The 72089-nt window shown below is 39.0% G+C and overlaps 1 protein-coding gene across 2 annotated transcripts; it reads right to left on the bottom strand.

The window, feature by feature from the left end:
* Positions 1-26748: 26748 nt before the first annotated feature.
* Positions 26749-61826, bottom strand: tsc22d3 (TSC22 domain family, member 3). Of its 2 annotated transcripts, XM_068325047.1 has the most exons (4): positions 61234-61826; positions 60713-61129; positions 28585-28636; positions 26749-28115 (listed from the first exon to the last, which is right to left on the bottom strand). In XM_068325047.1, exons 2-4 carry the CDS (start codon positions 61051-61053, stop codon positions 27855-27857), a joined length of 654 nt encoding a protein of 217 aa, XP_068181148.1. In that variant the 5' UTR covers positions 61054-61129; positions 61234-61826; the 3' UTR covers positions 26749-27854. The 2 variants fall into 2 exon arrangements, with proteins under 2 accessions (XP_068181148.1, XP_068181149.1); XM_068325048.1 differs by lacking the exons at positions 60713-61129; positions 61234-61826 and adding an exon at positions 29040-29435.
* Positions 61827-72089: the final 10263 nt, after the last annotated feature.

The raw sequence follows: 72089 nt of genomic DNA, 5'->3' as shown, positions 1-72089 counted from the left end.
TGTACTGTGTCAGTAGTTTCCAGCAAAACAGTCATGGATTGATGGAGAAACTGCGCAGTCATTCACAGTGAAGAAAATCTGACCAGCTGATGGCTGATGACAGTAACTCACAAACATTGAAGCGTTCCGAAAATGAATCACACAGCACAAATGGAAAGAAAAGAGATCTGGCCTCCTCCTACTTGCAGGTCAGAAAGTCAAACCATTTTCCTAAAGTGCTGGTTCACTTCACTTCCTCTTTTTACATCATTGTTTACAACAATTAACTGTTGGCATGACAACCTTTTTAGAAACACTGCCAAGATCAACAAAATCAAAAAGATCATGTTAAAGAATAAAGGGAAACACACAAATGTTACACAAAAAGGGGTGGTGTGTGGGGGCAGGTCACAGTTGACGTTTATAGACTAGACCAGACAGCAGTTTTAAAAGTGGGTGGAAGGAGGGGGATGGGGAGTTGGGGAGGATTTTAGCTGGAAAGCTTGTCTGGGTCTGGCTCTCTTCCTGATTGTGCTTCAGACTGGGTGGTAGGGGTGGGGGTGGGTTTCCCCCAGTCTGCAACTACTGTTGATGTCCTTTCCCTTTTCTGTGTTGCTTTTTCTGTCATTTTAATTTAGTTTTTAAAATTTTTTTAATTCTATATAGCGCAGTGTGTAGCGCTGTTGCCTCACAATACAGCGGGTCCGTGTTCAAGTCCCACTCTGTGCGGAGTTTGCATGCTCTCCTCGTGTCTGCATGGGTTCTCTCCGGGTTCTCTGGCATCGTGCCCGGAGTGTCCCCCGCCTCACGCCGTATGTCAGCTGAGTTAGGCCCCAGCTCCCCGTGACCCGCTACGGTGGATGAAACGGTAGAAAATGAATGAATCTGATCCCCAAAGGGAAATTAAGAGCACACTCTAGTTAGTGAATACTACAAACGTATGCATACATGTCAGTTTGTACAGGCCCCTGTAGCACACACACACACACACACACACACACACACACACACACACACAAGGGGGCCTGTAGGCCATGCAGGGGGGAGGTAGTGTGGTGGCAGCCCCGTTGTGGAGCGCCCCAAATGAGCAACTTGTAAAGGGGCATGGCGCCTTGCTAAAGGTGCCTCGGCAGTGCTCCAGAGGTGAGCTGACACCTCTCACTGTCAGCTCACACTCCAGGTATTTTTTTGGGCAGGAGCTGTAATCGAATTTCCCATCTTAGGAACATTGGACGACCCGCTCTACCACCCGCTCTACCACTGAGCTACTGCCACCCCCTAATTATTTCATCATGGGCTTGGTTCTTTTTTTTTTCCCTCTCACCCTGTGTGTTTTCCTCGGCAGTAGGAGCCAACTTGAGTCTGTCCTTATAAGGCCTCTGCAGGGGTCTGGTGACAATAGGCCTGTTACTGCTATTAACCACTGGCCTGGCCTTGTAGGTGTTTCTCCTGGTTCCTGCTGACAGACGTAGACACAGAAGAGGATAAACAGGAAGCGTATACAAAAAGCTGCTGAGCTCCAGTGGTTGACATCATCCTCTATTTTCAGGCTTGTTTATAACTTTAGGGGCTTGTAGATGTTTTGTCTATTGCAGTAGTCAGGGGGAGGGAGGAAGTTTGTTCAACAAAAAGTTGTCTCGTTCAGCAAAACGGTCCTGTGATTTTCATCCCAGACTGATTTTATCTGTGGTTTTTCTTCTTTTTTTCTTCGTCTTCCTTTTGAGGCTAAGATTTCAGGATTTAAGCTTTTGGCAGTGCTATTGGTTTGTATTATTGTAAATTTTGGCAGCAAAATATTTACACATTTACTTCGCAGAAGTAATTGCTTGTTTTCCATAAAACACAAATAAGTGAAAATACCAAAATCTCCCTTTCATGTTTGTTGTTAATTATAGCCAGACATCAGTTTTTGTCAGGTTTCCTTATCTGGACAGGAACTTTGCTTGGTCTAAGAATCATTAGATGTCAAAGAATTGGTGCAGGAAATAAAACAATTGGGGAAGGCACATTATTTCCTAAAATATGTTTACTGTGATTTCAATGTTGTTTCAATGATCCAAATAACTGCATGTTGCCTATATCTAATGCCCCAAGGAGAAGACTCAGCTGAAGAACAAATGTACACACGTACAATCAAAATATATACAATCAGATGGACCCTCCAATGGTAACATATAGCTGGCAACAACATATAAATAAAAGAGCAACAACACATAAATTAAATAGCTACTTCTTTTGCCAAAAGGTTGTTAAAATCTGTTTTAAAAGTGAAACGCTCTTTGTAGATGAATGCCACATCCGTTATTTCCAGTAAGTATACTGCAGAGGTATCTAATATGAATACTACCCTTTTTTGACTGTATGTACTAAACATTTAGGTGTATTCATCTGTTGTATACTACATGTGAGTACACAAATGAAAGTATGCAATTACAGACACAGCATTCAACTGATGTTCTGCTGGTGCTCCTCAACCAACAAATCAAACTCATCATAACGCACTTTGCACTATGACCTTCAACCTCACAACAAAATACCAAATGTTCCCTCGGGGTGACCCACTTATAAGCCCAACAGGCAAAGTACTCCTGTCTAAACAGATAAGGCCAACCACAAACCAAATCAGACGAAACAAACTGGGACTAAAAGCTCTCCCAAGAAACATGGACTGTCAAACACAAACCTGAAAAACTTCTCTTTCCAAACTTGATTTACAATTACATATAAAAATGAACTGTGTTCAGAGCTATACCAAGACCAGGCAACGTACAACAATGACAACGTGTATGGAAAAAACATACTACTTAGCAACACAGCTCAACCAGACTGAAATTACTCATCTTCTGACACATTAGATAGAGGATGGGAACCAACACAGGAAGCACGCCAAATGAATGTTAATAAGGTTGCTAAGTATATTAAACGGTCAAGACTTATTGTACACAAAAACACTGAGGAACAAATTTGAGTAAAATACTTGTATAAAGGTGAGGGCGCTTTTCAAAGAGCCTCAGAAATTACTAGAAAAAGGATGAGCATTAGTACTAATGCGTTCAAAGTATTGGGGGAAGAAGTACAAGAAAGGAAAGGGTGTGGTATTAAGTTGAAAAATATGAAGTAGATGGGGTGAGGTAAGTATCTAAAATGAGAGCACTGAGAATTCAGCCACAGGTACCAGGATATGATAAGAAAATGCTATGTCATGTTTCACAATGGCAGAAGTGATTCATTGAACGCTATGTGTCTCTTCTTTTGCATTTCCTTACATTTCTAATTTAAAACTTCAACCACACTCGGAACGCCGTTGTCATGGAGCAGTGTCAAACTGTTTTTTTGTTGATTGCGGTAACTGGGCACCAAGGGAGTGTACAGTACAGTGTATTTGACTCAGTAACAACTGACCTAGTGTTTCCTGCCTGAAGACAGTACACATAATAAAGTGATGAAGCTCAAGTCTTGATAGTAATTGAACATTAAGAAATAGTAACAGATCTCAAAATTGTTCATTTGTTTGTATTCTTGTTTGTTGTTTCTTCCCTGGTTGGTTGCATCCATCCAGAGCATTGCTTTTATGTTGGACAGAGAGCAAACTCATTGAAAAGGCCAGTGATGTTGTCAGGGGTGGAGCATGACTTTCACAGCAGTGCTCCACTGTTCTTAGACAACTCTCTCCACCCACTGAATACTGTCCTGGTCAACCTACTTTCAGTCAAAGAATGAGTGGCGCCACAGACATCACAGGAGGTCATTCCTGTGCACGGCCACAAGACAGTCAGTGACTAAACACACTTTAAATATATTTAGAATACACTAGGGATAATAATTTATCCAGTGGCATAATGTTATGGCATACACATGTGCATTCGCTGTTTATGCTGTTATGATAATATGATGAACATAGCCCTTTTTCCTTCTATTGTTTGTATTATTTTTAGTAGTACTGTAGTAGTATTTGTAGTAGCAGCAGCAATATCATTAATATTATTATCAGTATCATTAGTATTATTTTCTTTAAATATTTCCTATTCTTCTTTTCTCTTCTGTCTTATACTTAATGTCAACAACTGCATTGCTCTTTGCAGGGATCATGAAAGCATTTTTGATTTTTACGTCCCACTTGAAAGCAGTGATGTATTGTAATTGTCAGCATTTGTGTTTGTACGTTCGTCCGTCCGTGTGTCCGTCCGTCCGATAGTCCACCAAATATCTTGTATTTTCATCTCCTCCAGGTGTAAAAGTTGACAGTGATTATCCAGTGACACTTGGAATTCCGACATACAGTACATCTTGTGAATGTGAAAGCCACATACTGTGTAGTCACACCTACTCTGGTGCAGTCACAACCCTGGGATGTGTGTACTGTATGATGTAGTATGTAACATTTGTATGCTACTGTCTGCTCATGTTGGCCCCAAATGTAGGACAATGTTCTCACTTATATAAGCTGCCGCAGTGGGGGAAAAAATCAGTGCTAACATTTCTAATAAACCACAACTGGAAATAAGTGTTCCTTCTTGCAGAGGTCAGAGAACATTAGAGTACAAAGTTTATACTTGCCAAGACAGTTACATAACATTAGATCTGCTGCTTGTATGTTTGTATTGGTGTGTCATTTTAATTCTTGTTGTAACCTTCCTTTTTTAATTATTTCTTGGCATCAATTAGCATTAGAAAAATTTTAAAAGTACAGATAGTATCAAGGAAGCCTAGTGCAAAATAATAGCTGCGTTCCAATGTGCCAAATAAAACCCCAACACTGTCCTGTTTGTTGAACATTTATGCAGGCCCACAAATGAACTGTTTCACCAACTAAAGGCTATTAAGTTGGCCTTTTCTCTGCTTGCTTTGTCATCTTTATCTATTGTAATTATTTAGCCATTCTTCCAGAACCAGAAGGACTGAAACTGCAGGCAACCAGAAAAAGAATAAAATCTGTTTTTCAAGGCAGCACTAAAGCTTGTTCGAGCCGTTAACCTTGTGTGTTTACATTCCCATCAGTTTGCAGACACATCACATGCAGGCAGAGACCTGCTCAAGGCCATGCACTTTATCAAGGGTGTTTTTTTGTGTAACCAATGATACATTGAGCCAAAGCCACACAGATTTTTGCTCATACTAGAGCAGCTGTCTTCTATTAATAAAATTACTTTCTGTTTTATTTAAGGCCTTGATAGGTTGTTGGTAGATCAATTATTGCATATGCATTTTCAGTGGCCACAAAGGAAATAAATTAACAAAACAGATTGATTCTTATTGTGTCCATAAGGATTGGATCATGATGTTTAAGTAGTTCTTAATTTGATTAAACTTCAGTGTAGGAAGGAAATATAAATGCACTTTTCTATGAAGTTCTTTTTCATCTACATTTGTTGACCTTGTGTGGAGCAAAATCCTCCAGATAATTACAATACTGCTAATACCACTGCACTCCATCAGTTCAGATAGCAGACACATTATCATTTCTATTGGTTTAACATCTGGGTCAACTGCATACAAACCATAGATTTCTTTTTCTGCTGCTGCATAGCAAAATATGTGCTGACAGCAAACATGCAATCAGAATTAACAAAGAGCAAAATGAAGTGTGCCAGTAGATATATGACCGAAAATCAGTGAGGGGTAATCATTAGTTTTGTCACAGCCCTAATGTAATTGCATATTGTTTGATGGTAGTGTTCCTAATACATGAATAAGTAGGTTCAACAGTGATGTAGTGTTGCAATACACTCTTTTAATGACTTTTCTAGAATAATGAAAGAGAAAAGACACTGGACAGCAGCGTGAAAGTGCACCCCTCCATCAAGGCAGCAGAATCCCCTAATATGTCAATGCGCTTAGAAGAAAGAGTTTCATGATAGTTCGTACAGTGTGACAACTCTTTAATTATGAAAATATAATCATATCAGTTTCATTATTATTATTGAATAGTCCATTGACTATACATATGTGTAATTTACAAAATTGTGTTGTACACTCCAGCACTTGAGTCCCTTGTCTGAGAGATGATCATAGAAAAACAAGAGTGATTTTGGTCAGTCTGAGAAAAAATGCCGTCAATCAGAATGATGTATGATTAATAATTAAAACAGCTAATGACTGATGCAAATGCATTAAAAACACTTGAGGGAGAAGGATGAGTAAAAAATGAACTATCACTGATATCCCTTGATGTCTGCATTATGGGTGTGCAACCTTTAAATAAAATTTATTTTTATAATGGGATCTTCAGTGCACTGGAGTTTAACTGATACAACATTTGACTTGAGGCAATAGCATGACTCCTTCTGATCTTGCAAACTGGAAGAGTATTTAGAGTTGGACAGCATGCATCACATCGTGTTCATGTGCCTGGATAGATATCCAATTCACTTTATTTCACACTTCAGTGTCATGAGCAATTTATCTGTGGATGCGTATGCAACATCAATGAGAATGTGCTGTATGTCAGTGTATCAGTATATCTGAATTCACCACCCACAAAGCCAAAGCGAGTATAGCTCTAAACCTACATTTAGAAATGAAGTCATTGTGCTTCCTCTTTGCTAACGGGCCAACTCCGCAATGTATACAGCAAATGATCCCTGGAGAACCCTTGAAGTGGATTTGTGGTTTACTCTACTCTGTACGTCTGCCTGTGCTTACAAGGAGAGCAGAGAAGACATTAATTGTTTATGAAGCACAGGCAGGGAAAAGAGAAATCACTCATGGATGAATAGGTACGATATAATAGTCTAAGCTGCTCTCTGTCATCTACACATATTTTTATGATGTGACATATACAAATGTAGCAGGTAGGATGGTGGTGACGTAAAGAAGGCTATATCCAGCCCTCTGGCACTGATTACACCAGGTGTGTAAGTGGCGTTCCCCTATAAATGGGCTGAGAGTACGGACCATAAGAGTAGTGCATGTTGGATGGAAGTGAAACCCTCTGGCAACTGTGCAATAAGAGAACATGAGACCTGTGGTTGTTGGTCTGTTGTGAAAATCCATCCATCCATCCATCCATCCATCCATCCATCCATCCATCCATCCATCCATCTTCTGCTTATCCGGGGTTGGGTCGCAGGGGCAGCAGCTTAAGCAGGGAAGCCCAGACTTCCCTCTCCCTAGCCACTTCGTCCAGCTCCTCCGGGAGAATCCTAAGGCGTTCCCAGGCCAGCCGGGAGACATAGTCTCTCCAGCATGTCCTGGGTCGTCCACGGGGCCTCATCCCGGTAGGACGTGCCCGGAACACCTCACCAGGGAGGCATCCAGGAGGCATCCTAATCAGATGCCCGAGCCACCTCATCTGGCTCCTCTCGATGCAGAGGAGCAGTGATTCGACTCTGAGTCCCTCCCGGATGACCAAACTTCTCACGCTATCTCTAAGGGAGAGCCCGGACACCCTGCGGAGGAAACTCATTTCGGCCGCTTATATCCGGGATCTCGTTATTTCGGTCACGACTCACAGCTCGTGACCATAGGTGAGGGCAGGAACGTAGATAGATCGGTAAATCGAAAATCTGTCCTATTAAATAGTTACTAACAGTAGGTCAGTCCACTAGGTGTAGCGCTGGGGACCAGAGGGTGGCCAGTTCAAGTCCCAAATTTGGACCAAAAGTTGGAGGTGCCAGTTCCAGAAATGGGCTTCCCATCACTGTACCATCATCCTCGCCTCTACTTGCGTGCCTACAGGCCCCTTGCGGGTGTGTGTGTGTGTGTGTGTGTGTGTGTGTGTGTGTGTGTGTGTGTGTGTGTGTGTGTGTGTGCGCGCGCGCGTACGTGCATGCGTGTGTGTGTGCATCTTTTTAATTGTTTTAATGTTTTTTACTGCAAGGCTCCATCACCATGAGTTTTATTTATCAGCGCTACCTACACAGTGTATGTGTGGTTTGCTTGCCCTGATTGCTAACCAACATTTTATTGTCCATTTTTTTAAAATGAAATTTGTATTCCCATCTTCAACAGTCTCAATACTTTACTTCATTTGGCAGGACCTGTGTCTGCATAGTCTAAGTGGAGGGCTGTCTAGTTTTTAGCTACCCCAGCTTAATTCTACTAGGTTGTGGGCGTGAGCCTCCCCTGGGGGTTACACAAATATAACAAATACATGAACTGGGGTATTTTTAGGACTAAATACTCCGGATGCAAACTCATTTCCTTTTGAAACCTCTTTGTCACAATCCATGTTTATGTGTCTCAGTTTGGGTTTATCTCTATGGTAACGGTGGATGGGGGAAGCCCATAATTAACTACAAGTCTGACTGAGAAACTTCTCTGTAGCAAACCATCTTTATCCCAGAATAGAGGCTGTTTAACCTCAAGCCTTATTAATTTCTCTCTTGTGTACTAAGTTCAGAAGCGTGTGAACAGAGATGTGAACAGAGATGTTAACACGCTTCTATATTTCACAGTGACAGGGAAACACGACTTGATGAAACACTTTTCCCAAGCCTTGAATAGATGAAGAAATCAAAACAGAGGGAAGTGAGTCACACCTAGGTCTGTTGAAATCCAACTGAACACAGATGTGTGTCACCAGGAGTCCTGGCACAGCTTCTTTCATGAGAAAAGCTGGACTAAGTTGATACACAGTGCCTGGTGGCTATTGTCCAAAGAGTGTCAGCAAGACCTGCTCTGTGCCCAGAAACAGTAATTCTACTTAGGCTCACTGAAACAAGCAGACGGATTATCTTCATTACTGCAATAAACCCATGATAGGCAAAAACCCACACATGCCCACAATCAGGTTTCAGTTATGCAATAAGCTAAGCAAATATGATGAATGTATTTTATACCTTATTACCCCAGAGGGCAATTAAGACCAAGCTGATGTGTGCAGCTGTCTAAACGTCTCAACTTCTTTGCAATGTACATCATACAGCAAGCACAATTTCCCTTGGCTGGTCATAATATTCACAAGTTACTGTTTATGGAAAATGACACCTCTTTCCCATATTTAAATTTGTTTTAATCTTCCTTGATCTTAGGTATTTGTTTCATATTTAAGCAAATCAGCAACAGACTCTAGGTATATTGAAAGGATTTACGATTGTTTTACATAATTTGTGAAAATGTATGAATGCTGACTGCAACAGAAAATATTACAATTCTGATACTTCTATAATAACTACCTTACATTCTTTACAAGAAAATTTAAACAACAGTGGGAGCTACATCTGCTAAGAGGTGCTTTGTGGAGTATTGAATCACTCAGGTGTACTAAAAAACATTATAATACTGACATGATTGTGCAGGATATATTTTACTGGTTTCACAGTAAATTACTTTGGGGTTTTGAAGACCTTAAATTTTACGCAATTATCCTGTCACACTTGTTTGGGGCCACCAAGATACAAAACACCAGTGAGGTTTAAAATTAAACCACAGCATTTACTAAATTACAGATTGCTGCCTTCTTAGGAGAACATTTAACCCTACTAGATTAACTTTTGTCTCATCCAAATTAACAAACAATCCCCAAAGGAAGAATTTAGCACTCTATACTACAAAGAATTATAGGCTATCCCTCAGTGTCAGGCAATCACATGACACAGGGAAGGATATGTACTGCTTTGGAAAAATTTTGTTTTGTAAAATATGAACCAAAAGCAACAAGCTGTTATGTTGCTGCATATGTATGAAAACATCAGCAAAGCCATATTTCTTTTTCTGTCTTATTGACACCTTCCAAAAATAAAATGTTTTTGATTTGATCTCCCCACTCTGATTCCTGCAACCTTCCAAAGACTTCTGAATTCAATATTTTGTATATTTAGCTTTCCTCTGAAGTATATCCTCTAATCAAGTGTTACCTGAGGTCACGTAAGAACTCGTGGATTGACGGTTATAGTGTGGATGAATGCTAAGCATGTAGTTCAGTTACACTGTGGCATTGGTAATTTAATGTTGATTTTAGAATACTTTTCGCTCAACTTTATCGTCTCACATCACTAAGAGTGATGTAAGTCATTCCTTCAATTGTTGCAGATCAAACCATGAACACTAAAACCCCAGCACCACCAGCCTCCTGCAAACACCCCAATTGGCAACATATCCAAACGTCTGACTACACATATCCAAAAGACTGATTAATCTTCACAGCCTGAGCCACTGAAAAGTACTGAACAAGGATAAACTCCCCGTTGTGTCACATGTAAAAATAAACCTGCCAAATCCATCCATTTTCAGAAATATGAAAGGGTATTGTCATTTCAAAGAAAACTCTTGAAGCCAATGAACTGAGATATCCTTATAGTAATTCCTCCAATGTACTTTGTTTGTAATCTTTGTAAAAAAAAATACATTTTATGGAGTGACATGTTGTTTTTTTTCTAGTTTTTCCAAATAGGCCATGCGATTTTTACTGGACATGTTTCATACTCATCAAAAATTTTAGAAATTGTTTATTATTATCCTTTACTTAAAATATTAACATACTTTGACCTTATCTGGCCTTTTAGGCTATTCACAGTATTCTTACAACAAAATCTTACTTGTTGATATGCTGACAAAGGCAAACAAAACACTTGTTGAATTTATTGCCTCTTTAGTTGTTTATTTACTCATGTGAACAAAGCCACATTTCTTGCATAGTCAGCCACTGACTCGTTCCTGCTTACACTATGGGACTCATTATTCTAAATTACCAGACGACTATCAGTGCCTCCCAATGACATCAACAACCTAAACAAAAGCCTCCTCTATTTATTACAAATGCACAAATTTGTGGGCCGATAACATCACGCCAAGCTCTTTTCAATAAAGATGCCATTGTTTGTCTTTGGACACTATGAACACATGGACATTTATGATAATGTGATAGCTTTTCAAATCCCACTTCCATCTTCAATATCTGGAATGAGAAGTCCTCTTATTTTAACAACAAGATTTATTGTTTAGATTTGGCATTAACTTTTATGAAGGACATGAACAAAGCTGGACATTTGATGTGAAACTACACTTTCACTACTCTTTCACTACTCTAAATTTTTGAAAACAAATTCTTTGCTGTGCATTTGTTTTAAACAATATTCTTTCTGCCAATGCAGACGTCAATTCTTATTCACACTATAAGAAAAACAACAGGATAAAAATTGTTTCAATCTTTAAAATTGTGTGAGTTGAACACAAAAGACAAGATAACGATTCAATGTAACTAGTGGCGTAAATTTAAATAGGACACTCAAATTCAACATTTTATATGTATTTTAATTGCATAAAGATATTTTGAACCAGAATCTTTACCAATAGTGATATTTATTTATATTTATAGAAAAGTCTATGAGAGTGGATAGGGAAAATGAATAGATGACCGAACGAACGAACGGACGGATTGTCACAGTTCGGCGTGGCAGTGCTGGTGTGTGGCTGGGGGAGGACAAGCTTGTAGGTGGAGCCACGGCTCCACACCTGTTGGTCCTCTCCACACCTGAGACTCACCCACACAGCCTTTCTGATCATCACACCTGAACTTGCTTTGGTGCTAATGACCATAAGGCTTTTTAAGCCTGGCTCCATGAGGGCTCAGGGCTGGTTCGTTTGCTCATGTTTGGTTCCTGGTAGTCTTTCCTGATTTTGAGTTTCTTGTCTGTCTGGAGAATTTTTAAGTTTGTTAATAAATCATGGATGGAAGATTTGCTTTTGGTGTCCTGCACTTGGGTCCATATTCCGCCTCACGTGACACCAATACAATAAACAGCATATAAAGAACAGGGGTGCCCAAAAAAGTCACCATTTACCCTTGTGTGCATATATTCTGGATATTTTCAGCAATCATCTGTTAGATTTATTTAAATACTTGGACCTTCGGGCAGTGGTCTACATAGGCAATAATTATCAATTTACAATACAGTATTTTCTGAGTTCCTCCATCATCTTGGGGAAGAGATAGATGGTGCCACCTTTTTCTACCGGTGTCTTTGTGGATAGTAGGTCCTTGAGAATGATGTAGGTAATTGTGCAATGTTCCATGTGTCAGTCAGTGCTGATTTGGAAAATTACGCAAAGTAGAATTACCACAGAAGATATCAACTTCAAACTTTCCACATAGTCCCTTGGATACTGTGTGTATAAGTTGTTACCTTCTACTTTTACCTGTGTGAATATTTAAACATCAAATTATATTGTTTAATTTGCTGCAGAAAAGTATATCTTCCATATGGGAAATGCATGTTGTTAATGTTTTGGAAAGTGGAGTATTATAACTTTATACAGCTTTCCAGACATGCTACAGTGAGACAACAGAGAACCTGGCCTACGCTTTGGTCAATGGTTTATTATAGTCTGATACTGCTGGCAGTGATCCAATTCTACATCTAACTGCTGATAATATTTTACCAAAGCAGGGGTGAATAACTAATATAGGACATGGTAGACAGACAAAATGAACATGTTATGAAACCATGACCTTAATCTTTCAAATGCATTTGTGCCATATAGAAAAAATGCACTCACAGAGTTCACCTTGTTCTAGTGCTGTTCAAATACTTCTAACCTCATGACAATCAGTAAGAGTGTTCTGTCATTCATCATCCTCATGACCTAAAAGCAAAGACAGCCAAAGATTAGTGTGATGCTGACATATGCAATATAAACGAACATAGGTCAGTAGAACCAGACACCATGTCATGCATTGGAAGAAATAAAATTTAGCTTGGCCTCTTGTGTGCTCTACATTCATTCAGTAGTTCACATAGAGCTGGGCAGGTTATGTTATCAGCCTTCTCATATAACTTTAAGAGAATATAGGATTTATTTTCTTATTTTTTCATATAACTTGGAAAAAATAGGATTTATTTTCTTAGTTCCTTTTGGAAAGAGCAAAGCTCACAGTTATGACCTTTACAGACCTCACCATGTCATCATCCATTTCAACCCCATCTGTCATTGCAGTCATCAGCCACCACCACCTGTAGTTCGGTTCAGATGCCTTCGGGTAGCTTTCCCTTTTGAACAGTATGATGTGCAGCATTAAATAATTATTTTACTCATTCACGTATTTATCCTAAATGATTGTCATTTGTATTTAGTGTATCAATCTTCCCATTCGACAGCTCAGAAAGTGAGCAAATATGAGTGAATTTCATAAAAACAAATATTAGTCATTCAAGTAAACATTTTTCCATGTACATGTGAGAACATATGGGTTTGATATAAGAGCATATTATGTGACACAAGTGTAGACAACAAAATTTGACAATGAAAATCCTTTTAACTTTTTTAAGTATTGAATCCTTAACTTCTGTCACAAACGGAATTAGGTCCCAAGTGCAGGACACCAGTTGAGAAGTTTTCCACCATATTTTATTCTGGCAATGCAAAAAATCCAAGAAAGACTCAAGGAATCCAAAACTAGACATAAGTACAAAACAATCTGGCAAAGAACCTAGACAAAAACCGGCTTAAACGGCCTCAGGTTAGTCACACGGATCAAGTCCAGGTGAGGATACAAGCAATAGGTGTGGAGACGTGGCTGTAAGAAGCCTGGCACTACATCACCAAGACTTCCCATATCTTCTATAAATAGATGGTTTTGCTCTCAGATCCACAGTCATATCAACAGACAAAAGAAGCAGTTAGAACAGCTCTACTTCTACAGTCTAAGGGAGTCACCCCACTCTTTCGTGGCCTAGTGATGCATTGACAGCCGAGAGGAAATTATTCTTAAGTAGGTGATCCTTCCTGTTCAGCTTACGTCCCTCAATTCCCTGTAGACATGGAAGAGGAAGAAAAAGAACGTTAGTCTTGTCAGAAAGCCAGAAAAACCTCTCTCAGGAAACTCCTTGAAAACGCAGCGTCAGGTCTGTTTTGTGAGACTCACACTGCAGCTGAAGGAGCACCAGGAAAAGCCAGGAAAAGTCTTTCCTCAGTTTATTTTCATCTCAGAGACACTGAGACCTACAGCTAGTAGATGGCCTACATAGCATAATATATGTGTGTGTACTTATTTATATTCATACAATTCCAAAAATGCCATCGTTGTTTCACGTGCCTTTGTCAAGTTTGAAAATGCTTTTTGCTGAGTATTTCCATCCTTTTTATCAATTAATTGGTTATATACTGAACCAAAATATAAACGCAACACTTTTTTGTTTTTGCACCCAATTTTTGGAGATGAACTCCAAGATCTAAAACATTTTCTACATTCACAAAATGACCATGTCTCTCAAATAGTGTTCACAAATCCATCTAAATATGTGATAGTGAGCACTTCTCCATTGTCAAGATAATCCATCCCACCTCACAGGTGTGGCATAACAAGATGCTGATAAGATGGTGTGATTATTGCACAAGTGTGCCTTAGACTGGCCGCAATAAAAGGCCTCTGAAATGTTCAGTTGAATCACACAACATAATGTCACAGATGTCGCAAGTTCTTTGGGAGCGTGCAGTTGTCATTGGCATCACATAGACATACATGGCTCTTTAAGTCAAGGATGTACAGTTGTTACTGATTTCAATCATCATATTTCCAAAAAAAAATGGCCAGACAAAATCCCTTGGGGAATATCATTAGTAATTGTAGTCACTTGATTTTCTACTTAACAAACTTCAAAAAAATTTGCTTTGTTTTTTTCTTGTTCTGAACCACAGAGACCAGAAATAGTTCACATTTATGTGTAAATGTATTTCTTTCTCAGATATTCATGTGGAATTGCGGACAGCTCCTTTTAAGGTGTACCCTAATGAGCAGCTTATAAAGAGGACGGCGCCTTGCTCAAGGGTATCCTTGGCAGTGCTCACTTATGAGTGAGAGCTGACACCTCCCACTGGCACAACTTGTCATTAATCATAAAATTTAGGCAATATAATGATTGAAAAAGTGTCTTAAGCTAAACATTTCTGGTATTTATGCCATCACTATAATTTAAATATTTAATTCTCATTATGCAGATGCATTATGCTTTGTTTCAATAAGAAATACTATGAAAGCAACAGAAATTACTCATTCAAAATAATTTATAAAAGGACAATATAATTCTTTTTTAATTGCTTTTCATTTCATTTTTTATTCTTAAATATTGTCTTTTCAATTATCCATTCAAGCTGCTTAAGTATCACTTTAGTTGATGTGACTGTTATGTAAGCTCTCAAGTTAAGAAAAATTAGATAAGTGCAGAGAAATGCAAATTCTTTGACAGACGAATGATATAAGGTTTCTGACTCAAATGGTTTTGGCATTTGTAACTGAGTGCTGGAAAACGGTTAGGTGCTAGATGTATTTATCATATTCCTGTTCCCAGCTGTCACAACTTCGCCCCTGGCTAGAGATGTTCCATTTATTTTTAAGGCCTACCTACCTGTTTCTAAATTTATAATTCTCTTCATGGGTTTAACAGTTACGTAAAATGTTTGCAGTAAGTTTTCAGGAGCCCATAAGAGATAAAGAAAACCTACACAAAGATCAAGAGTTTGTGTGTGTGATTATGTGCATTTGTGTGCCTGTGTATCCAGTGTTGGCTAGTTTGTGAGTCTGTGTGTTTAAGACTGATGCTCTGCGTGTGTACTTTATGACTAGCATTCGCTATTTTATTTCCCTTGTGAATACACAGTCTGTTAATGTCCAACCTCCCAATATGCTCTGAACTAAGAATGAAAAAAAAAACAAGACACGACAAGAAGTGACATTACTCAAATGGCACAACTTATTATAATAATTTGCTTTTAAATTATATGCGTAACAAACACAGTTAATTCTGTCAATAGAAAATAGTTTATTATCACTTCTTAGCATGTTTCTTTTAATTTTTATTTTTTCCCCTGGTTTTAAGTTCCAGAGGCAGGAGAATTTTCTTTGCACCACACCTTATGCATTGCAAAATCTTTGACTGTGATCCTGATGCGTTCTCTCAGATAATCTGTGTCACATTTTATGCATGCTTAGCATATTTTTTCAGCTGATTTCGAAATGATACGGAGCACAGCAATTTCTGATGTCCTAAATTCAGAGAATACCATTGATGTTCAATGACGTCCTTTCTGACAGTCAAATAAAAAGTCCGGGGTGAATGCTGGTTAGTTATTTTATTTTTTCTTGTTGCAGTGACAGTGGAGAATTACAGATAATTGCACCAGAGTTAGTCTGTACCTAATTTACATCTGCAGTCAAAATCAGCAGAATTGAATTTACCTTTGCACTTACCTTTGCAGATCACATACTATATGTTTGAGTCAAATACGCAGGTGAAAACAACATGCCAGTTTGAGTCACATTTTATTTTCCTGTGCCACAGAGTATATGTTGTTTCCTTGCTCATTTATCTTGATGATAAAGCAGGGCAGTGGCTCATTTACAGATATTAATTCTGATGAAACAGAGCAATATTATTGCCCTCTTTATACATCTATCTAATGCTTGAGTTTCCTCCCTGGAAACCTGTCAGCCACCAAACCCAGTAGCTGGGAGCTGTTTGATGGTTTGTCTTCTTTATTGAGTTGTTACGTTTGGGTTTAAGTTTGGGGTGGCAGTAGCTCAGTCCGCTAAGTCTCTGAGTTTGGGAGTGTGAACTGGCAGTGAGAGATGCCAGTTCACCCCCAGAGCACTGGCGAGGTACCCTTGAGCAAAGCGCCATCCTCTTTATAAGCTGCTCATTGGGCACACCTCGAAGCTGCCTGCCTCCCTATCATCTGCATGGTCCTGTACTCACATATATATACGCTCTTCACTAACAACCAATGTGTGTAGATTGGGAAATAATTTCCCCTACAGAGGACAAAGTAAATTTCATTTCAAGTTGATACCTTAAAGCTCATCAGTGCCTGCTGATGACAGACGATACACAGATAAAAGAGAATGACATGTAGTATACAGTTTTTTTTATCATTATGATCAATTTTGATAAAGTGATGATGCAGTGCAATAAACTTGTGCTCCTTAATCACTTTTCCCACAAGTAGAGTCTGTCAATTAGAAGAACGTAAACACAAGAAATTACTATTTGACTAGTGGTTTATGGGGCACATAATGGTTTAGAGAAAAAATACATTCTTGATCTGCTGCTCCAATATAAATTATTTCAACCTCTTCAGGGCATCAGGTATGGTTTCTTTACCTAGAGTCAAAGAAAAACAAAGAAACCTTATTCAGCATAATTGCTTATTGAATAAGCAATTATGTTTAATTTCTTCACTATCAAGTTTCTCAATATATACCTGAATTTATTTAATTAATAGCAACGGTTTAAAATTATTACTATTATAACTACCATAATTGCAGAGCAATGCTACTTAGTCACTGTAGACCAGTAGTTTTTGAAGAGTGAGAGTAACAGAACTATTCTTATATTTCTGTCAAACGTCTGCAGTTGCTACAGAGATTTACTGTTAAATGAATACTACATTGAAACTTTAATATTGACACTCAGTTAATTCAAGGCCCAGGGAAATACGATGACGTGTTATGCAAGTGGAACATCTCGTACAGAGTCGTCATCAATGCTGTGCATTGTTATAACCCTTATAATATGGTTAAAACCCCTACTCTACATAAAAAAAAACAAGCACAAGGCTTCTATTTCACAGCTGCCATGACTTTTATTTGAGGTAAATGGCCTCAAATAAGAGGGACATGTTTTCACTGTTGAGCCTAGCATCTCTCGTTTGTTTGCTACCCTTTTAGTAGAATTATACAGAACCCGTTTAACAAATTGTGAGTGAGTGAGAATGTTGGACATATGGACCATTACATTTTGGAGTGATTCTGGATGAATATATAGATGCAGGATTTTCTTTCTTGTCACTTGTCAAATAGAACTATTTTCTTTTTTTGGTCAGTTACATTTAAAATACTGCTCACAAAAATTAAAGGAACACTTTTTTAACTGGGCCTGTCATGAAATCAATTAATCCTATCTGATAATTTTCTGGTTGGTTAAGGGCATTGTTAATCACTATCAGCTGTATTGGTGTATATGGAATTAACAACAGGTGCACTACAGTGGCAACAATTAGAAAACCCTCAAAACAGGACTGGTTTCACATGTGGAGGTCATCTTAAGTTTCTCCCTCTTGATATTTTTTGGCTGGATTTCCACTGGTGTTGGGTTTGGCTCAAGTAATTATCTCTACTGGCAGTATGAGGCCATTCCTTAACCCTACAGAAGTTGCACAGGTTGTCCAACTTCTCCAGGAGGGCACATCCACACGTGCTGCAGCAAGAAGGTTTAATGTGTCTCCCAGCACAATCTCCAGAGCATGGAGGAGATTTCAGGAGACTGGTAGTTATTCTCAGAGAGCTGGATAGGGCCATAGAAGGTCTTCAACCCATCAGCAGGACCGATACCTGCTCCTTTGTGCAAGGCCGAACAGTCTGAGCACTAATCGTGCCCTACAGAATGACCTCCAGAGGGCCACTGGTGTGAATGTCTCTACCCAAACAATCAGGAACAGGCTCCATGAAGGTGGCCTGGGGGCCCGACGTCCTGTAGTTAGTCCTTTGCTCACTGCCCAGCAATGTGGAGCTCGACTGGCATTTGCTCAAGAACACCAGAATTGACAAGTCTGCCGCTGGCGCCCTGTACTTTTCACAGACGAGAGCAGGTTCACCCTGAGCACCTGTGATAGATGTGAAAGAGTATGGAGAAGACAAGGGGAATGATGGTCTGGGGAGGCATATCCATGGTGGGACGCACAGACCTCTACTGCCAAGGAAATGGTGCTCTGACTGCCATAAAGTATCGAGATGTATCCTCGAACCTCAAACCCATTGTCAGACCCTACGCTGGTGCAGTAGGTCCTGGTTTCCTCCTAATGCACGACAATGCCCGGCCTCGTGTGGCAAGAGTATGCAGACAGTACCTGGAGGATGAAGGAATTGAAACAATTGAATGGCCTTCACAATCCTCTGACTTAAACCCAATAGAACATCTGTGGGACATTATGTTTAAGTCCATTAGATGCTGCCAGGTTGCTCCTCAGACTGTAAAACAGCTCAGGGATGCCCTCACACAGATCTGGGAGGAAATTCCACAAGACACCATCCATCGTCTTATTAGGAGCATGCCGCGACGTTGTCTAGTATGCACACAGATACTGAAAAGCATTTTGAGTTGCAGAAATTAAGTTTTTGAAAAAACGGACTAGCCTGCCACATCTTCATTTCACTCTGATTTTATGGATTGTGCAGTGACTCGGCTAGCTGTGCTGGTAGCTACACAGTATGACTGTAATACTATCTCTCTATATGTCGCTATTAAAATGTTCAAACACGTTTGCTCTATGAACTAAATTTTCATAATTTAGCTAATGTAAATAATGTACAGTGTTTTTTTGTATGTGTGTAACGTCTTGAGCAGTCCTGAAACGACTGGGAAAACGCACTTAGTGAGGCACGCTGTTCTCATGCCTCATGGTAGGGGGCGCTGGTAGTCCCAGGGATTTGGCCAAGGAATCCTCTTCCTTGGTTCGCAGAAGTGACAGTGAACAATCTAAAGTCAGTGAGTCAAGTGCATCCATTCATTTGTTTTCCAGTCACCTTGCCTTACTATAAAAATAGAGGATTACATATCTTCATCTTCTTCTTCAGATCACCACCGCTGGATCTGCCGCAGCGGGTCACGGGGAGCCGGAGCCTATCTCAGCGGCATAGGGCGTGAGACGGGGGACACGATGCCAGTGCACCGCGGAGCCACACACAAAGACATACAACCATGCACAAACAATCATTCCTACGGGCAATTTGGAACGGCCAATCAACCTGAAGCGCATGTTTTTGGAGGTGGAAGGAAGCTGGAGAACCCGGAGAGAACCCACGCAGACACGGGGAGAGCACGCAAACTCCACACAGAGCGGGACTCGAACCCGGGTCCGCCGTGTTGTGAGGCGGCATCGCTAACCACTGCGCCACCGTGCCGCCTGCAGGATTACATATCTCAACTCAAAATGTCTTCATCATTGACAAGGAGCTGCGTATGGACTTCATTTATAAGTAAACGTGACATATAAACGAACACGTAGGTAACAACATAACGTTTTTTTAATCAAATGTGCTTATTTGTGTGTTACAGTTTGTCTGTGTAAATAATTCTGCTCTGAGAGTTGAAAAATAACCCACTCACTGTTGCTAATTAAATGGTGAATGGGCTACACTATAGGTTCATATGTTAGTAAATATAATTATGATGAAATCAGTGTCTCACCAGCCATGAACCTCACCGCATGTCACTGGAAACTAAGTAGATGGATGTACGGATTGTCCAAAGAGGACCAACAAAAACACAGGATCAGGATCAATTTTAAATAAACAAGGTCACGACTGCCTCTACAATGAAGGGAATGTACTTAGATACATTTTAGTCTGTTTGTTAGAGTCAGATTTGTTAGTTCTAATCCCTCAAAGAAGCAGCATTCTGTGTGAACTAGGGTGGCCTGACTTGGCAGGGTAATATAATAGAACATGCTGTCAATATTGGTGTAAAGATTAAGCCTGCTGGTACAAGGATTCCTTGTCCACAGTAGCTCTACACAGCAGGGCTCAGGTTGAATGGCTGTTAAAAGCCAGAAAACCACACAAAGGCAGTAAACTGTCAGACTGCATGTTGTTTTGCTGTCCAAAGGGTCTCAAAGGAGACATTCCCTCAAAATGGACAGACAGGTGTGTCCATCTTTGTGATTTTCAATTACATGTTCCCAGTTTTCTAATTCAATCAGCAGTATGTAAATGGATAGACAACATTATTCTTCATGTTGTGCAACTTATGGAACGTGACCTAAATTAACTGTGTGATAAGATTATAATATTGTGTTACCTCTTTTTTTCCCCTCACAAGATTGTAAGGAATGTTGCACAAGGTTTTGGTGTCACCTCCCTGACATGCAAGTTGTTTTATGTTCACTTTTGGGATTACTTGCCAGACATGCCTGACAAAAGAATGCACTGTAATTGTGTTTGTTCAGTACAATTAGTCCCCAGCCTGTCGCACAACTTTTTTGTCTGACACACTGTGCTCAAGCCACAAATGACAGACAAACATTGGTTTGGCAGCACCAGCAAACACGTGACTTTCAATTTCAGAAACTAGAACACTCTGAAAGAAGGTAACTCCTGCTGAATCAGCCAGGTCTTAATTTTTTCCTTGTGAGACACACTGCCATTCACGAGGAGTTTAGAATCGAGTCGTTGATCCTTCGCGTGGAAAGGAGTCAACTGAGGTGGTTTGGGCATCTGGTGCAGATGCCTCCGGGGCGCCTCCCTAGGAAGGTGTTCCTGGCACATCCACCTGCAAGGAGACCTCGGGGCAGACCCAGGACCAGATATAATCTCAACAGGCCAGTTAGGATCCCCCAGTCAGAACTGGTGAAATAGGCTGGGGAAAGGGAAGTTTGGGGCTCCCTTTTGAAGCTGCTGCCCCTGAGACCCGACCACGGATAAGCGGTGGAAGATGGATGGAATTTCAAGAACCAAGCTGTAAACTATAAGATGTCATCTGAGGGGAATCTAATTAAATCATTAACTAAGATTAAGCGGAGAGCTGAAAATCTTGTGACTCCTTGATTACACACACTTCATGTAGGATTCTGAGAAAAAAATGAGGAAATGTTCAGTGAAAGTCACGTTTTGGATGTGTTCTACTCACAATAAGGAAAATGTGAAGCTGTGACAGTAAGGACTGAACGAACACTGTAGTAATTTATAGTTTAGGATTCATCTTAGGAGTCCTATAACTATAAGCTAGTTAATAACTGACCAAACATCCAAAATATTTTTTTAAAGAGGAAGCTACAAGAAATGCACAGTTTGACGACTTCATAACACTAAAAACATAAGGACATGTTGTGATGCATTTCCAGGAAGCGGCTTTACACATTGTCTGCTTTGTGGGTCATGGGTATTGCTGGAGTCTATCCCAGCTGACTACAAGCAAGAGGCGGGGTATGCTTCGGACACGTCATTCATCTTCAGTACCAGCTTCTTCCACTGTGGCAGGTCGTGGGGTTGCTGGAACCTATCCCAGCAGACTTGGGGTGTGAGGCAGGGTACACTCTTATATATAATATATAATTTAAATTTTTTATTATTGTTACACTGTTATGGTGATCTTTCATACTTAAAGTTGTGTCAGCTGTTACAGCTGTTGTTTTTTTTATCTGTGATAGACCAATGGGGAAAACCTCTGCTGACTCTTTGACACACAAATATATTCTCAAGGTTGTCTGAAGCACACTTCCTGTTCTGTTTATATCCTTTACTTCCTGTAGACCTCTGACAACTCTGTTCTTGAAACTGTTATATTGGATGATGGAGGTTCACCTCACAGAATGCATGGGCAAAGAAACCAAAATGAATGTGCAGTTCCTTCAAAATTATTCAACCCTTATATGTGGCACAAAATAAAAGAATATGGCTGAAAATACAAACTGTAGTAAACTTCTGTAAATGTTCCATAAAATCTGTACAGGGTTGTAAATCTCAACAACTAAACAAGCCTCAATTTTACTACAAAGTTACCATGTTCATTTACGTCCTCATTTCTTGGTGCATAACATATACAAGCTGATTAACACAGCTCATGAGACGTGACTTTTCAAAATTGGTGCTGTACCACGTGTGTTAAAGATGAAAGATAACAATATACCCGTTGTGTGCATTTTAAATTAACTTGATTTAAATATATATATATATATATATATATATATATATATATATATATAGTAGTCTCATCCATAAATATTGCTCTGAACTTTATTTTAAAACTGCTATATTTCAGCTCCTCCACAAACCAAGCCATATAACCAGACTGTGATTTTTATGAGACATGAAGCATTTAATTCTCTGTGATGGCCACGATGTGGCATATGCCCTAATTAGGCTTCAGGACCATGGCTAAGGCCTGACCATGCGAACATGGCTAGAGGATTTAACCTAATGCGAACTGTCTGTAAAACATTAGAGTAACACCCCACAGATTAAGATTTCACGTCATGTCAGAATAACTCAGCAAATATAAGACTAGTGAACAGTTCGCACTGATGTCGGACCTCCTATGGCCCTTTTGGCGTGTCATTTTCCAGTGTTTTATCTTTTTTTATCCACATTTCTGCAAACGTCTGAGCAGGGAACAAACGCACAATGTATTTATTAGCATGGGATGATCACAAACCTGCAGGTTTGGCTTAGCCTCTACACCCCAAGGATAAAATTCATTGAGCAGAGATAGAGTTCTGAAAACCCTAGGGGTATGATTCCCTGCCACCAAATCGCACCCGCATATAACACTGGTTTGCATTTTTTAATAGGACCTCATGGTATGTTATGTTGATTTATCGAGACAATATTTTTTTTCATTTTTGTCTTATGCAGTAATATATTTTGGAATTAAATGGAGAGTCTTATGTCACTATTGTAACTTATGTAACTCTTAATCCATTCACCCTATATGGGTCACATGTTAAGGTGAGGCTCTGCAGGGTTTTGAACTATGTGCGGGTTCATGCTGTGCACTGGTGCCATGAACCAGGGTATCACCATAAATCCAAAGCCAGTGTCTCTTGACCTTTTGTCTGTATGAATAAGATGCTCTGAGCCTGCAGCATTCCTGAAATGGCTTTGATCAGTTGGACCACAAACACAGCTGACACCTTCATTAAGAAAACCAAGCTGTTTTCATTGCAATCCCTAACAAGAGCCAAGCCTGTAAAATGCTAACTGAACTGTTAAATTTGCTAGCATTCAACTGGGAATGTGAAAATTTTTCTTAATGAAAAGAAATGTTACATTTCATATTCAGACAAAAACACACAACAAACCCCCCATTCTTAACCCCATCCATCCATCCATACATACATACATCCATACATACATCCATACATCCATACATCTATCCATGTGTTTTCTTGAAGACAAGATGAATGTAACCATCTTGTCATCAGTCACTTTCCTCCTTGTGGCTCATGGGTGTCGGGGAACCTGTCCCAGCTGGCTACGGGCAAGTGGTGGGATACACTCCGGATGCATCGCCAGCACATCGCGGGGCCATACATAGACAACCACTAACACAGACACCCACACCTATGGACACTATGAAGTGATCAATTCACCTAAGCAGTGTATTTTTTGAGGTGAACAGAAGCATTACAACCTGGACAGAACTGACTCAGACACAGGGATAACATACAACCTCTGCACAGATGGGAATCGAACCCAGAACCTTCTTGTTGTGAGGCAGCAGCGCTTCTTACTCAATGTTCTTATTTAACATCCATACAGTTGCAAGTTTTTTTCATGTCAACCCTTTGGTCTCATTTTAATGCTGACAGTTCAGATTATTATTGTTCAAAATTGTTTATATTATATATTCGCAAGCAGAAGACGAAACGCAGCTGAATCACATACACAAGGGCTCGGCCAAAGATTAAATTACTGTATATGTGATTCAAGGACCCACCAGGATCTCTTTGTGTTGTAACAACTAGGTGAGGATGTATGTTTTCAGTCATGACTATCAGTATTGACTAAATACATCTGAACAACACTTCAGTTATAATGTTATGGACGAAAATGGAAAAAAATTGAATGCACGAAGGGTTATACCTGTAGATGGACATCCAGGGAGAAATTATCTGTTCCCCTTGACAGGGCACAACCAATCCAAACATTATCCAGTGTTTTTCGTTCTTTGACCTCTCTCATCCAGAGATCCACTTCAACACCTGCTTTAAAGTAGTCACAAAGTTGCTTTTGCACTTAGAAAAAATAAGTGGCATGAAGGAGAATATCAAGACATGTTGTCTCAAACTTGTGAACTATTTTCTTCTGCTACAGACCAGTAATAGTATTTTTATTCATCCTTATGTAACATCTGTCATGACAATTTATACATTTTCCTGTTATCAGAGCAGTATATACATTACAGGAAATGTACATTGCTTTATTCTGCCAAGAGCATGACATAAGGGTAAGAAGTGACAGCTGTTTTAATCACCTCTGACTTGACCATTTGAAGTGATGAGTGTGTTGACATTCAGAGAACACGTTGCGTATGTCTGCATGGAAAGCAGGAAAACCAAATCCTTCTGCACTGCCAACACAACCGCACCAAAGAACAGCTAACTTATTCCAGCACGAAACTGAATTTCTATCTGAAACATCCATCTGTTTTCTTCATTGCATAATAGACAACTATTCTGTGGGCTGCTTGGCTTCAAGCAATCCTAAACTGAACTGCACAGTTAAGACTCATATGAGGCACAAAATATTTTTCTGACTTATTGTTCATATTTATATTTATTTAGTAATCTGGGATTACTAATCCTGTGGCTCAGACTTTCTGTGTTAATGCCTTTTTAGGAGACTGAAATGAGTGCAAGTCTTGAATCATTAACAAATGGATGAATGTGAACACACTGTTACCAAAGTAGTCCAGAAATAGAAACAGCAAATGAGAGTTATGGCAATGTAATGAATTCAGCAGTTTTTATACTTCCGGGGGTGGCTGCAGGACATACAATTTTTTTTTCCAATGTGTTTAGTTCTACATGAGCAAAATTATGACTAAACTGCAGTATGACTCACTGCTTTAACATGCACTATGTCTACAGGTATCTGGTTAAGAGAAAGGAGACTGATTCAAATTATTATGTGAAAAAGCCACTTCTACTCGTCTTTACTGCATCAAATGCTGCTTTCAATTGATATGCTTCATATCTTGCCGACAAATTCAATAAAAAAACATTTGTAATTACAGCAATATGGATCAGGACCATTGATTTCACATAGTATCTCTTGCATTTACACAATAGAGATCAGTGTCATGTGAAAAGTGAGCCGTGGGGAACACACTGTCTTTATTGTGACGCTATTTGATCCTGTGGTGTTGATTCTGGGCCCAGACTGAGACTATGTTGTCTGTGGTAAATGAATGTGAGACCAGCCTACGTTCCAGGAAAGCCATAACATATCTTATTACACTCAGGCCACGCTGACTGGCTGCCAGTTTGTCTGGAGGGAAAATACTACAAGGTGAAAATGTTGGAATCTGTTGGTAACTAGGAATTATTAATGTATTATTAGCGGTCATGATGTTTTTGGCTTTAGCAAATGTTTGTATCCTTTTTCTCCATAGTTTATAACATGCTCAATTGAAAAATATCTGCCTGAACCTACAATGGTTTGTTGAATTCGAAAAAATCACATGCCACTTGCTTCATTGTGAACACAAAACAAGACTCACGCAACTCAGTAAAGATTAGGGTACATTCACATGGTGATGCAGTGACTCCAGCTTCCTAGAATGCGAGGTTCAATGTGCGAACAGACTATGTGTTGTTTACTCGAAAATTTCAATGAGAGGAATTTGAGCCCTATTCAGCAGAAGAAAGTGAAATCCTCCTGGGTGCTCGAGTCGTGCCATCTGTCCACCCTGCTTCCATTTCTGTTACACCCATCATGTCAAAACAAATGCATTAATTACCCCAATATATTAAGGTCCAAGATAATGGTAGTACACCCAAATTCACAATTTTAAAAAAAAACTATAGTTAAAATAAAAACAGATATTGTCAAATTAGTTTCTCTCTAGAGTAACAAGTAAAGTAAATGCTGGTAAAGTCATAGAACAAAGGACAATGTGCCAAAATAATTTTATGTAAACATAAAATTTATTGCAAAGGTGCAGTTGTATCCAAACACCATGGTGAAGCACTTCCAGGATTCTTTACAGAAACAATACCGTTATATCATGAAGCACAGAAAAAATAAGCAGTAGCACTTATCCCTGTGAAGTCTTTACACATGGTCCCGGTTCACTTGTTATATTCTCAGTAAAAAAAAAAAAAAAAAAAAGCCAAGTCTTTGGTAGCTAGAAAACAAAAACTGATTTCAGTGTGAAAATATACTTTTACTACAGACAGGCACTGTTGTCATGCCCTTGTTTTCAAGTTGGCATCTGAGCAAGATATGGACCATAATGGACCATGCTGTTTAAGCTAGGAGTGCATCTGAAGTGATGGAATCTGCTTACTATCTCCACTATGATTACCTAAAGATATTTTAATGAAAATTACAGCTGTACTTTCCTGTGAGGAGCTAGACAGTCGGTTTAGATGACAAAAACCAATACCATTAAGACCGTTTTAAGAGGCAAGTCTCCTATTTTCAGAACTGTTTTTTTTTGGGGGGGGGTTAAAAAAAAGTGAAGAGCTGGATTAATTTCCCCATAAGCAGCAAGCACCCCATTTTCAGGCAATATTAGACTACATTATACAAATCAGCAGTCAACCAGCTCTTAAAGGCTTTCAACCACCACCTCTGCTGCCTTAGTTTATCTTGCTGATTACTCCTGTTATGGTTAAATGTACATCATCATAAGAGAAATGTGTTGTACAAAAGTCCTCATTGTGTTGCTGATATGTGTGTGAGAGTCCTTGGAAATGTTTTTAAGATTCGATAAATCCACATGTAGGGGGGGTCTTCTTGACGACCATCCCAGATGGATCTCCCCTGGTTGAGCCGGTAGCAACCTCATCACATGCTTATGAAGTTAAGAGTCTGCAGGGCCAGCCTGACCAACACCTCCACATAACCCTCGTAGACCAAAGGGTGTTTGTTGGGAGGGTTTTACAAGGCAGGGGAGGACCCCACCTGTCTTAATGCAAGCACTAATCCGTGCTTAAGTCAGTCTTCTCTCTATTCTCAGCACTTTAGTCTACATAGAGACTACAACAACGAGTTGGATGGTATCAGAGGAAGGACCCGACACCACCAGACAGTGCCTGAAGTTCTGTTTTGTGCTTATCGGAGTCAACAGTTCTTTGTGTCCCATCAATCATTTACAGCTCCGATGCTTGGCCTTCATTGTATTGAAGGATCTGCGACAGCGAATTTGTAACGCTTCTTTGAAATGGAGGTCCATTACTATTAATAGAAGGTGGCTCTGCCCACCTCAAGACAGAGCCACCTACACAACAGAGGCAGTGCTGTGAAGACAGGCCTGCTGCTGCTGACGGTGGTCTGTGCTCAGCTGGGAATTTTGGTTGTCCAGTACATCTGATGGAATGCGAGACTGGAACTTCTCCATTTGCTCCGGGCTGGCCAAGTTTTTCAGCAAGTAGTTCTCCCTCTCGAGCTGATTGTTCTTCTCCGCCAGCTCTTTGATCTGCTCTTTGAGGATCTCCACTTCCTCACGCACTGCATACATCAGGTGGTTCTTCACAAGGTCCTGTTATAAGAAACACAATAAAAGAGATATCAAAACTGATTTTCTTTTTTCCACAGTTCATGCACAGGCTGAAAGAATGAAGGAGTTTTCACAGTATGATTATCTATTCCATTTAATGACTCTTGAGTCTTAGTAGACACGTGTTATTTTCAGTGATTGTCCGCAATTGTTTTCCATCTTGCCAAATGAAAAAAGAAAGCAGTTTGTGCTGCCTTAAGACACTTCCTGGAGCATTCCCATAGAGCTGGTTTCTGCAGAATGTACAGGACAAGCTGTGCTTTAGGAAGGCCTGTGGTTTCTAACAACACAATGGTGATATATGCTTGCCAATTCTAACCTGATTAAATGCAATGTTTCATCTTTGAAACACGTTAGCTATTCATTAATCCTAGCTGGCATTTGTACTCATAATGTTTGCAAACTAGCTTGTGTCTTTATCTATACACTTTTTGTTGTTTTCTCCTCTTACCATTGCCTGCTCAATCTTGTTGTCAATGGCCACAACGCTAGCACCTGAGGCACTGCAGAAGAAATGAAAAAAACAAGCCACACATTAATAACAATTCCCAAATTGTTGCAAAAAGAAAAAAAAAAATCGTTGGTGCTTCCTGATTTCAGAGAAAATGAAACAAAAAGTTTGCATTACTAGGGGCAAAGTGTTTACTCTCCTGTTCTCTCATGCTATTTGTGCAGTTTATTGCATTGAGGTTAAGATTAGTCTTTTATATAGGTTAAGGAGCGAAGTCCAAATAAACAACAGCACACATTACTTTTATTTTGAAAAGCTGCAAAAACTGCATGAAGGCCGTAACAAAAACAAGACACTCGTGCTTCGATTCACGTGTTTATAAAAAAACTATAATTATAAAAATAATAATTATAAATAATTATCCCAGAAAGATTTTGCGCGTGTCTGATATTTACCTGTTGTCAAGTTTGACCGATACAATGTCTCCTCCGAGTAACGAGGAGAAGAAAGAGATGGAGAAGTTATGCAACTGGTAGACGGCCACTTCCATGGGTGTTTTCGCGAACATCTCCGTGCTCATGTTGAAAACCACACTCGTCTGGATTATACTTCTCGCCACGTTTGCGACTGGTTATTTATCCTAACTTTAAATCCGGGTTTGTTGATCTTCTCGTAACGATGCACTACCTTGCTGTTGCTAGCTGAGGTGTGGTGCAGTGTCTGTGTTTAAGCTTCGCTGTTTTCTACGAGCGACTGTCTGATCCTATTTCTGCCACAGCTGCTATTTGAAAGGCTGGCTTCTGACGTCATTTGACGTGCGCATGCATAGTCAAATAAAGTAATATTGTGGCGCCTTCCAGTGCAGCAGGAAAAACCCGTTTTTACCATCGGACCGTGCAAGAATCTTATAAACACACTTTAATGATTTTCTTTTTGATATTTCTTCATGGAATTCTAAGTTAAGGGAAAGCACTCTTGCTCAAACAGTCATGAATTTTTGAGAGAATTGTTCCTGCTCTGAAAATTAGTTGGTCTTTTAATATGTGTTGAACATATTGTACAGACTAAGGATTAATGTGACACATAAAGAAATATGATGCAATAGCGTGCACGACCGAACAACTAAGCCACTTTGCAAAATTTCCCTAAAAAGTTTAACGCTTACATTTAACATGGATTGTTTAGAAGACTGGTTAAAAATATTAAAATGAATTCGTGAAAATGTTATCCCTTTAGTTGAAATTTGAATATAGAACTCGTCAAAAGACACAATGAAAGACAACATATGTAGTAATATTCAACTAATAGCTTCACTCTCTAACGCAGTGCAAAACATATTTATCGAAAAAAGAAGTCACTAAAAAAACTTTTCTTTTTTTTTTGCAGTGAATTACAGCTCTTTAGTTATAAACATGAGATTTCCAGATTCCAAATTTAAGAGGAACACGTGAACGCACCCGTAAATCCGCCCGGATTCAGCCGTCTAGTTGAGAAGTTACTGCGACAAACTAAACAACTATTAGAACATCATTACAACTATTTCTTGCAAATAGTGTACGAAAAAGTCAGTGACAATAACGTCGCTTTTGCGTGGTTTTGTGTCATCCGATTATAATTTTAAAGAGATTGAGATTAAGAAATTAACGAGTGAAATTTGTGCAAAGTTTTATGTAGATTGAAGTGATAGCAGTAAAGTTTTGTTATCACGATTACTTTACTATTGTTTGCTACGGTAAATGGTGTAATGGAATGTCCTGTACCATCTGCATACAGGTAGACTGGATAGGTACTTTTCCATTCTCCCTCGGTAATTTTCCCCTCAGTTGATGTCTGAACTATGTCGGTCTCTAGTGGCAAGAATGGATAATACATCAGAGCAGGAGGTTATATGGACGACGGCAGTTCAGTTCCCGGACACAGTGTTTACTTTGGAATTTTCCATGCAGATTTTCTCCGATTTTATGACGTTCTAATTCACCCTGATGGACAAACCAAACAGAATCAGTGATCTTTGAGGATGATTTAGATTGTATCTGATTAGTTGTGAATAACTCAAATACTATGAAGGTTTCCACACACAGGCACCATTTTGGATCCAAAACATGAACATTTGTCAAGTAAATGAACTTCTGCAACTCAGGAGGTCTTCTAATCTTACAGTTTACAATGCATGACACAACAGCATAAACTCTTATGCAAGGTGTAAAAACAAAAACAAAAATCGAGGTTGAAGGTGACCACAAAGAAAAGGGATATTTTTAAAAAAAAAGCATACCTGCAATCTTTTCTCTGAACACTGACTGCTGTGTAGGTCTATTGCCCAACAGCAGCAAAATAGAATGCTTTTACTGAGATATTCCATCCGGATTTTAATAGCGCTAATATAAAATCATAGTCACCCTCCCATTCAACTATTTTTTTTAATTTTTATTACTATATTCAATGATGATTATAAACCATTAAAATTTATATGCAACAGATCAACAAAAAAAATCAAAAAATTCTGTGAGTCATACCAATTTTACATTGAAGACTGAAGAAAAAATATTTCTTGCAGTAAAATTTCTGTTATGTAAGAAAACATTTAGCATGGAACCGCTGACTCTCAGTAGGCGTAAAGAAGCTAAGCAAAAAGCACATTGACTGGGTATTAGGGCTCATAGTGCCTGTCGTCTCAGATTTCGTGCTGTGACAGTGCAGCTGCCAGGTTTAATATCAGGTCCTGTTCCTGTGACGAGGAGCTTGTGAATTACCCTGTACCCCTGTGATAGTCCTGTTTAGGAGGGGCAAGTCACAGTTATTGCCTGTGGCCCAGCTGAGGCTCGGGTCTAGAAACTACAGACAGTGGGGAGTCTTCCTAAATTATTCAGGTGAATTATAAATGCAGCATATAAAAGAGGTGGCTATGACCTCCCTGATTTGCTAGCTTTTACTCTAAAACCATCCTTAACAAGTTAAGTTAATTTTTTAAGTAGAAAAATCTACGGAGTTCCTCTTGTAAAATCATGTTTATTGTGTAACAAATCTGTGTAGACTCCCTAAAGTTTGGTGATGTTTTTATCAGTTGACTTCTGTGTGTCAGCCAACCTCATTATATAAGATTTGATTAATGACATTTTAAGTTTTTGATACCCAAATTCAAGATGCATGTTCCCCAATATAAGAGAGACAATTCCAAAAAAAATCTATCTTTGTGTCACTTCAGGATCTGTTTTACTGTGTACTGCACTCTAACAATTACAAATGCATGGTGAGTATAAGAGTGTCACCTGAGAACACATATCTCTACCATGGACTGTTGCCAGAGGCTGTCTCAAAGGAAGATGTCAGTGCGCAACAAGTCTGGTAACAGCCAATGAATACTGAACACCTGACATACATGAAAACCCCCAGTGGAAGTCATTATCATCACATCAACTATAGTAAGTCTCCTGAGCCATGAATATAAACAAGGCACATGGCCTTGGTCTTGCTGATAAGATGTTCAATAAATTTAACAGGTTATGAGTTCATGACTTTGGATGCCATGTACAGTATTACTTTATGCAATAGGTCGTATCAAACAAGCAGTGCATTCAGAGGATGATGACATTGCTTCACATGGCTGGTAGAGATATCACTTTACTTTCAATGGCACATCCACCAATGTAGTGCCACCATTTAGAGAAAAATAAACAAAAAATACACCTTAAGAATATGATGATCAAGTTGTCTGTCAAAGAACTACATTAGCATGGCATTACATCTCAAGCACAGCCATTATAGAAAAAGGGTTGCTTCATTCCTATGATACAATAGTGAATATTAAGACATTTCACAGTGCTGTTTCTATGACTCTTAATGTGATGAACACAAGGAAGTGCAACTGTGTCTACCATCCTGTTTTACCAGATCTTTGGCACTGCGAACATCACCCACCTACCCTTGAAATGTTGAATGTTGAAGTCAGATACCTGCCAAAGACAACACAAACTCCCTGACTATCCCCCACTTACCGCCGATCCAGCCTCTTAAACAAACTTGGAGAGTATTGGGGTGAGTAGATCACTCTGTCATAACAGTTGAAGTGCTGATAGGGACAACAGAATCGGTGTGGTGGTTCGGCCAACCGGAGGTCGCACACCATCCTGGAAGACGGTGGCATATCCTCAATCGGATTGACTTTAGTAGGACGCGTCTGCGACTGTCCCATCTTGGCAACCAAATGAATGGGCTGTTCAAGAGGAAGGGGACCTTTGTCTGTTTCGTTTCTGCTGTGCTGTTGTTGTTTTTTTCCCAGCAATTGCATTCTCAAGGCACAAAGAGCCAATTGAGCACTGGCAAGTACTATTGCATATGCACTCATAAGTACAAGGGCAATGCTCAGACTGGCACTTGCATTAAATGTTCTAGTCCACTGAAACACAATGGCTCCAGAATCACAATGAAAAATGTTTCCTGACATGACAAACTGTTCTCCATACAGCAGTGAGAATGTCTTGAAAAAAAAAATTTCTCAATATGTTCCCGAATCGAGTCGTCATATTTATAAATACCATTGAGTCTGTGATAATATGTGGATTAAAACACATTGTTAAGCCATTGTTCCAAAATGGGAAACAAAGCATTTCCATATAATAAGCTTAACCAGAACACCCAAAAGGGGGCAAGCATCACAGCATTTCTTCATTCATATGGTTTATTTTGTGAAATTGTTTGGAGCTCAACACCACAGAAAAATTTCTCCACATGTGCTCATAATTTCTGTGCAAAATGATGTAAAGGAGAATGAAATAATTCATTTATAACTAATGACACTTGTCACTTGATGTGATATCATGTTGTAATTGGCATGTTTTCATTAGACTTTTTTTTTTCAGGAGTGGAATTAAGAGTATGACTTTTGAATGTAGGCTAGTTATTCAAAAACCATTTAAATATTTTTCCTTTTTTCCCTCCATCTGTAAATTAAAGTTGCACTTACCAACACACATAATAATCTATTTTTCTTAATGTACCTGAGGATGTTATTTTTAAATAACTTATATCTTCCAAAGTTTTGGCTTCCAGCAAGGGACTATCGAGGAAAACAATGGTTGAAAGTGTAACCCAACATTTCTAAGGCAAAATATAAGAAGCAACCTGCTTTTGTTCTCCTACCACACCATTGGTGCCGTGACAATGGACGCTCACAGAAAATCTCACACAGCACTACTAACGTCTGTTGAAAAACACAGGAAGGTGTGTAAACAGCACTTTATTTTTCTTGACTCAATGAAGAAAGGGGGAAAATGAATCAAGGGAAAGAAAAAATAAATGCTACTTTCGCTGTCATAATATTTCATGACAGCTGTGATTTCATACATCCTGTATGTAAGAAATTCTTGTAATTAGAGTAGGTTTCCACCCTGATTACATACCGTTTTAAGACTTTAAAGTTACTACAATATGTCATGAACTCAACATTAGTACAGGTCTGAGCTGCTGTGCTAAGCAGTTTGGCTAAATATTGGTTTTGGGTGCCAAATCATCATCTTTGAACGGATTGCAGTAACCGACAGAGAGGGCTTAATTGATGATTTGTATTTTAGGAAACATCTTCTTTTTTCTTCCTGTACATATCAAGGCAGCTCTTATTAATCATAACTCAGGTCGCTCATATATTTGAGAAACATGATTTCTTTTTTTTTATTTTCTATAAACAGAAGCTCTTTTTTTGAACATCCTCCTCCCGAGATGCTAAACTTGGTGTATTATCACTGAAGACCAGACTTAGCTTTACTGGATTTCTTCAGATTACAATGAACCGATTTTGCTAACCAGAAAAATTAAGGCTCTTCATTTCAGGTCATACAAAATGATAAATTAGTTCATTTACAGTTGCCTTTGGACTGTTGGACAGAATGGTAAGAACCCTGATTAGTCTAATAATAGTAATCCTTTGTGCAGTATATTACAGTTATCATTCTTGGGAACCTCAAAAGATCTGTCATCAGGCTGTTATTCAGGTCAGACAGCCTCAGGCAATATTTTAAAGAGTTACCTTGGAAGAAAATAAGGTGAGCGTCCTGAAAAAAAAATTACTGTGAAAATTGGATTGGATTCCCATCCATGTTTCAATGCAGATAACTATGCACATGAAAACACAGACAGAAGATTGCCTTTTCTGAAAGATAAGGGAATAGACTCTCAGATTTGGATGCAGCTAAGTTGTCTCACAAATTGCTCCGTGGATGCAGTACAGAAGGTCAAAGGCTGTGAAGTCAATTGGCCATACAGTGTTAAATGAACTTTGTTATTAGTTGTGTCAAAGCCCTTTGACTCATAACAGGTCATGGAGTTTTCCCGCAGAGATTTATGAGTGTTACCAGATTGTTGATTAGTTTTTTATTCTAGGTTACATTGTTGCCAAACTTACTGTACCTTTGAGTTTCAAATCTGTCATACTATCAAATGTTCATTTCTAAATTTCTACAAAAATCATGTGAAGCTTCTCATTACAAATGAGGGTGCATATACTTGGAAAAGGATGAATTGTGAAAGACTGCACTTTGCAAGGCACCTGAGACAAGTACTTAGCTGGGTCATGTCTGGAACAAAAGGTTACAGAGTGCATGGCCATCTGTCCATATTCATCTGCCTATTTAGTGTATAGATTCCTCAGCTGTTAGTGTTACTGTGGCTGAGTGTATCTATGTCTAATAGGAGTTGCCTTAAGCAACGGAATGTGGCATTTGACTAATGAGCACATACTGCACTGAAATTCATCCATGATTGTCGAGGTGCTGAGAAACGAAAATCCAATCTAATGTGTTGAGATGATGCTTGATGCAAGGTTATGGGTTGTACAGTAACCTGCTTTCAGCCATAAGTTAACCGAGGTTTTATTGTACAGCATACTGTGTGTCTGACCTACATGGAGAATATTATAATAAATAGGTAATTATAGAATGTGTTCTGTATTTGCCCCATATGTTTGTCTTAAGAACAAGCCTGTCAATTAGTAAACAGTTAGTAAATAGATGATGTTATATGATTTTAAAAAACAAGTCATAACATAATAAGAAATAACAGCGAAATCAATACACATATAGCAAACAACAGGGTGAATAACAATAAGAAGCAATATCTTCAAAAATTCTGTTCAATTATTTTTCTGACTAAGGTTTGGTTCAGTTTATGCCAGTGAATGGAATAAATTAAATACTCCTCTCCCACCTTCTGACCATGCCTAGAAATAAGATCCCCTTTGTTTCCTCTCTATTCTCTGTTCTTCATTTCTTCATTGTTCAATCCATTCCTCCCTCTCAATCTTTCGCTCTTTCCATGCCTCCCACATCTTTTTTCCATCTGTGTGTCTAGTTGAATTTGCAGCTGTGTGACCCAAGTCACCATCAAATAGGACATCATTGGAGGGAGCACGGCCCACCACGAGTCATCCACTGTTGCGTGTTTGTATGCACTCGGGTAATTGTTTGCCCTTGTGTATGTTCCTTGCATACGTGTTTGCACATGCAAGACCGGCCTTGTCAGCACAATCTGGATTTAACTGGATGATAAGCACCCTGCTAACTCTCGCTGTCAGTGTCATCCAAACACAGAATCGTTCCCACAGACTCCAGCAGGCTTCTCTGCTGAGAATTAAAGCTAATCCCTTGTCACCTGCAAGAAGACGATGGGGCAATGAAGAATATCTCATAGATAATTCTTAGAGTTATTGGAGGTCGTTGCTGCAGGACGTTTTGGCAGCTAAATGAATGAACATTAAAAATCCCTGTAGGTGGCAGATATCTCAACAAAGATTCTCCAGGAGAAGTATAAATCACCCAGAAATTACATAAAAAACCCATGCCATGTATTGCTCTATTTCTTGGTGAATCTGACTTTAGTTATGGATATACTATCAAGTCATCCATCCCTTTTTTTCCTTTGGGAACCTGATGGATCATCATCAACCTGATTTTAAGGACTATTGAGTTATTATACAGCTTGCAGTGTATATATTTCTAGGTGTGCCTAGAGATTTTTTAACACAAGTGTAAGGATTCAAAGCAGGACTTATAGAAACACTTCTTACTTACATCCTGCAGATGTTAAATGTTCACTCCAGGGATCCTTGTTTTGTTTTGTTTTTCAACTCAATGCAGTACTACTGTAAACTTTGACATATTACTAGAGACACAGCATCTACCAAGTTGGATTCCAAACCATGCTTTTTTTCATATGTAAATATGTGCAGATTCAAACACAGTGCTATCAAAACTATTCACAGGCCATTACTTCCTCTCAAAAGGGATCTTGATATAACTCAAAGTGCAGCTGTGAAACGGTGCAACAAAGAAGAAACATTAAGTCACTACCATATGATTGTCCTCGGCTAAATATATTTACAAATAAAAGCTTTGGTTTGAAAGACTGTGGAGGTACTCAATCTGTTCAGTTCCACAGAGGTATTGTGTTAAAAGCATGCAAAGAGAGAGGAGGGTGAAGACTGTGAACTTTGTGGTGAGGATCCCCCACTGACAGGACAGGCTTGAGACAGACGAGAACAGGAACAGATGTGAGGGCCCCTGTTCTACCAAGTTTCACACATTTTGCAGCTTAACCGAAGAAACCTTCAAGAAGCTTAAATGAGAATGTATAATTAAGGCAACACCATCTCCCGAAGGAGAAAAACTCAAATGTATACCCAGATGTTGGCCACCCATGTGAAGACTGTAAAACAAATCGGTTAGGCTATTAAAGCCCATACATTGCATCACAGTTCTCACTGGTGATTTCTGGAAACTTAACAAGGACTATTTGTGTTGATTACAAAGCAGTCAGGAAAATAACATCAGTAAGTTATTGAAGTTATTGCCTTGATGAAACTTTAAAGGTTTTAGTAAATTTCTGAATCTATTTGAAATCTTATACAGTTGATAAATGTGATTGAAAAACATGACATTATCAGATCAGTGACGTGCGGACAGGGGACGAAAGTGAGGCACGGCCTCACCTGCCGTCATAAAAGACGATAAATGGAAAACGGAAGAGATAAATTAAATGGTTATACATATTTATCCAGTGATGTGAATTATATGGTTATTTTTCATTTAACATCACCAATATTAGGTTATTTTTAGTCAAAATCACTGAATTTTCACATTTACCGCTGAAATGCTGAGAAGAGACCTGCAGTGAGGCAAGCGCCAGCCAAGCCTAACCATGGATTGCACAATGGTTTGGCTAGCTGTGCTGGCATGCTATACAGGGAGACCATAATACTATCTCTCTATATGTCACTATTAAAATGTTCAAACACGTTTGCTTTATGAACTAAATTTCCATAATTTAGGTAATGTAGATAATGTATAATGTTTTTTGTCAATAACGTCAATATGTGTGTAACGTCTTTCTTGAGCTGAGCAGTCCTGAAACTGCTCTGAAAAGGCACTAATTGAGACACACAGTTCTTGTGCCTCATGTTAGGGAGTGCTGGTGATCCCAGGGATTTGGCCGAGGATTCCCCTTCATCGGATATAGAGGAAGTGACAGTAAACTACAATCTATAGTCAACGTGTCAAGTACAACCATTAATGTTTTCTGCTCGCCTTACCTTGTTATAAAATGGAGGATTACATATCTCAACTCAAAATTTTTTCGATGCTTTTGTTCAGAAGAAGCAGCACATGGACTTCATTTTAAGTAAACATAACATACAAAAAAACGTGTGAGTAACAACATAACGTTTTTGATCAAATGTGCTTATTTGTGTGTTACAGTTTGTATGTGTAAATATTTCTGCTATAAGTCTTTAAAAATAACCCACTCACTGTTGCTGGTGAATGAGCTGCACTGTAGGTTCACATGGTTCAATTTTAGACTTAAAATAATGTAGCGATTCAAGCCCCACCCATTTCCGGTCAAACCACACCCACTTCCGGTTTAAGCCCCGCCCACTCCGAGTACAGATACGGATACAGATTAGATTGTTGGTTGAACAGATACAGATGCAGATAATGGTGTACTCGTTCATCCCTAGTAATAATAATAAATGTACCTATTAATGCTACTTGACTGTTGAGTTGTAGTCGACAAAGTAAGGCTCTATGGACCTGTCAGGTGATCTTACCATTATGGTTGTGTTGACTAAACCATTTATTTTCAAAAGGACACTGGAGATTATTCAGCTATGTTTGGCACTACAAACTAGATATTTTTAGGCAAAACATGATCTTTTCCTAACCATAAGCCAGTGTTTTGGGGTTTAAAAGCAACCAAGTTTGTCAAACATAAAACTAAAATTAAAACAAAGCAGAAGGTTTCAACATGATAAAATTTATTTTAGTTAGTCGGCTATTTAGTCTGAGTCAATGGCATCGATTTCTGTGTGCTTATTTATCCACAAAGAATTATCTAATTGCCTAATCTCTACTGCCCTCTAATGGCAAAAATTGCCACTTGACATTAAAGTGGATACTCAACATGATTTTCTTGTTGTTTAAAGTATTGAAATTTCCCATCTCTGAAATGTCTCTGCTAATGGCCAAGGACAAGCAGAAGAAAGTTTCCCTACTTCTATTTCTACTTCTAAAACATGTTTCACTCTAACACTGTGCTGGAAACCCAGCCTATACTGCCTTCAAAACACTGATCTGTCAGACAGAGACACAAACCTAATAAGTTATGCTGATTGGTCATTTGATTTCTTTATTTACTTTTTTAAAAATTATTATGCACATTACACTCGTAGATGAGCAGCATAGTTCAGGATATATGGTGAAACTGGTGTATAATTGCAATGTAGCTGTGAGGTTAGGACACATTTCAATGGGAACATGTTATTTGCTAATAATAGAAACGCATGCAACAGAGAGGCTTACATCCAGTTTTCATTCAACTTTAGGTTGGTTTCAATCAAAGATTTGTTCCGATTAAAGTAGATTTTACAGCAGCTAGTTGGCTTTAATCAAAATTAAGTCGCAAGCTCAGCTCCAAGAAACAAACAGGAAATACTTCCACTTGATGAGAACACAGGACAAAATGTCTTTTTGTGACCTCATTTTCCTGGTTGAGGTTGCATATTAGACAGTAAACACTCTCACCTATACCAGACATTATATAAGAGCTTGGGTAAACAATCAGATGACTTCCAGCGTGTACTTAAGAGGTCCAAAGTTCACTTCTGAACTGTCTCTGTACCACATACCAGGTACACATTCAGAATGCAATGCAATCAAAAGTGTGCACTGGAGCATGGGCACATACCCATGGATGCACGCAAAAAGGACAAGTACGCACGTAGGCAAATGTGCAGTGAAGCAGATATGTATGCACAAGATTGATTTCTGCAGACAAAGCACACAGATACATGCAAGAATGCATGTGAAAATACTACACATTTTGTTTTTCATCTCTGTCTCGACATGTGGAGTTTCAGTACTTGGCAAGCCACTGCTCACATTCATAGAACCCTGATTTGAGAATTGTTTATCTTACATTGACACCTATCATCAGTTTTAGCTGGTAGATTAAGTACACTTATGAAAGTGAGGGAAATATAATGACTGAAATTGCTGCAATTTACTGTCTAGCATTGAATCTAAAAATGTCAAACTCGGACGTTAATCTGATTTTTGCATTTTGGTCAATAGGCAAAGATGCATTTAGAGGGGATCCATCCCTTCTTCCTTGGGTGGTTTATTAGGTGGTTTCATTCTTTGTTTTTTTGGTTGGATGATCCAAGGTAAAAAGAAAAACAACAAAAAACTTCTTCCTACCACTAGAGGATGCATAGCCCCAGCAAACCCTACAAAACTTTTAACCATCTTTTCTCAAGCTTTGCATATATTTGCCAAAACATACAACATATTTGACACACATTAAATATCGAGCTGTTGTACCATACAATGTAAGCTAATCCCTCAAAAGAACGCTTCACAAAATGTTCGCATGTTCGAAATTAAATGTGATGCTAATTTCACTTCATGAGCCACTAAGGTATAAAATCTGATTTTCCGTCCTGTCATAATCAGTTTTTTTCTAAAAGCGTAAACTGGAATGTGTTAAGTTTTAAATAAGAAATTTGTGAGTCTAGGCAAAAATTCCAGTTTTCTTTAGAAACACTTGTTTAGATCAATTTTTGAATAGGTTTTACAGATATATGTAATATGTCAAAGTCAGTACTTCCAACTTCTGACCTAAATTGAAAAATAACAGGTGCTAAGTAACATCATTTTCTTTGCATTCCAATGTATAGAACTTTTCACACCATCACATCTCATCTCATTCGATGTTCTCTCTTTGCTATGACTACAATAATTTGACAAATGGCTACCCACAATTTGAAAATGCACAACGTGACAGCTGTAAAGTAACTGTACAACTTTACAATATATACAAGTTATAGAAAATTAGCAACAGTATGACTAGAAGAGTGGTTGAAGACAAGAAGAGGTAACTTTTGTGGACAAGGAAGTAGCAAAGATTAGTCAGAAGAAGTCAGGAGGGCATTGAAGAGGATGAAGAGTGGAAAGGCAGTCGGTCCTGATGATATACCTGGGGAAATGCGGAAGTGTCTAGAAGAGGTGGCAGTAGAGTTCCGACTGGCTTGTTCAACAGGATCTTAGATAGTGAGAATATGCCTCAGGAATAGAGGAGAAGTGTGTTGGTGCCCATTTTTAAGAACAAGGGAGATGTGCAGAGTTGTGGCAACTACAGAGGAATTAAGCTGATGAGCCATACAATGAAGTCATGGGAAAGAGTAGTGGAAACTAGACTAAAGGCAGAAGTGAGCCTTTGTGAGCAGCAGTATGGTTTCATGCCAAAAAACAGTACTACAGATGGAGTACAGAGAAGTCCAGAGGGAGCTGTAGTATGTTTTTGTAGATCTGGAGAAAGCTTATGACAAGGTGCCCAGAGAGGTACTGTGGTATTGTATGAAGAAGTCTGGAGTGGCAGACAAGTATGTTAGAGCAGTGCAGGACATGTATGAGGACTGTAAGACAGTGGTGAGGTGTGCTGTAGGTGTGACAGAGGAGTTCAAGGTGGAGGTGGGACTGCATCAGGGATCAGCTCTGAGCCCCTTCTTGTTCGCTATGATGATGGACAGGCTTACAGGAATGTCCATGGACTATGACATTTGCAGATGACATTGTGATCTGTAGTGACAGCAGGGAACTGGTGGAGGAGAAGCTAGAGAGGTGGAGGTTTGTCCTGGAAAGGAGAAAAATGAAGGTTAGCTGCAGTAAGACAGAGTACATGTATGTGAATGAGAAGGGCCCAAGTGGAAGAGTGAAGTTACAGGGAGAAGAGATCAAGAGGGTGGAGGATTTAAAGTATTTAGGGTCAACAGTTCAGAGAAATGGAGAGTGTGGAAAAGAGGTGAAGAAGCGTGTACAGACAGAATGGAATGGGTGGAAAAAAGTGTCAGGTGTGATAGAGGAGTTTCAGCTAAAATGAAAGGAAAGGTGTACAAAACTGGTGAGACCAGCGATAATGTTTGGTCTAGAGACAGTGTCACTGAGGAAAAGACAGGAGACAGAGCTGGAGGTAGCAGAGATGAAGATGCTGAGGTTCTCTCTGGGAGTGACCAGGATGGATAGGATCAGGAATGAGTACATCAGAGGGACAGCACATGTTAGAGGTTTTGGAGATAAAGTCAGAGAGGCCAGACTGATGGTTTGGACATGTCCAGAGGAGAGATAGTGAATATATTGATAGAAGGATGCTGAGTTGTAAACTGAGTAGAGCAGCCGCAGTTGCGCTCTCATTTTTTCCTGGCAGGACCGCAGGAGTGTGGTCTCACAAAAAAAAGGCGCACCAGATTTTTTTCCCTAGTCGCACCGATGCTCCCAAATATATTTAATAGTCGCATTGATAAAAATTTGGGTGCATATGCGACCAAAATGGGCGCAATTTCGAGCCCTGCCAAAGAGGAGGTTTATGGATATAGTGAAAGAGGACATGAAGGTCGTTGGTGTGAGAGAAGAGAATGTAGAAGACAGGGTTAGATGGGGGCAACTGATTCGCTGTGGCGACCCCTGAAGGGGAAAGTCAAAAGGAAAAGAAGAAGATATATATATATATTAGGGCTGTCATTTTAACGCGTTAATTACATTAATTAATTACGCTGCAAATTAACGCGCTATAAAAATTAACACAATTAATCGCAAGTGGCAAGTCAATGCACAAGCATTTTTAATTTGGCCCATTGAGGGACCCGTAGGCTGCAGTGACGTCACTTCCTACCTGCGCCACTAGTGAAAAGCAGGGAGACTGACAACAGAGATGGACACGACACAGGAGAGTGAGGCAAGCCCACTCGGACCTTTGGGTGGAAAGTTTATTTCTAAAAAGAACAAAGACGGGACTATCAATAAAAACACAGTGATTCGGCACTACCAATCTGCGCTGTAGACACCTCCGTTAGTCTGCCCCAGGGCAGCTGTGGCTACACACGTAGCTTATCATCACCAAGTATGAATGAGGAGTGAATGAATAATGGATCCGATGTAAAGCGTCTGTGAGTGTCCAGAAAAACACTATATAAATCTAATGCATTATTATTATTATTATTATTATTATTATTATTATTATTATTGTTATTATTATTATTATTTGTACCTTTTGTAAAAGAGAATTTTAATATCACCGAAGCAGCTCCAGCCTAACGTATCATTAAAATGTAAAACATGTCAAGGACAGAGAGTTGAACGTTAGCTTACCCTTTTAAAGGAAAAGCCTGTTGGCATCTTGCTATTTAGTTGCCTTATTTAGAGGCATGTTATAGTATTCATTTTGAATTGCTGTATAAAGTCAGCTTTAGTATTCATTTTGATTGAGAGTCTGCTTATGTGCTTATTTGAGACTCAGCCTCATTTTATTTCTGAATTTTATTCATTTTATTTAACTGTATTCGTATTGCATTTTTGAGAAATGCCCCTGGCCTAGTTGGTTTGCTGATGTGTTTGGCCTTTTCCTTTTGAATTTCATTTATAAAGCACACTTAACCAATAAAAATGTGGATTTCAAGTGTGTGAGTGTGTGCGTGCGTGTCTGTATGTCTTTCTATGTGGCTCCGCGGTGCATTGACGTCGTGCCCGGAGCATCCCCCCATCTCACGCCTTATGCCAGCTGGGATAGGCTCCAGCTCCCCATGACCCACTACGGCGGTTACAGCGGCGGTACAGGATAATGAATGAATGAATGAATATTATAATATTTAACGCGATCGACAGAATTTTTTCCACCAGACCTGTCGGAAAAAGTGAGTGCCATTGTCCAGATGGGACTTTTTTGGCTGGCTACATGCTGGACAGCTGGGATACTTTCAAAACTATGTGTCTGGCCCCACTGGATGTGGAGGACGTCGAGGATGTGTACATCTTCACCACCATGACAATCGGGATAACAGCACTGGGTTTTGGTGTTTTCATGCTGCACCGCAAGCTGAGAAAAATGGGATTACAACAGACCAAAGCACAAGAGGATACCGACCGAGCAGCAGAGGCAACGGCCAGGGTGTATAAGGAGGCTATGGCCATCGTGCTGAATGAAGCCATAGCCAGGATGAGTGACCGGCATGAGGAGTCCAATGCTCGGCTCAAAGAGGATATCACCCAAAAGCTGGAGAAATGGGGAAAATGTTTGGATGTGAAGGCCAGAAACCGTGATGCTGAAGCCAGTGATTAGGAGTGTGGAAGGCACAGAAAGCAACATCAACTCAGCCACACAAAGCAAGTCTTTCCAACGGTGATTAAGAATAAATTTGACCAGAAACAACCCTTGAAAGGAATAACAAAATGAACATTAACAAAATTCGGACTCTTCTCAAGAACTGATAAAGAGGTGTGCAAAGACGCACGACTATTGGACTAAATGGACGGATCAAAACAACAATGTACCAGAATAAAATAATTTAAATTGATTTGTGACATGCAAAGTATGTATTGGTTGACAATGAGCTGTAATGAGAGAGATGTTGTTGATTTAGGGGACGGGAACCTTACAAGCCAATGGCTTCTACCCGTCAACCCTTTTTTTCTTTTCGGATGATGTTGCTGATGCCTCAACACTGATGAAAATAAAATCTGTTGTAATAAAATGTCTGGAATAAACTGAATAAATAAATAAAAATAAACAATTATTCACATCTTGTGCTTCCTCCATTTTCAATAATACAGTAGAAGTTATTCTGCCAAAATGAGAAGGAAAATGAGACTCCCAAACAGGCAGGCCCTGGGAGAGGTGCTTAGCTGTTGGAGTTGCTGTTTTCAAAGCAATGGCATAGATATTATAGCAGAAAATTCACAGGGGAACAAGCGGTGCTTTGTCTGAATCTGATATCTCCTCTTTGAGTATGAATTGGAGGAAGTATCTTGCTTGTATTTCATTTTTCATATCCACCCTGGTTGGTTGTCATAGAATAACAGCCAGGATATTTTTTTAAACCTAGCTGTTTCTATGAGTTTCCTACTGATATGAGCTACAATACCATCCTTTCCTTCCAGAGGACGAAAAGGTGGAGCCTATGATCACGTAAAAAAAACACCAAACTACTTGCCTAAACCGGAAAAAGACCAAGCTCACATTATTTTCCAATCAACTGGATGATTCTACTGGCAAAAAAAACAAAAAGAAGAACAAGTACTAACGGATTGCTTTTCAAATATTATGAAAAGTTGTTTTTTTCTATGTCATCTAGCCACTGGTGAGTTAAGGAATCAGAAGTAGAATTAATAGCATATCTTTTATTTCATGGTTTGAGTTTCTGAATATATGCCTATGGCTCCCACCCCTCTATCACTCCCATGTTAACTATTGACCCTCATGCATACACAGTACATACTGCTGAGACAGTACTGCGGGTTGTTCCATTTAATTTTCAGATCAGAAACATGGCAGTGGAAATGTGTGGTCTCTATTTTATGAAAACACCTGATGTCATATTTATTTAGCCAAATACAAAATTTTTGATCATGTGGTGTTTTCATTTATAACTTTGTCCTGATTGCTCCTTGTTTTATGTAAATCAGAATAAGTCATTCTTGTCTATCTTGCTGTCCTGAAATTTATTTAGAATTAAGTCAACCTCAAACTTTAATAAACTATGCCAGTTTTTATAGCAGTCAACTTTACATTTCAGACTACGACTCCTCAAAACTCTTTCAAACATTCAAAAGACAAATGTATGTTTTGTAATGCTACGCATTATTCTTATATACGCGTACTGATTCCCTCCCACATATTTTGTCCTCAAGAGCCTATAGCAATATCCAAGAACTACATTTTGCTCGACAGAAATTAAAAACATTGTTAAAAAACACATAGAGCTCTATATCTTTCCTTCTTTCTAGACACTCTTATTCCAACTTCTTTAGGGTGACTTTTGCTGAGCACAAAGCCATGCCTTTGGGTGAACTGCACATCAGCAGTCTGGCCTCCTACTCATTTCTACCACATCAAACAGCACTGCTCCTGAAGCAATAAAAACTCCCTGACCTGAACTAACTTCCAGCCCATTGGCTCTCAAGTTCTGAAAGGTTGTGACCTTGACTATTGCATAATATCCTTCCTTTTCGCTCTCTTGACTGAATGGTGCAAACTCTACTTTGGCTTGTATGACACCTTGGATTCAGGCTAGAAATAAATAGGTCTTTGTGTGCAATGAACTTGTACACAAAGTTTATTGATGAAAAAAAAGAAAGAATTTAGATGTTCACCATCATTTCCCCCAGAGACCCTCGCTTTATTGGTATTTGTCTAAATACCATGAGGGCTGTTTGTTACCATAAGCATCAACACAGATTCACTTATTTAGTCTGATGGTAGATAGCACTCAAACATCCATGACTACAACTCACTGCAGTATCCAAAGGAAAAGTCATGCAAATTATAAAACTGTTGGGGCAGAGCATAACAAACTTTGAAAGCAATTATTGCAGTTAGTCATTCTTGCATATTTTGGATGAAATACTAACATTTCTAAGAAAGCATAACAAGAATGTTGCACGCCATGAAAAAAGTAAGCTGAATTTTATTCATTAGTTTTTCAAAACAAGAACACCTGATCACACATTATATCCTAAGTAAATAATCAAATAAATAAAATACCCCAGTATTGATGAAAAGTGTGAGGATTGCCTACTTTGGATGATATTCAAGGAACTTTAACAAGCTGTGGTGACTTAGAGAGGTGGGGTGCAATTTGGAGAAGTTGACCGTACATTACAGGGTTCTCCCACTGATGTAAGTGTTTATGCACATATAGAGTAAAAGAGTCACATTCAATCTCCTTTGGTTACTAAAAAGGCATATGGAGACACATTATAATGCCAAATGTAAACTGACTGAAATAGAGCCATCAACTTGTGATTGGATTACCCCTGACCAATTTAGAACATATTCCTCCACACTGGAGGGAATTTAATACTGCTAACTTAATGGAGTGTGCTGACGGTCACTCCTCATGAGGGCACAGCAAGTCACCAGGGGATTCAGGAAGAACATTGTCATGATGTTGGCAGGATGTCATGTATGAACAGACCTAGGCCACATTATGTTCGCTATGTCTCTTGTAAATGCAAAGAAACAAAGACCAAAGTGCTGCTTCCTGTTTCAACTCTTTTGTGTCTGCTGCATTTCACTCTTTATTTCCCTCTCTGTCTTTCTGCTGGAGAACAGACTGGAAAGAACAAAATCACAAACTCCCTGAAACTTGGAAAGCATCCAAGCATTCATTTTTCCCCTTTCTCTCTCTTTCTCTCTTGTTTGCCAGACATCCAGAGAGAGAAAAGGCTGGCAGAACAGGTCAATCTTCTGCTTCTGCTGCCTGCCAGTGGAATGTAACTGGTCCGCAATGCAGTGTGGACCAGTTCTTTATTTTGTTTAGGTTACTGTGAGAAGAACTTTAATTGTCTTTGACTCATCATGGAAAAGTATGATGTAATCACAGGACATATATTTGCAGGTTTCTGTTTGTGTTGGGTTTTTTTGTTTGAGATTTATTTTTAGCTTGATTTTCTAGTTTTCTTTTTTCACAAATCTTTCTTTTCTTCATTTTTTAACATGGTCAGTTATCAGTTGTGCGGAAAAGAGTGAAGCCAGTAAGAGCTTGGAAATTTGGGCGTGCCAGTGACAACAGGAAACCACATTCGTCACACTGAAATAAGACTTTGATTATGGTTCAAAAAGATTTTCCTTTGGCCTTTCCAGAAAATTTATACTACAAATTGTAATTCAGACTGGCAGTTGTGCTTAAGAGATTTTGAACCAAGCTCTGCTTCTCCCTACACAAAATCAACTTAACACACAGGGGGAAAAAAATCTAGATTTACCAAAAAAGTTGCATTCTAATCGACATCTGAGGAAACAAATTAATTGCACCAATTGGTGAACAAGCTTGTTTGACAACTCAATGAAATCTCTCACTTGCTTTGTTCTTGTTTTTTTTTTTTCTAATCTTTACAATGTTTTACAAAAGCTGAGGCCCCGTCCACACGATGACAGATTTTTTAAAAAACAAAACTTTTTAAAAACGCATTGAAAACGATTTGCGTCCACACGACAGCGTTTTTAAATAATCTCCGTCCACACGTAAACGCATCAGTGCGTTTTCGAAGACGGCTATAAGCGTGCCAAACCATGTGGTGGCAGTATTGAGTCAAATTTTATCCAATAAGAATCCTTCGTGTTTTGTTGTCACAACACACGGGCCCACACACGGGACGTCACAGCGGTTTTCGTCGCAGGGCAAGACGTCAGCGTTTTTAAAAAGTCGCGGATACACCGTCCACACGACAACGCAGACCCAGCGTTTTTAAATAAATCCATATGTCATATGCTAATGACAATTGGCAGGATAATACCGGAATTACCCCAATTGTTTGTGGTGGGTGATGGGAAGGGGTATGGTGAAAAATCTTTTTTAAAAAGGTAAGCATGTCAAAAAAAATTTAATTTCACTAAATATAAAAATGCCACTCAGGCATGATAGACGTAATTGTGGGAAGAGAATCAGAGGTCAGACAGTGCAGTACAAATCTAATTACAAATTTACATGTAAAAAAAATAACATAACAATGATCAGTGATAAACAGTGTTTTACATACTCCCCCTGAATGAAAGTTTTATTCAAGAGTTTCTTTTATGTCCATTGCATAACAGCAAGACCACATTTGACTCAGTGTTTGGCTCTGAAATTATACATCCACCCTAAAGAGCTCAAAATTGCTAACTTGAGAGCACAGAAGTACAGCAGAAAAGAAAAACAGACTATGTTGCCAAACTGCCGATGTCCAGAAACTTTAAAAATAGAAAAGGAGATGGGTCCTATTGCTGAACCTCTCCTAAGATGTCTCCAAGCCCTGCAGAAGTTCAGAAAAGTAACTGTTGGCTTTGTCAGAGTTGTTTGGAGAACTTCTCCATAATGAGCTGTGGCAATACTATTGCTTAAATATGTCTAATATTACCCATGGAAGACAACATATCGTAAGCGTGTTTGTGTAAGTGTGTATGTGGCTGTATGTATGTGTTAATTGAGTTTTCATAAGGCTTCTCACATTTGTGTACGAGCTAAGAAATGACAAGCTCTTAGATGTTATAATTTTTCCAGTATTTTAAGCTTTTTTTCCCCGTCCACCTTTTTCTCCCGTGTGTGCGTGTGCGTTAGTGTGTGTGTGTGTGTGTGTGTGTGTGTGTGTGTGTGTGTGTGTGTGTGTGTGTGTGTGTGTGTGTGTGTGTGTGTGTGTGTGTGTGTGTGTGGTCCAAAGGTACATCATGTACCCGTCCTGTAAGTAAATAGTACCAAAGGAGGAATGAGATAGGCTAAGGACAGGCTTAGCTCAGAACTGCTCCCTGAGTAACAGTGTCAAGCTGCAGCAGTCCATTGTGATGAGAGAACAAATAAGTCAGTGTCAAACGGTAACACTAGAGATTATATAAAAGCATCCAAATTGGAACATGAGGTGGAATCAGTATGAGAATTCATTTGTAATGAATTATGGGTATGGCAGACCTTAAAAGTGACATTTCTGGCAGAATTTGTGTGTTTGTGTTGTTACTTCTTCTACATGGATTCTAAAGGCAAAGCTGTGGAAAAAATATTTGTTTCCGCTCCAAATGGGCTGTTTCTACCCACAGCCAAGCTTTAACTTCATCACACAGAAAAGGTCACACTGGGAATCCCATGTTAATTAAAGCAGCATGAGTGGTAGAGCAAAGGACTTCTTAACTTTTAGTAACTTGAAGTTTGCTTCTGATTGAATATCATCTGAAGACAATCCTTCCAGATTGTCCTCACACACACAAAAAACACACACACAAAAAGGGGAGGATTTGGACACATTCCACACAACAGTTTTCAGCTCAACATCACTGTGTGCCATACACTCAGAGATATTTTCCCGCATTTAACTTTGAAATATTCGGTTAGGGTTGTCTCCCGTGTCCGTTTTGAATTTCAAAAACAATTTCTTTTGAGTCTGCATCCAGTTGAACTTTACTAGCAAAGGTTGTCTCAGTCTAATGTGGGATCTCTATGTGACGTTTAAATGAAGCATGGCATTTTTGGTGAATTCTTGAGCACACTTGGATATAAAAACAGGGTGTCTAACCCATGACAGTATTCAAATCATGTGTATTACCATTGCCTTTGAGGTCCACTGGACTTTGCCTGCAGGACTTTGTATCAATATAGCACTTTGTTTTGAGTGAGCGCCAGTCTGATAAAAAAAAAAACAGCTGAGAAGTCCTCCCTAGTTGTATTTTACAATACACTAAATCACAGATCAGTGTGGGGAGGTGAGTTTGTGTGTGTGATGGCGTCATTGTTATCCTCAGCTATATACAGTATTTGAATAAGCTCACTTGAAAGTTTCACACTGTCACCAAATCCACCCACTATCTGTCAATCATGCGCCCAATCAATCACAACGCATGTGTCAGAAGGAATCATGTGAACAATATGGCTTAAGGCATCTGCTATGTTAGGAGAAGAGATAACTACACATGGACTAACCAGTTAACATAATTTTACAGTGTCATAACTTTTCCAACAATTTCTATGTTTTTGAGCGGAGTCCAAACAACAGGAACGACACAGAAAATGGCAACGAAATCTGAGGGAAACTATCTGGCTAGCACGAACAGTCTGTCCAGCTATGGTTTCTGTTTGGAATGGGACAATCACTGTAGTATCCAAAATGCTCCTCGGGCATCTGACAAAAACTCTCTTTAAGTAACTACATACAGTTCTGTTCATGTAGTCGGCTACCAGAACTATCACTTCTCTAAGATTTCTTTTCCACTTGCTCTTTTGACAGGTGCCTTTTCCTGTAATGTTAGCTCCTTTCCCAATCTCACCATTGGTTTTCTTTCTTTCTCCAGTTACCCTGCTAACATCCATCTACTGCTTTGCAATGCCCGCCCAGCGCAATCCATGATTTGCCAACACAAAGTTGTTACGTCACCACTTTGATTTTTGACTACGTTTATAATACCAATACATTTGTTTTCATATGTTTAGTATGAAGTCTGATATTATTGTTTTATCTTGGAATTTCCACGGGTTCCCGCTAGTCTAAATAGTCACCTATAGGCATGGCCCAAAAAGATCAGGCGCTGTGAGTACAAACCATAATCTTTCCAGCCTCCCGCCATATGTCATACTTATATAACTTATGAGACCAGCAGGACACTACAAGAAAAAATGAGAAGTAGAGAAGCAAAGAGAGAAGGTGGAGAAACATGTGGCAAATAAAAGAGGGAAGAACATTGAAAGTTGTGCAAACATGAAACATGAGATTTTAAATGGATTGGTGGAACCATTTCCTTCTCTTGAAGTAAAATGGTCCATCCATCCATCCATCCATCCATCCATCCATCCATCCATCCATCCATCCATCCATCCATCCATGGGTCTGGGTCTGTTGCAGCTAATCCCGGTTGACTATGGGAAAAAGACACCTCACAGCCCGGATAAGAAGTCAGTTTAACAAACATAAAAAAAACACACACTCACAGTTATGGACAATCTAGAGTGACCAATTCATTTAACCTGCATGTTTGTGGAGTTGAGAGAAAGTTGGACGACCCGGAGAAAACACACACAAACAAGGGGAACATACAAACTCAGCATAGGAGGTAATCAAACCCAAACTTTCTTGCTGTGAGGCAACAGCACTACTCATCGCACTCACCCTGCTGTTAAATCATTTATTAAAAATAATAGCATAAATACGCTGCATTTTAAATAGTTACAGTAAAATACAAAGACTGGCAGTTGAAATCACTTTAGTCAATCTTCTATTCTTAAAAAGAATAGATGCAGTTGCCTTGTTTTTAATAGTATTTTTCTCCTCTTCTGGGATGAATTACTCTGCTGCTGTAGCAGTTATTTTATTTCTGGGAATCCATACCTTTTGTTATTTGCCTCTTTTTGTTAAATTGTACTGAGGCAACACTGAGGAAAACCCATTTCATTCAACAGTGTCATTGTAATCCTCCCAAATAATTAACTAATATCTATGATTGTTAAAGGAAAACTGACCTTTGAATGAATATTACTTTTTTAATCAAGTAAAAAAATTATTTTTGAGTCAGAGGCTCACAGATGAATTGGCTTGACTGACTTTGGGTTCCATTATGATGAGGACTTTTCTAGCACCGTCTACATCATGATGTGGTACTTATAGATAATCCACCCCGGTACATCTCCACTCTCTGTCACTCAGGACAAAACAGCTTAGCTGGATTCTGCTGCGGTGACGTGTCAAGACAGACATAATGAGGTGTCACCTTGTCTACCCTATACGCTTCAGGTAGGAATAAATATTGAGTGTGTATTTATGTGTGTGTGTGTGTGTGTGTGTGTGTGTGTGTGTGTGTGTGTGTGTGTGTGTGTGTGTGTGTGTGTGTGTGTGTGTGTGTGTGTGTGTGTGTGTGTGTGTGTGTGTGTGAGTGTGAGTGTCTTTCAGGATATAGATCAGTCAAAAATGACCCTTGTAGCCAACTGTACTTAACCGAGTACACGATTAGTTAATTGCGTATCTTCTACACAGCTGCTTATCCACCTTGCTGAAGCCTATCAAAGACAGCTACGGATAACAGTTGGGTTACATCCTAGATGAGACATCAGCTCACCACTGAACCACATGAAAGACAATCAACCACTCACATTTTCACCTACAAACAACTTAGTATATACTAAGTGTCAGAAACGGTATGTTTTTAAAGGTTGGATAAATATATACAAACTCTGCACAGAAAGGAGTCAAACCAAGAACCTTTTTGAAATGAGGAAACAGGACTAACCACTGTGTCCTTGTGCTGCCTTGTCATTGTGAAGTCTCATAATTAATTTATTAAAGCTTGGGTCTGATAATGTATATTCGTTGTTGGCCACAATTACAATGGAAACAACAAAACCAACAATCTATTCATGCATCTTTCAAGTTTTTCAGACTTCTGTACGCGTTGCCATTTTCAAGTCCATCTGTTCATAGTAAAAACTATGCAGCTGGACAACTTTTTAAAACAAGTGGCCACAAGCAAATACTAACAAGAGCTTATGTTGGTTTTAGGTGACTATTTTCAACCACAAAACTGGTATAATGCCATATATTCTGGAGAATATCATACTGAAAAGGAACTACTCTGCCCATTTCATTGCGATTGAGAAAGTACCTACTGTAGCTTGTGTGTTGAAACTCACACTGAGCTGTACTGTATAAGCTTTTACCTACACAGCAAACACCTGTATCTCGATGTAAAATTAATTTAGTGGGTTTTTGTTTTTTTCTGTTGGATATTTTCTAAGTGTTGTCTCTTAGGACCTTGTAAGATTTCAAGTCAAGCAAATCATTTTCTGTTACTCAGTATTTATTAATAGCAATACAGTAATGCCAATATTCAATTTTATACCTGTTATACAGTATATACATTATATAACAAAGTCATAATACAGTAGGATTTGATTTTAGAATGACAGAAAGAATTCATAAAGAAGGGTGTTCAGATTAAGCACGGTGAGTAAGTGACATTGAAATGGTACATAGTGTTTATTTATGGAGTTGCTATGAGCAACAGGACATGGATCCATAGCAGTAAAGTACTGTACACATAGACTGAGCTTACAGTATATAAGCCTACATACCAGGGTGTGTCTGTGGATACACACTGATCTCTGTCTGCCTGCATGCATGGATGGATGGTTTGATGGATGGAAGGATGGTGTGAGGAACTTGTATGCTGGATAGACTTGTGTGCATCTCCATGAAATTCAACAACATGAACACTTCATAGACAGCAGATGGTGCATCTCAGTAGTAAAGCAAAACTAAAAAAACACAAAACAAATACTACGCATAGTATATGGATGCACAGACACTTGCACAGGTATCCATTAAGAGACACTTGTGCATTAGAAAGACATTATAGTAAAAACCCCTCTTTAATTGATCCATACATGATAAAATCAAGTGCAGAGCTTATCAGTGCTGCAAACACACAACATGAACTCTATGTCATTATGTAATGTGAATTAATCTTTTGTCTGTCTCTTACAAAAAAGACCAGAGCACGAAGAAACCATTCAATATGTTTCGTGTTCATATATTAATGGTGAAAATGAATCCTCTTCTGCCTAAAGAGAATGCCTTTCCTTTGCTCTTGGTTGTGACTATAAACACAGATGTCAGCACTTAGTCCAGATCAAGCATCCACAGCATACTGTTTTTAGCAAGTCCTGTCTAGGTTTTGTCTTTGCATTTCCTTCCTGTCTAGCTGTTTGTCTACTCCTGACTTGTTCTGGAGCTACAACTCTCCCTGAAGCCCTGCCTCTCTTCCACTGAACAGGACTCAGACCTCTCCTTCAGGGCTTTTGTTTTGTTTTGGATTGGCTCCCAAGACTTGCCTGGCCATGAAAACGTTCTTCCACCCAGACATCCTTTCCTTTTGACGCCTTCTTGCTACTAATCCCTGTTTTTGTTTACATCTCTCACCCCAGCCACCTGCAAACTATGATGTTATATAACCTCTCCTCAAACACCTTGTTTTTACACAACATGTAACACTGTTTAGTTCTATTCCACTGAAAGGGTCTCGATAAAAGTGTATTGTAAAACATTATTCCTTAAATGTGCAATAGGGTTAGGCAATAGCAATTATAAGTTCTAGTTAAAATTGATCGTTTTTAGCTCTGTCGTGATGTTATGCAAACTGTATGAGAATACATTTTTCTCGTTCTGTAATGTCTTTGTAGCAGCAGGGACATTTCAATACTATAAAATATTTCACAAGTAGTTGTGCTATAGTTGTGCTGCTTTTAATGTTTTTTAAAATTATCATATAGAATTTGTCTGGCAATTGGGACCAAATTTGGAGCAGTACAGAATAGAGAAAATTAGATTTTGTTTACCTCATCCCTACATTTTTTTCTTTGGTGACAATGATAAATACAATAGAAAAAAGAATAAATAAATCCATCCATCCATCCATCTCCCTCCGCTTATCCGGGGTCGGGTCGCAGGGTCAGCAGCTTAAGCAGGGAAGCCCAAACTTCCCTCTCCCTAGCCACTTCGTCCAGCTCCTCCGGGAAAATCCTAAGGCGTTCCCAGGCCAGCAGGGAGACATAATCTCTCCAGCGTGTCCTTGGTCGTCCCTGGGGCCTCCTCCCGGTAGGACGTGCCCGGAACACCTCACCAGGGAGGCGTCCAGGGGCATCCTAACCAGATGCCCGAGCCACCTCATCTGGCTCCTCTCTATGCGGAGGAGCAGCGGCTCGACTCTGAGTCCCTCCCGGATGACCGAACTTCTCACCCTATCTCTAAGGGAGAGCTCGGACACCCCGCGGAGGAAACTCATTTCAGCCACTTGTATCCGTGATCTCGTTCTTTCGGTCATGACCCACAGCTCGTGACCATAGGTGAGGGCAGTAACGTAGATCGACCGGTAAATCGAGAGCTATGCCTTTCAGCTCAGCTCCTTCTTCACCACGACGGACCGATACAGAGTCCGCATCACTGCAGACGCTGCACCGATTCCCCGCCTCCGGCCACCGCCCAGCTCACAATACACCCGACCCCTGTGGCCCCTCCCACAGTTGGTGAGCCCATGGGAAGGGTGACCCACGTTGTTCTTTCGGGCTACGCCCGACCGGGCCCCGTGGATGCAAGCCCGGCCACCAGGCACTCGCCTTCGAGCTCCACCTCCAGGCCTGGCTCCAGAGGGGGGCCCCGGTGACCAGGCAAGGCAAAACATGATCCATTGTTTGTATTCATCATTAAGGGTCTGTGAGCCGTCCTTTGTCTGGTCCCTCACCTAGGACCTGTTTGCCATGGGTGACCCTGCCAGGGGCAGAAAGCCCCAGACAACTTAGCTCCTAGGATCACTGGGACACACAATCCCCTCCACCACGATAAGGTGACGACTCAAGGAGAATAAATACAATGGGACATAATTAGGCAGCTATCATCCACTCATAATATCTCAAGATAAAAAAGGGGAACTCCCCACTGATCTCTCCATAAAGCCAAAACTTTGTAGAGGATTGAAAGAAATAAAAACATCCCTATTATGCTTTCCATAATAGGGACAAAACAACATGTACCATGACCCCTCTGCCAGTTCTCCCAACGACTGTTGGACAACCTTCTTATGTAGCAATTATTTCATGGAAATAATTTGCTGTCTGAGGCTGAGCTGGAGGACATGAAGCACAAATGAAAGCTTGGCTAGAGCGATTTCTCTTTTGCATGTTTTGACCTGTCATTAAATTTTCCTGCCATCCTTTCATTCACTCCCCTGACACTTGATCACTCACAATTTCCTGCTACATTGATCAGTATGACCGATTTTTTTTAAAAATTTGGTTCTATATCTGCTTTTAGAATCTTCGTTCTGCAGTTACGTGCCCTTCCACCAGTGTCCACAACATAATCCCACAGAATGACATATGATCACCCATCTATTGGAGTTGCGAGTTTAGATATGTTGTCTTACATTATCTTAATCACACAACCCATGTCATGAAAGGAAAGTGTCTTCACTATATGTGAATTTGTTAATTTCCGAATTTGGGATCTATCTATCTATCTATCTATCTATCTATCTATCTATCTATCTATCTATCTATCTATCTATCTATCTATCTATCTATCTATCCATCCATCCATCCATCCATCCATCCATCCATCCATCCATCCATCCATCCATCCATCCATCCATCCATCCATCCATCCATCCATCCATCCATCCATCCATCCATCCATCCATCCATCCATCCATCCATCCATCCATCCATTTAAGGCTAAGGTATTTTGAATTTGAGTTCTCTATTTTAACCAGAGTAAAACTCTATGGTTCAGTGGGGTTTCTGACACAGCTGGAACCTGTCTCTACTGCCATGTGGGAGGGCTGGGTCATGCTCAGTATTTGACTGGACCAAAAAAAACCAACAGTAATCATCTCAGGCCAAGGCAAGGAGATGTTACCACTGTGATAAGGCTAAGGTTAGCAGTGTTAGAAGTGCAAATAGCAGAAAATCAAACCAAGTCAGAAGCACTGTAGACGTGCTCTTTTTTAGAATCCCTTTTACTGTTTTGTACAGTTTATTATACACTACACAAATATGGAGTTTGTGCACAGTATAAAGAGAGCCTCAGATTTTGTTCCCAATAAGGTAAGAAAAGTGTATCTTTTTCAGCAGATAGACCTTTTTTTCATCCATTCACATACCAAGCAGTTTCTTGCCTGCACTTGTTCTTTTCACCTTCTTATCCTTTGGAACACTGCAACAACAAGCTTTCTAAACTACTTTAAAAGTTCTTCCTCTTTTTCATCTCTGGGCTGATTTCATGAGAGTTTTGAAACTTTGTGACATATTTTATGCTAGCATTGGGTTTTTCTTTTTCTTTTCTATTGCACCTGCACACTGACCTGAAGACCTGTTGTAAACATTTGTATTTGTATCACCGTGGGCTCATCGCCCCTTCTGAGCAGGCATGTGATGGTGTTGAGTCGCTGCTAAGCACTGACTAAGTGCCTAAGGTGAAGGTGCCAAGAGCGTCCCTCCTATTCCAGGCAAGCTTTGTTTTTTAATTCTCAAACTAAATTATCATATCTCTACTTTCATTGTGGGGAAATCACAAATCTTATCCACTCCAGGTTCGCTGGATGTGCCTCAAACACCAAATAAGATTAATGAGGTCAAACTTTCCTCAGTACATTTCTGTGACTCTTGACACATTTATATAACACATTTACTACTCACTGCCACTGCCTTGATAGATATTCTCTTGAAAAAGATGTCTTGACATGCATTCATTCTGTTAACAAGTAGCAAATAAGGGTGATGGCCAACTGACCACCAAGGGTGATGTAACAGTCTAAATCCTGGCCAGGCTTTCGTCAGAAGCTGAATCCTTTCAAAGCGAGTACTTGACAAATGTATGAACTTCTGCAAACCTCAAAACAGCAAATCGTCTTTCCTGTTTCAGCTGATTAGACTGATGAGCATGTGTGCAAATAAATGTTTGTGTCTCTGCATGGCAAGCTAATTAGAAATTAATTCTTTTATCATGCAAGGAAGCCTTTCCAGCCACATGAACCGAGTCTGAGATTCCTTCTTGAGGTGAAAAGGTTCAGAAGTGTTTTGGCTTACGACTATTTGTCAGGCAAACAGTTAATCCTACACAGAAAAAAAAAAAAAAGTATGGCACCATTGTTCAATAGCATGGGTGAGCACATGCCTAAATGTTATAAAAACTGATAGCTATAACCACATTTTCTCTTTTTCTGTGCTAGATACAACAGATACATTTTAAGACCGAGCTGAATAGCATAGTAGAAGTAATTGTTGTGTAACATTTTTAACAAAGCCCTGCCAGAAGTATTCTTGGAATGTTACATTAAATACAGCAATGAATAATGACTCTCCACAGCATATATAGGTATGTGTTCAAGTATGAGGATCTGTTGAAAGAAAAAAATATGTTTCTCCTTTGTTAACTGGTTTCGTTAGTTCTCACTTTCAAAAAATCAGTGATGACTATGTCTGTGCTCAATCCAAACTTTCTTCACCCTTGTTCTTGACCCTGTATTATCAATAAGACACACCTTAGCTATTTTATATAAATCAAATTGTTCCTTAAATGGATAACATACCTGAAAATCAATCAATAACTTCAAGGTGTCAAGCAGTGATTATTTAAGCAGCTCTTATGTAGCCCAACACAAAGATCTTCAAAAGGTCTTTCTGTGATGTATGACTTGAACAAATGTAGATGTACAGGACTCTGAAGTGCCTTGGGTGTTAAAACAATTAATACAAAAGTCCTTCTCAAGAGTTTGCCTGGGAGTTCACATTTTCAGACAAGGTTTATACGGATGAAAGATTGCTCTCATTGAACCGAACACCTAAAGTGAAAAGTAAATGGTTTTAACTCAACAGTACTGTTTGTGCTCGAAGAGCATCACTCTTCACCAGGAGAGATAAGATCAGACTTTAATAGCTGTGCACATAAAAGTTTAGATGTTAATGGCTGATATGACAGCTTGTCCTCTGCAGACATTTAATGACATATTGACAAAACCAATTGCCCAAAAATATTAAAGACAGCATCCCAAAATAAATACATCAGTAATTACCAATGCTATTGCTGTGTTGACTCCTAGCAAATTTTATCAATGTTTACATGAGATTACAGGACAGCCAGTGGTTACAACTTCATTGATTAAATATTAATCCATTGTGCATTTATATACATATATATTTCTTTTTCATCGTATTTACTCCAGTATTTATTTTGAAAGATAGAATCAGTCCGTAAGTTCTATTGTATAGTCAAGGATGAAAAGAGAACCTTTAGACAGGAATCGGTAAAAACTGGAACAGAGGTCATTGTTGATAACAAGATTCCTTCTGTACACCACTAGATGAAAAAAAAAAAAAAAGGAAAAAAAAATTTTTTAAAACCCATCAGATGAATGTAATTATATGATCATATGGTGTTTGAATGTCTGGCATATATGTCATGACCCTTCAACACATATCTTGGTTTTATTTGCACAAATGATAACTTAAAAGTAGAAGATACTGAAATGTGGTTCTTGGGCAATTTTAAGACTTTTCACTTGCTTTAGCATGCATAGATAGCAATAAAGCCCATTGATTTATTTCTTTTCCACCCAACCGGTCAAGGCGGACGGCCACCCAAAAGAGTCTGGGTCCTGCGCGGAGTTTCTTCCTCAATGAGGGAGTTTTTCCCCGCCACTTTCACGTATGCTTGCTCTGGAGGGTTCCGGTTTGTTTGTTTTTTCATTTGTTTTTTTTGTTGTTTTTTCTCTCTATAAAAAGCGCCTTGAAATGTCTTTGTCTTGCTTAAGCGCTATATAAATAAAACTTGATGTATTGATTGATCTCCAGATTTTACTACTGCAATAACCAGATACTGTAGTCTTTTAGTAACTACAGCTTACACCTTACAGTAACTGTTGGCTCCTATTTGTGAGTTTTGCAATCAAAACGGCAGCTGGGTGACAAGATGATTACTTCATTGACCTCAAGCAATAAAGGATCATTGTAATTGCATCTACATGATAACAGCCTGTTTTAGAATAATCTTGTGTTTGTTTGTTTGATTGATTTTACAAATATTAGATTGCATTTATTGTACAAACGGAAAATGGTTCGTATATGTTTACAGTAAACATCACAAACATCATACCATTTTATCTTTATCCATGGTCTGCTACATTTAACATGAGCAGTTCGAAAACCATGGCAGGGTTGATGTCAGTAAACACTCTGAGAGACATAAATATTTGGACATAGACTTAAAACTTGATGAAACACAAAGTTTCATTCTATAATCAGAGATAGGAATGAAAAAAATTATTAACATGTATGACTTGAAATTTGACCAGCTTTAGCTATCTCGTTCATTTCAGTAAATTTACAAAAATGGTCACTTCTAAGCAGCAGCAAGGAGGTAGTGATCATAAACACAGACCAAGAGGCAAAAAGGTGAATGTTGTAATGACTGGCCTTAACGGGTGTAAGAAAGAGAATTACTTTCAGTCTAAGTTCAAATTTCATGTCCTGATAAAAGACTCTTTATACTCACTCCTTATCTAATCAGATAAGTGTGTACATGTAGAATAGACATACCTGTGAAAGAAAAGCAGAATAGACAGCATAGTCTGGTCAATGTTGCTGTTGCAGATGCCCTCGTTGAGCAGGAAGCAGGGGTCCCTCACCACTGATTCGAGGGAGTCCTGCCTCATGATGTTATTCAGCTTGTCTGTATTCAGATTCTGGTACATCAGCTGGTTTCGGAGCTGGCGGAAGTGGCTGACGCTGGGGCTGGTTGGACTTGTTGGTAGGCCCCCAGTAGTACCAAGGCCCTGAGCTGAGTTTCCTGACATGGAGTCATCGCAGACATTGGCCAGGTCCAAGCAGCAGCTGCAGCAGTCCAGGCCGATGGGTGAGCGGCAATCATCGTCTGACATCTCGTCTGAGGGGTCGGCGCACAGGAAAGGCCCCCACTAGTGCAAAGGGGCAGGTGTAGGAATCTCGCAAAGAGGACTTGAGTGTATGAATGAAAGACAAAGAAAAAGACAAAACTCAGAACAGTGTTTTGCCGTTGCTCAGAAACAAAGACAGGTAGCTGGACTGTCTGGAGTGCCAACCTGTCTTTCCTCTGGGGCTAGAAGGGCAGGTTGAGGTCTCCTCCCTTAGAAGTGCAGTCACGCTGAGCCACTCAGCCTGTTTTATCCCTGAGGTTGTCCTCCTTTGGCTTTATATCGTTCACCCTTTTGTTCAGGGCTGACGTTGCTGCAGTGTGTTGCTACTGTGGCAGAAGAGAGTGAACGCCCCACACACAAACACACACACACTCACATCGATTCAGCAGGAGTGCTCTTGAAAGCAAAACCCAGAAGCTGCTTGCTGCTTATCACTTTTTTCCCCTGCACTTTGTTTTGGTTGGTGTGCCTAGAGACAGTGGGAGGGGCCTAAAGGAAGGGGAGAGAGAGGGGGGAAAGACAGGAAGGGTGGAGAAACCCATGTCATTGGTAAAACAGCATGCTCGTAATATATACTGGGCCGTCCTCGTTTCTTTTCCAGTTTAGCTGTTCACACATTAAGAGCAATGGAAATAGACAGGGAAGCTTTCGAGCATGCTTGAAACGTGTTGTTCCAGCTCCTCCGACCAAACTGACAGCACAAGGAGTAGCTGATTAAAGGAGGCAGGACATGGACACATGTCTTGTCCTATTAATTTGCAAAACGAGGAAAGAACAGATTAATATTTCCAGTTAATGCAAGTTCCCAGCAAAGCATTTTCCATACATTTAATAATAAAATAAATGCTGAATTGATAAGCTTGTGTGGTTTTATTGATTTTTTTGCCCTCTTTTTTTTAAATAGCCTTTTCTTATTTAATATCATGAGCTATTCTCTTATGTGATTCAACATTTGTGAGTTTAGGAATTCATCATGGTAAATATTCCTATTTATAGATTTTGATTTTCTGCAAATTATCTAATTTTTAGTGGTTAAAGCATGCTTTAGCACTTAGTTTAGTTAGTTAGCATTTTTATTCATGGGTTTACATCCACAACAAGTTGAAGGGTTTTCTTTGGCACCTAACATGTTCTCCCAATCTGTTCATGCATTTCCTTCTGGTGCACTGAGCAGTGAAATTGGAAACTAAATCATTGGAGTTTATAAGAATGCAAGAATTTGAGAATGCTGTACATGTCCAGAGCCCTGATTTAGACTGGTGACCTGTCCTGAGTGCAACCGCCTCTTGTTCAGTTAGAATCCCGCAGCAAATGTGCATAGGTTGCAGGTAACTCTAATGTATGCCCTCAGTATTAACAGAAATGCTTGTTGTTTAAGGCAAAGTGTCTAAATTTAATACCATTACATGAACCTTAAAGATGTTTTGTACACATCCTTTTAAGAAAATGTAACTATTTTAACATAACCTAAATGTCAAACCATAATATTCATGGAATGCCCCGTCTGTATACCTTTTTTTATTTCCTTCTTCATGTCATTTATTTATGCTGTAAGTGCTTTATGTTTGTTTCTGTATGTGTTCTTATCAGGCCTCCCCTGTGTTTACACTTTTGTCAATTTTCATATCTGTTCCCAAACAGTATGGGTTGAGCAAGAGCTTGTCGTGTTCTTGTCCTCCAGACAGGCATTTCACAATTTCTGGTTAGAATCAGAACAATGTTATTACAGCCGTAGAGATAAAGCAAGAATATGCTGATGAGACCCTGACCTCGGACCAACATTGTACTGATGTGTGCCCTGCCGGTTGTCAACAGATGGCCCGTAATTCAAGACAACAGCAATATAATTTTCAAATGGCATATCTCACTCTGAGGCATGCTGCTGTTTCTGCTGTAGTAAAAGTTGTCACACCACGCATTGTTGGGTAGCTGTGGGATCAATTAAGCAGAGAAAATGACTGACTTTTGCTTTATTGAGTGTGTAACGATGTCCTCAGGCAGTGGCGCTGCTGTGGTTCTTGTTGTGGGAAGTTGTTCTTTGAGCAGGGGCTGACCTCTAGTGGGGACATATTAGCATAGCCATTGATTTAGAAGTTAAGTGGGGGGAACAAAAAAAGAGAAAAATATTTTTAAAGTAAAAATATAATGAAAGAAAGACTAAAAGAAGAAATCAAGAGGACTCGCCATCGGCAAAGAGTGCTCAAAACTTTCAATTTGGAAAAACAACAACTAGAAATGTTTTCCACCAGAAACAAAAGCATTGAGAGTTTGAATGTCTGTGGTTCAAACTTTTTTCAGGATAAAAATGGGAAAAGCCTAGAGACAAGAACTCAAAATACACCAATATAGTCAGCAAAATTTATAGAAGTCAGCTAGTTAGGCAGTATGATGATATTCATCTGTGTGTTCTGTCTCGTCTGAAGGTTTCATCTACATGAAGAAGTGACACCACTGTTTGTAATATTTGTGTTTATGCCGGAGCTAACATTTGTCACTGTCAATACAGTTTAAATTTGTACATGTTAGCAGCGCAGCTTTATGTCGTTTGACTTGAAATTGTGTAGCACAAGCAAAAATATAAATTGTCACCACGTAGGCCTGATGTCACCTCAGTCTCTAACAAAGCTCAGTTTTTTTCTTTTGTCAATATATCAAGTAGCTAACTAAGAGTTTCTGAAGAGGTTTTCGAGGCAGATGTATTATCTTAGCTGGGCATCTTTCTTCATAACACTTCAGCTGATGTAAGTAGACAAATAATTTCCCTACATGGATCATTAAAGTTGATTTCATTTTAAATTTCATTTTCATGATCTTAGCTATGTAAAGGAGGAAGTTTCATCTCAAATCAAACCAAGTTTGTTAACACTGAAGTCACGTGCTGCATACAGTTAGAATAAGAGGCTTTCAATTGACCTGTTCCTGTAAGACTACAGGATGTACAACATAACAGGTTAGAAGACAAAATGGTGAAATGTGTACTAAATAGTAAGTTTTAGAAAGCTGGCATTCTACCTGAAAATGTCCACCTTAGTCTCTGGTCAACAGTGTTTTTGATGTTCCTGGCCTCATTAGATTCATTGTGACAAAGCAGATTTTTTTATTTGCAATTCAATCCGCAGTTGGCAATTGGCCCACCACCTTTTTCTTTGCTACATTATGCCACTCTACTAACACACATCAAAACCAGCAGCTCAAAAAACCGAGCAGCACAAATGGCATCCCTCATAGGATTTGAGCTCAACAGTGTGAGCTTTGACAAGGGTCTGTCCCTACTCACTGGGACTTGTCTTTCAAAGACCCCCCTCCAGCACTTTCCATGGCCCCAGGGCAGAGAGCCCGAGGCTTCAGAGACATCTGGATGGGAGGGTAACTAAGGCGCTTTCAGGTGCTACAGCAAAAAGAGGAAATAGTGGAGGACATGATTACTCTTATATTAGAAAAGAAAAAAAAAATTGTTGCCAGGAAATCCCATGTACAATGTGTACTCAAAGGTGGCTACTTTTTTACCATTTACCAAAGAGCCAAATGTCAGTGTGTAGCCTGTTCACACATGTTTTCATTACTCTTTGCTGTAGCTAAGGGAGGAGTGAGCAGTTTTTCATTGGTGTGGTTTGTTTCTCATCTATTATGTTTGCAAAGCTCTACCTGAAGCATTTTGCCAAAGGCATCAGGTCTCACTGAGTGAAGGACAACACAACAATCCTTAATTTCCGGTGATTATTTACTAATGAAAACACAATTATATAATTGTCCTCCATTTCTGTCCTTAAATCCTCACACACTGAGTCTATGACTATGAGCGAAATAGTGTGTGTTGAATGCAAAAACAACAATTGTATAATGTGTCCAAATTCAATGATCAGAAACATGTGTTTAAGTGTATTTTGAACAACACCAGCTCAATGATACTGGACTGTCATGGGAATATGACAGCTGATGTGGATTATGTTTTAACAGTGACTTGGGTTCAGCCAGGCAATGATAATGTTAGAAAAGTTCACCCCCTACAAAAATTTTGCAGTTGCAGGACTTCAAATCTGTGTGGACCTATATCTCTCACCAGAACACAATGAAATATCAGATACAACCTGCAGATTTTTTTCATTATTTTTATAAACGTTTTCAATGTATATAAAACTGTAATAAATTTCATACCAGTCTTGGTTCTTTCGTAGCTCCTGATGATATAATGAATGATTTTGAGAAGTGCTTTCCAGAGACCGACACCCTCATCTGTCTAAAATGGGTCAGTGAAACTAGGCTGGTGGAAACTTATTACTATCAGAAGAGCAGTGCTAAAATCTGTCCGTTGAGTCAGGTCATGAGACACATTTTGTTCTCACATGCACCCAGCAAACAAATAAATGATGAGGACATGTGATAATGTAAAAACAATTATTTACTTGCCCAATGAATGATAACTGAAAAAAATGAAAGGATGGAAAATAGTGCCAAATAAACTTCTTATCACTATAATTGAAATTCTGTTTTTAATAACGTGAGCACTCAATTGTGGAGTCTCGAATGTATTTTAATGGATAGAGCTTGTTATCAGGCAGCTTAGGGATTTCAATGTATTTTTAAACTGTAAACTGAATCGTCAATCAATGAGTCAAATCTTCTCGCTCTTTTGTTTTTGTTATAGTCAACATCTTTTAAAAGTTTATTGTTGTTTTTAATGTCATAGATTGATTTATTATTGTTGCTTAAATATCTTGAAAAAAATGCGGAAAATGCAACATCATTGTTTGTTCAAAAAAAATAGTAGTTCATGAAACTCATTTACGAGTCATGTAGAGGTTATTCTCAGGGCAATTCTTTCTTTCTTTTGTAAATGCTATGTTCTAGTCTCTTTACATTCCATTAGTAAATGTTAGGAACTGTTACCGCTGTTTAAGAATAGGAACTCCATGATTAAGTTGTCTTCCTGTTGGTGAAGACAACTTAATCATAGGCTAAGTGAAGATACTTCAAGTGAACATGCACCTTTTGTGTGTGACGATGGGACAAAAAATAGTCTGGTAATATCAAAACAAAAAATAATATGGTGACATCAAATGTGGACCTACAGGATTAAAGAAAACATAATGAGGATTTTCACAAAACCCAGTGAAAGGGGTGAAATATGGTCTAAGGAAGAACCCCTTAAATCTGAATCACAGTTTAAATACAAGAATTATTTAACGCTTTCACACTATTTGGTTCAATCTGACTTTCCTTCTTGCTGCTTTAAGAGAATGGCTGTGGTTCAGAGCGCCAGACAATGAATAAAGAGAGCAGGTGATTCTTAATATACTCCAGTATATTTCACACTCTAGTAGATAAGACACATATAGGCTGGAGCACCACCGCACTACTGCTCCCAAAGTAAATCTACACATCCACAATGAATTCTCGTATTGGAACACATCGCTGTCCGCCAGTGTACCATCAATGTACTACCCACTGGCAGTTTTACCGTGCCCTAACTTGGTGCCTCTGCGAGCCGTCATTTCTTAGTACAAGATCCCCCACTACTGGATCTGTGATGAACTGCAATTGTTTTGAATGTGTTTTTGTCACACACTATTAAATATTATCCTTTTTCCAGTTTAGAATTCCAAGTCACTTCAATCAGCAATCAAGATTTTTTAAAAGTGACATCAGTAAAATGATATTCATGCAGACAGTAATGAAGTTAAGTAACTTAATTCGTTGTGTAGTCTATTGCATTTTCACAGTAATGATTTCAAAGTGATGTTGATTCTTTTGCTAGACATAACTGGGATTCAGGCATATCTTCATTTCAGTTGTTGTCCATGTCCCTACATTGTTATTCGAAACCATTCTGAGGAAAGTAAAGTCGAAAGCTGTAGAAGTGTACCTGCTGAGATCAAAAGTTGAGTCCAGATTAGATGTTGCCAAAGGCAGATCTCTTAGTTTAAGTCAGGGTCAGACTGGGGTGACTCAGTACTGCACCTGAACAGATGCTGCTCCTGGACCAAATCTCCCATGTTAATAGGCCTATCAGCAGAGATTTTCCCTCAGGCAGCTGACAGATTGTAAATACTTGTGAGATAGTGGGGCAACATCCCTTGATGCTCAGGTTCAGACAAAGTTATTCACCCGCATTATAACTTGCACAACATTTTAATGCCAAATTTAAATTTTATATCGATTTAGATTATTCAAACTACTTCATTAATGCATTTTCATTTATGTAGTTATATTTATCTTAAAAGAAAGAAATGGAGATAGATATATAAAGGCAAATCTTGTCAGAAAGAAAGCCTTCTTATGATGGTCAAGACGATTCAATATTTTCTGCTGCCACTAGAGGGTAGTGAAAGCAAACAGAATATACTAACACTACTGATTTAAGGCCATTAAGGCCAGAGATAACTGCGTTACTGTGGGCCTGAGTGAAAAAGGGTTTCTTAGTGGCATGATGAAGATGATGATGAATAAACCAAACAATTAAGTGAGTTTTACATTCATGCCCAGCATCTATTTATTATTTGACACCTACAGTCATGTTTGGTGATGAGAAAGGAATAAAATGTTGCCATTATATTAGAAATCTGTTTCTTGTTACTCCAATCATTTTATGAAATGGTCAGGGAGATTTATAATAATAAAATATTGAGTAGAAATTGCGATGAATTCTTAGCACTTCTTAGTTTCCTGTGTATCAGCAAAGAACTAGTCCTTTACACCAAACCTATAACTCTCTCATATGTGCATTTGAGGCTTTACCTAAGCCTGTGATTGAGCCAGACAGGCTCAAATCCTATTTGTTACTCAGATATGGAACATACTCCTAAACCTCTCTCCCACGCTAACGATTATTTCTCTCCATTCAGTCATATTGAAGATTTTACCCCACTGCTTAAATTTGGATTGAAGAAAAGTAAAGCACAAGTTCTTAACAGTCAATCTCTCATCACAGGAACATGCTGCGCAGAAGGGTGAGCATTAGCTGGTTGTGAAGGACATTCAGGCCAAGAGTTAAGCCAAGGAAGTAATTACTGTCGTCAGGAAACAGGGTCATGACAGTCAGGGCTCGGTCTCATGATTCTTACTTCTTTCCCATAGCATTGCTCTTGATATTCTGCTATATTTCAGTGCTTTCTCTCTTTTTCTTTTTTTACCATACAGTATCTGTATCTTCTTCCTCATTCTGTCTTGCTGGCTAAGGAAACCTGTATTGACTCAGTGTCAATGCCTCACACTGCTTTCCCTGAGCTTTGTCAAAGGTCTCTGCCCATCAGACCCCCAGCTTTTAACAAATGTGTCGCTTCTTTTCAGTGGATTGACTTCCACATATTTCACTCAGGGTCATGTCAGTAAATGTGCCATGGAAATTTAAAGAAACTGCTTGAAAGCGCTCTATCTACTACATTCCCTCCATTAGGCATAAAGAGATTACAGTCTTACTTTTAAATGCACATTTGCTGATACGTTTCACAAGGTCCCAATATAGAAATAGAGATATCTATATTCCTCTCAAAAATAGATACTGGAGAAAAAATATTTACGTGTTACTATTATTTTTCACTGTTATTACGATTTATTTTCTTTCTTTCTCCACCATATTGCTTTCAAGCTTATTTGAAGTCCAAACAGATCAGTGTTTTACTGCCATTGCATTTTTTAAAAGTACTATCTTTTTTTTTTGTGGATGATTACAAGTAAATAAGACTTTTGGTTGCAACTAATATGACACTTCATAATATGCTTGAATTTAAAGGGCTCTGTTTCTCTGCTACTTAAATACCTCTGCAAAATAATGAAGTATTCTGAACATGAACATATGTAAACAAATCTTGTGGAATTTTGTTGCTGATATTGAAAATATTTTTATTCATTTTCAGTGCCAAAGGAGCTTCTTAAGCCACTGAACAGACCAAACATTGATGTAGCACTGCCTTTCTAAAAATGCCAGCAGTTCCCATTGTGGTGGATTTATTAAAATGTATGAAATCATTATTGTAGGGTTATTTGCCAAAGAACAAAACTGAGAGCCATGTTGATTAATCTAAAATAACAAACAAACAAACAAACAAACAAAAAACAGTCCAGATTCATATTTACCCAGCTGTGGCTACTTGGCCTGCAAGACCATATAATGCAAAGGGACAAAATGGGACAAGCAATCAATAAAATATTGACCATCTTTGAGGAAGGCAAATTGAATGCAATAATCAAAAGCATGCAATGAGAGATTTGTCTCATTTTTAATATCTTTAATTCTGTAATGTTTGGAAAATAGAGTTCTGAAACATTATCACTTTATTTTATTCATTCTCTTCATTTATTCTATCATCTACAAAAAAATAAAAGTGCACCCTGGAGGGTTTTTATGACTTTTTTTTCCTCCTCTAATGACCAACTTTCATTTCATAATATTTTCTATATTGAAAATGTACCCAAGAGGGTAATCCTGTTGAAAAGGTACCTCCCTGTTCTATACAAACAGGATTTGTTTTTTTCAGCTAAAACTGATTTAAGCAAGAACAGTGAGTGAGGTATCGATTATACAGTATTAACAGTGTTATTAGTGACTTTAAATTAAAAAAAATTATCACTCACAGTAAACAATATCTGTTATGTACCTGTAAGATTTAATCCAAACCTAGCTAGATTCAATATAAGACATTAATGTTTGACAGCTGCATTCAAAATAGAAATGGCAGGAGCACTCTCTGAAATTGGCCAGCCTTCCTGGCCTTGTTTTACGATGAGACCTCTTCTGCTCACAGCCCTTCATGTGGTCAGTATTCATTGGTCTGCCTGTTAAAATCCACCTCTTCTTGGCTAATTATAGCGTAGCTCTCACAAGAACAGCAGAGCAATCGACATGTTTATTTACAAATTAACAATTGCATTTGTTTCAGTGTGAATAAGGAAGTTGATTTGGATTAGAATGGATGCTGAAATAATATACATTTGAAATGGCCGTGAATGCCTATGAAACTTCTCCCGTTTGACAGATTGGTGACTGATTGTCACTGCTGATAAATGCATGTCTGTGTGCTCCTGACGCTAGTTGCAGCATTCAGTTTTTGTTGTATGTATGAGCCACCGTGACAGATTTAAGATGAGCATGTCCATAATGTGTGCCAATAGAGCTACAACTGTCATGGTCCCAGTTCCAGTTTTCCCTCCTGTCTTATATATCCTGAATTCATTTCCATCCAATCCACTCATTCCTGTCACCTGTGTTACTGCAGCAACCTGCTTTCTATCCCCAGTCAGGCTCTATACTCTACTTGTGCTCTGCTCAGACCTCAATGCGGTACCAGATCGCCAGTTACTCATCCTATTCTTCAGTTTTCTTGGACTTATAATATGATTTTGCTTTTTTCCTGGATTATGCCTGTTTGACCATTCCTTGCCTGATCTTCTACCAATCTGTTGTAAGATTTTGATTATTAAATCTATGAATGTGGACTTCCCATGCAGTACACTTGGGTCCTAACCACACCCGTGACAAAAAACAGGGTCCTGTTGTATGTCTGCAGCCAAATCTAGTTAGCCTTACTCACTGAAATGGGAATATTTGTGAAGTTATACTTGGTTATATAACAACATTAAATCTATTTGGAGTAGGTCTCAATGCACAGTGCAGTAATGTTGGATCTTACATGACAGAATCATAAAAAATGCTGCAAAGCGGTGCCTTGCCACTCACTGTTAATTAAGTCCTATTGGTTGTTCCACTAAGAGGTCATTAAAAAATTTTTAGACATCATCAATCCAAGACTAAGCATACAGGCAGCAGCGGGTGGTCAATATTAATCCACTTAACTACCGTTTTTCCAATTTTTTTTTCATGTGCTTTGTAATTTCTAATGAATTCTCAGGTCACTAAAAAAAAGCAAAAAGCAGATACAGTCTGCTTGAGGCTGCTATTAATAGAAACGATGTTTTGTATAATTTTATTTTTGAAATTCTATTGAAAAAACTTTACATGTGCATCCATTTCTTATGTAGTCCTTCTGGAGGGAAACATTGTTAAATTCCAGTCAAAAAATGGATAAAGGAGTTTAAAAGAAGTTTTCTATATTAATTGTAAGTGGAATAAATCACCAAAAAGATAAAGAAAAAAATCATTACTATGTATGGTATAGTCATACATAATAGTGAGATAAACTTGATTGTATCATTGGGTAATAAATAATGTAATTGATAAGTGTGTCGAAATGAGACGCTTCATCATTTCCTGTCTGCATTATTCTCTTTTTAATTAACTAATGACCTTCCACAATACTGATTGCCAAAATGACCACCTTACCCAATCATAACTTGCACCAGATAATCTACTTTGTAATTCCATAAGGGAGAGACCAGTCTCAACATGTTCCCTGGGGTAATTTATTATTTATTTTGTAGAGTAGTTATTAGAGTTTGTGCCCCAAATGCAATAAACTTGTACTGATATTTTTTAGATCACAACTTGCGATCAAATTGTCGAGGCAAGGTTTTGAATTTTTAATAAAAGGATTTTTTTTGTGCCTCACTAAATAAATCTTATATGAGTGTGACGCTGTGGCACCACTCGGAAAATAAAGTTAATCCATTAGGTATTAACTCTGTAGAATTAATTGTATTAATCGTATTTTTCTATACAATTGGAAACCAACCCTTTCTTTGTATGCTGTTTAGTACTATCCCACACTTCAGAAAGCATGACTCAAACATGCCACAGAAACGGTACATACCCTTAAAGGTACTGTAGCCCCACACCACAAAATCACAAGGCTCTGAAAGCATGCAAACATCCCAGCTTCTAGTTTCTCTCCCTGCGTGGCTTATTGTCAGTCATTCTAATTTTAGTTACAAAACGCACTGGTGTCCATTTCCTCAGATGCCAGAATCTAAGGGACCATATGGAGTTTGGTGGGGCCAGTGGGATAGGGTGACATGAAGATCAAAGGTCAAGACAACTGTGACTCCCACCTGTGACACGGTGGCTGTGTACTTAGATGGTAGGTTTTAAAAGCTAATAAAATGCCATGTTAAGTCATAAGCACACAAGA

Source organism: Antennarius striatus, chromosome 10 (assembly GCF_040054535.1).
Source record: "Antennarius striatus isolate MH-2024 chromosome 10, ASM4005453v1, whole genome shotgun sequence".
NCBI classification, from domain to species: Eukaryota; Metazoa; Chordata; class Actinopteri; order Lophiiformes; family Antennariidae; genus Antennarius; species Antennarius striatus.
This window is presented reverse-complemented; position numbering and strand designations above follow the sequence as displayed.

Bases quoted from the DNA above. Each gene is read 5' to 3' on its own strand.
- tsc22d3 (XM_068325047.1), bottom strand. From the start codon at position 61,053: ATGTCAGACGATGATTGCCGCTCACCCATCGGCCTGGACTGCTGCAGC. The intron at 28,637-60,712 runs GTATGTCTATTC...TTTCTTCTGCAG, and splicing joins ATTCTGCTTTTCTTTCACAG to TGCCTCAGGTGCTAGCGTTG. The intron at 28,116-28,584 runs GTAAGAGGAGAA...TTCTTATAACAG, and splicing joins ACAAGATTGAGCAGGCAATG to GACCTTGTGAAGAACCACCT.